Here is a 72,089-nt window from a genome sequence, read left to right as displayed (position 1 = left end):
TAATATATTCCACTTTCACACAGGCATTCAGCTTCTGCAGCCTGCATATTCTATAAATACTTCTATGGCTGCTGGTCATCAGAATTGGCCTCAATAATTCCCCCACCATCTGTTAAATCCATCCAAATGCAGCAGCCAATCAACACCTACTCACAGTTTAACTCCAAACCCACAAAAGAAATTTCTCCTCTTCATTCATCCTCTCCACTGCTGTCCTCTGGAACAGTCTGCCATCTCAAGTGTTTCCCAAGGAATACAATCCACAGCTTTTCAAGTCAAATGTTAACAAGTTCCTTATTGCCCATCCAGAGTACTAGTGCACTATAGGTTTAACAACCATTTGTGGATTGGTTCTCGATAAAAAAGATTCAATCAACAAAAAGCTTCTGTGTAATGATGGATACCTCATACACATATTTTACCTCTCAAAAAAACTGGTATTATAAGTGGCAACATCAATGGGCAGTTAAATTCACAATTCAGTACGGCACTGCAAAACAATAATTTTTTTAAATACTCTAATGTTCAACACAGATGTTAAAATGAATATTTTAAGTGTTTTCAGGATAAGTAGAGGTGATATTACTATTACTATTACTATTATTACGGGCAACTCCAGGGAGTCATTAGACTCATCGAGGGAGGCCCCAAATCATATTCATCACAACTATTTGACATTCATACAGTATCTATCATACCTCGCCTTAAACTCATTCACTGTCACAGCATCCACTACAGACTCAGGGAGCGCATTCCACTCATTCACTACTCTAAAAGTAAAGAACCCAGCTCTAACACCTTTACTAACCACACTTTTGCCCAGTTTCCATGGATGTCCCCTAGTCCTCCCACAACCAGCCCTGTTCTCAAAAATATCTTCTGAATTAATTTTATAGAAACCCTTCAGTAATTTGAATGTCTCAATCATATCTCCCCTCCTCCGCCTATCAACCAGTTTTTGCAACCCGCAAATCCTCAACCTGTTCTCATACGGTTCATTCCACAGACCTGCTATCATCTTGGTCACTCGCCTCTGGATCCTCTCCACCTCCTCCCCATCAAGAAGAAACCTAGGTGACCAAATCTGAGCACAGTAGTCTAGATGGGGTCTTACAGTTTGATTACAGATATGATTGAGACTTTTAAACTGTTGAGAGGTGGTTACAGGGTTGACACTGGGGAGTTCTTTCGCTTGGTTGAACAGTGGGAAGGAATGATGACAAGGGGCTATCCCTGGAAGTTACTAAAGGAAACTGTGAGCAAGAGGGTGAGGAGTGGTTTCATTGCATGGAGGGTGGTTGAACCGTGGAATACATTGCCTGATAGAGTGGTGAGAGCGAGAATGGTCAATGTGTTTAAGGAGTGGTATGATAAACTTTGTGTTTCCTGGAAGGGACCTCCCATGTTGAGTCTTGATAGACTTGTGTTTCCTAGGAAGGACCTCTCACGATGAGTCTTTTGACTCCTTGGAGGCCTAAATAATAATAATAACAATAATAATATAAATCAGAAATGCTCTAAAAATTAGTTCATTCAAGCAAATTTTTCATGAAAAATTTTGAACTTTTTTTGTTCTCATCATTTAATGGTTCATTAATAATAATAACTTACTTTTAACTTTCGTCTTGAATTAAACTTACGAAGCTCATCTACAGTCTCTTGAAGATGGACTTTTGGTGCATAGATTTCTTTTTCCTAGATTTAACATGAATGATATATTAATAATAAAGTCAAGTCATATATTATGTGTGATTAACAACCTACATTACTAGAATTAGTTTTGTAATAATTCCCATTCAGCATGCCAATAGCCACCACTTAATGTGACTCTTTTCTTTAATGTAGAAAGAATTTATTAATATGGACTAACTGACAGTAATAAGTAGTTAGTGTGTTAAGGATAACACTAACTACCTTAGAATAAATAAATTAAACAATATGTAATGAATATGGCAAGCAAAATGTAATGAATATTTTATGTGAGTAATAATATATATCTTGTATTTTTTTTTTTTTTACAAAAAATTATTTAAAAAAAGTCTGAATCCGGATAAAAGGCAGTTCTGTAAAGGAACAACAAAATTCCTTTGAATAAAATAAGACATATAATCAAAAACATGAGCTGCTACAAAATAAAAGCAGCAAATAAAACTGAATGGAGGCATAGAGAAATTTTCGACCAAATGTTCTAGTAAGATCAAGAGAATATATCAAAGATCTTAAGTTTCATAGACATTAAGAAGACATATGATAAGATGCCAATGAGAAAAAAAAAAAAAAACATAAACACCAATACCCACTAGAGGAAATGACACCACATAGAAATATATATATATATATATATATATATATATATATAAGGAAACTAGAGGAAATGACACCACATAGAAATATATATATATATATATATATATAAGGTCACTCAAAGAATATGCATACTTCAGATACTGATCAGTTTCTAATGTTAAAAAACAAGAATAAGCAGATATATCTCTGTTTGTGAAGAATTTACATTGGTTATTTACAACAGCTTCTTCTCAGCCTCAATAAACAATGCAGTGCATCATGCATCTGCAAAACACACAGAAACAAACTAAAAGTTACCTAATCATTATAGCTCTTGCAGTTTATTTTGTCTCACGGATTGTCGATATTTTCTACTGCATTCAGTATGTATGCCCTACCTTTTTGCTAATACCAGTACACATTTTACAATAGAATCAGTGTTGCTACTTTCGCTGAATACCAATAACATATTTTTACTAATTTTACTAGAAACTGCTACTGAATCAAACATTTCCTGGCATTCATACTTCATCTGAGCATGCAGTTAAATAAGATGTAGTTGAATGAGAAAACATTACTATGGCAATGCAGAGGAGTCCTTATATGAGGATGGAAAAACAGCTTTTTTTTAATGTTCTGCACATGAGAGTAAGTAGAAGACTTTATCCATGTTACTAAGTCCAGCACCTAAATATTAAGGTCAAAAGCTGGAATTTTGCAAATGGCTCAATGCCAGTTGCACCAATACATTTTTGATCAAGCTTAATTCATTTGCAATAGAATCAACTATTTCATCTGACCACACAAGTGAACTGGAAGGATCAAGACCACAAACAAATTTCACGTAAAGTCAGAAACAAATTCTTGATCCACCACAGAAAGAAATTTTCCACATCGTTTCCGTGTCATGCATGGCATCATATATAATGAGTTATGTCTGCTTATTTGAAAAAAGTTGTCTTACAAATGATATTATTTCAGATTCCTACAAGATAAACTGCCACTACTACTATTAGATGACATTTCTTCAGTTATATGGAATAATATCTACTTACGGAAAAATTTTTGAAAATGTACATTTCCATTTTGAAAATTTCCATTTTGAAATAATGGAAATTCTCAACATTTTTTTTCAGTACAGTGAAAATGTATGTAACATAATGTAAATGTAATGAGAAAAATAAAAAATAGTAATAAAAAATGTAATGAGGCAGCAACTTGATACCTAACTGCAGTAAGCTTAAAAAGAAGTTTACTTCAGTCAAAGTGCTGCATATTTATGGAAAAAGCTATGTTGAGAGAACAAATTCATGAGACCAGCAAAAATCTAGCAATTACCCAAAACAACATTCTTCTTCAAGTGTCATCACCTAGAAGAAGATTGGCAACCATGCCATGGAACTTTTTTCTTTCTTTTGCTGCTCTGGAACATTTATGATAATTCAAGGAAGTCCAATCCTTAATGTCTTCAAACTACATTCTCCTGGGTCTACCTCTCCCTCTTTTTCCATCCAGTTTCCCTTCTAATATTAATTTCTGAATGCCTTCTTGTCTAGTTAGATGTCCAAAATATTAAAGTTTTCATTCTTTAATTATTTCATTTTTGCTTTCTTTAAAACATCTTCATTTTCAATATTCTTCTGTTAGTCCACAAATTCAAAAGCTTCTAATTTTTTCTCTGCTTCTTTATTTTGAGTCCATGTTTCACTGTTGTAGAGAAGACTTGACCAGATATAGCATTTTATTAATATTTTTGTTGTGTCTATGTTAATGTCTCTGGAAGTTAGAATAGTTTTCATATCAATAAAGGCTTTTCTTGCTATCTGTATTCTTCTTTTTATTTCTTTAAGGTAATTTCCTCCATCTGTAAACATTTGTCCCAAATATATAAAAGACTGAACCTGTTCAATTTTCTTTTTTGTTAACAGTTATGTTTAATTTCTTATTTATTGGTTCTTTTGATATAATCATTCACTTTGTTTTCTTTAGGTTAATAATTAATCCCATGATATAGTTACAGGGACAGAATGCAAAGGGCATTGTATTTTCAGGGAGGATGGAATAAATAGGATGTGGGGGTATTGCCACCAACCTCCTGTTTACAACCAAGAAAATTAGAAGTTAAAGAGGATTTTAGGTCTGGGAGAGATGGTTCATATGGCCAATAGGGCAAAATATATTGCTGGCTATTGCTATAGACTAGGATGATCTGCAGAAAGATGCAGATACCGTGCATCAGTAGATTAGCATGACAGGCCAAGCAATTATTATGGGGACTATAGGAACACAGATTGCAAGGAGGAAAAGGAGATATGGAATATAGATGGAATTTATACAGTTGCAAAGGGATAATTACCTGACACAGTGTCATAGAGAGCGGACCAGGTGTTTTAGAGTGCTAGATCTGGTAATAGCATCAGAAGATAATGAAAGTTTATTTTTCACTTGGTTAGACTATAATAAATTTAGTTTAATCCTTTATCCAAGTGTGAGCAAACAAAGTTTGCGCCAAAAAGTATCTTCAGGACTGGGGGTAAGGTAGTACAACACCAGGCAACTCGTTGCAAAGGTGGAGCAAGTTAACATCACTCCTATCTCAGTATCTCCCATAATGCAAAACACATCTCCTTGTGGATATGTATAATGTTATGCATTAAGGGCAGGGCCACTACACAGACTAGTTTCGACCTTTATTGAAGTCTCTTCAGTGGGAGCCAGGCCCAAGTGGAGATACCAGGCAGAAGCATTAGCAAGGTCATCTCTACCTACAGGAGTTGCGAAATGGTGTGCCACCTTTTTATTACTTTCAGGCACAAACTTTGTTTGCTCACACTTGGATAAAGGATTAAACTAAATTTATTATAGCATCAGAAGATATTCATAGCCACTCTGCAGCCTTGTTCTGGGAAGTTGCTAAACATGTGGAATTTTCTGTCAAGAAATAGTTTATGATGAACTACAAAGTTGGTCACTATGACACACTTAGAAAGCCTCTTTTTGTGCAGTACCTGGCTTGAGAAGCTACAAGAAAAGAATGTCAGTAATACATGGGAATGGATCAGGGATTGTTTATGAGAAGCAGTATCAGACTGCATACCCATAGTAAGGAGGATAAAACAAGTGGGAGTTAAGTAGATGAGTAGAGATATAAGGAAGAGCTATATAAAAATATAAATAAAATAAAAAATACTGTGGAGGGAACATAAAGAAAAAAGTGATCACCATACTCATGAGCAGTACAAAGTGCAAGTGCAAGCAAGAAGGGTGACTAGCATGGATCAAAGTAAACCCAAAAGAGTTTTTCATTATGTAGCAAGTAAGAAGAAAATGACTTCTTTGATCAGTGCTGGTGGAAGGTGACAGAGGCAAAAGAAATAGTTGAGTTTGCTGAGTGATACTTTGCCAAGATTTATCATTCAAGTGGAGATTTTGCAGTTGCTGATGTGACAGAGAATATGTTAAAATTGAGGTAGATGAACAGGAGGTGCTCAGAATATTGAAAAATATCAATGTGAATACAGCAGTGGGACTGGATGGTATGTTAGTCCAAGTACTATGTGAACGTGCAAGATAATTGGCATTGACTCTGATGAAGTTGTTCAATCTAAATCTCAGCTCTAGCAAAGTTCCAAGAGTGTGGAAAGAGAATAAGATATTTCCATTAAATCAAGATGACTTCAAGACAGAAGTAGTAATTAATATAACAGGAGTGGTGGTTAAAGTATTGGAAAAGTTGTTTAAAGGTAAAACCCAGCATTTAGTGGATAGGAATATGATGCCCTATGGTGGTGTGCATGGCTTGTAAAATGTAGGTCCTGCCTTTGTAATTTACTCACATTTTAAACAGAGTGACAGCATAACAGATAAGGGAAATGATTATACCGTGATATTGCTAGACCTAGCAAAGGAATATGGTAGAATATCATGTGGAAAATTATTATAATTATAAACGCTGGAGCAAATGGGAATGGATAATGGATATGAAGCCGCTAACATGGATTTGGGGGGGGGGGGGCTGACAGAACACCAGATAGTAGTATATGGTGGAGTGGAATCTAGGAGAATGAGGGTGACTAATGCAGTATCTCAGAGTTCTGTACTGGGACCAGTACTCTTTAAGTATATCAATAATATAGGGAAAGATTTAAGGAACGGGACGAGGATATTCAGTTTGCTGATATACAAACCAGGAGAGGGCAAGAGTTGATAAAGGTGATGTAAACAGATGTAAGTGAAGGGTTATGGTCATCAATTTAACGTTGCAAAATGTGAGCCTATGCATTTCAGGATAAAAAGATTAGATAATTTGTATTACATGATGAGATTTCTCTCCTTAGGATTACTTTGACATCAAAACTCTCCTGGCATTACAATCCTTGCCTCCTAAGCATCAAAAAACCTCAGGATTCCTCTTTTGCTCAAGGCATTATTTATCTCTGAACAGCTATTAACCCTATTTCTAAAAATCACAAATTCGCCCATCCATCCATCGAGTACTGCTCACACATCTCGGGCAGTGTACCCAAGAGTTCCTTAAAAATTATCGACGCAATACAGAAGAGGGCAATCGGACTAATAAATGATTCATCTGTTACAAAACTCACTCCAACCACTCTAATACAGACATTTTGTATCTACTGCATGTATCTCTTATAAATATTTTCATGGTAAATATTCATGAGAAGTGGCATCAATAATACCCCCCCTCTCTCTCGCTCTCTCCCAAATCCATTGAAACACGTGCAATGCAGCTGCCCACCAACACCTCTTCACAGTTCAAGTCCATACTCATAGAACAAGTTTTTCTTCCTCCTTTTTCATTCCTACTGCTGCTGCTGTACTATGGAACATCCTCTGCTCCCATGTGTTTCCTGAGGAATACAATAGAGGTCTTCAAATCTAACATGAACAAGTTCCTCTTTTCCCAAAGCTCTTCCCATACATTAGTACAATGGTACTAATGTAAGCGGTACATCCAGAAAGTAAGTTCCGTTTTTAAATATTTTCACTGCAGCTCTGCGATCGCAATAGTGTGCATGCGTGCTGAGTTTGTTGATTACTTAGCAAGGCGTTGGTGCCGTTTTCAGATATTCTCGCAGTGCATACACTTATTGGTGTATGTTTATAACGTCTAAAAAAACGAATCGTCTGCCACATGTGAAATTAGGTCAGTTATCCATTTCTTGAATGCAAGGAACGTAAAAGCAGCTGAAATTCATCAGCAAATTATTGAGGTTTATGGAGAATGTGCAATGAGTGATTCAATGGTACGAAGATGGGTAAGACTTTTAAGGAGGACAGGTGTGCACAATGATGAATGGAGCAGGTGACCATCTTTAGTGACTGCCAATTGATGGTGTGTTCAGTTGAAGAGAAGATTCGACAGAATAGGGGATTCACTATGACGTCACTCGCACTGCAATTTCCAGAGGTTTCACATTAATGTCTTCATGAAATTGTGTCGGAGAAACTGAATTATTGGAAATTGTGGGCACATTGGGTGCTGAAGTTGCTTACAGAAGTTTCACGTTCATGTCTTCATGATATTATGTCGGAGAAACTGAATTATTGGAAACTGTGTGCATGCTGGATGCCGAAGTTGCTTACAGAACAACACAAAGTGAATCGGCTGGGCAGTGCGTTGACTAATAAGACCCAATGTATACAAGATTTTGAAACATTTAAGTACAGATACTAAAGAAAGGCATAAAATTAAACACTGAATTGAAATTAGAAGAATTTCTAAATTTCTTTAAAGAATTGTGGACAGATAAATATTTAAAAAAAATAACTGGCATATATTTAATGAAAATGAAATAACTAAAGAAGAATTAGAAATCAGCCTGAAAGAAACAAGAAATGGAAAATCACCAGAAGATTATTTAGGTTCAGAATTATATAAATATGCAAAAATAAGGTTCAAAGAAAGACTTATTATTCTTAAATAAAATCTATTCCCACCAAGTAACCCACCAATAGAATGGAAAAAAAGCAATAGTGATCCCTATCTTTAAAAAAGGTAGAAGAGATGACCCTGAAATTACAGAGGTGTAAGTATTCTAAATTGCTGTTACAAAATATATATAGCAGAATTTTAAATAACAAACTAATAAAATATTCTGAAAGCTTTATTTTGGAAGTACAAAATGGATTTAGAAATGGACAATCATGTATAGACCCAGCCTTTTGCTTAAAATTAATAATAGAGAAAAGAAGAGAATACAACTTGGAAACACATACGAGGTGTGGCTATTAAATAACAAGGTAAGGTGTGCTGTGAATCATGTACTCGTAGCAGTGGGATGTGCTTGGGGCGTGAATGACCTTGAAGGTTCTAGAAGCAGTTGAGATAAGCATTGTTCGCTGTCGCTCGTAGTTAGTCTGTAGGCAGTTATAAAAGAAATATGTGTGAAGTCGCTTTGCCGGAATAATGTAATGTACTGCTTGAGTTCATTACATTAATCTCACATTTGGAATTGCTAGAGAAGATCACATGTGATGAGATGTGGATTTTCCAGTATGATCCAGAAACAAAGAGACAATTGATGCACTGAAAAACTCCAATGTCACCGAGAATGAAAAAAGCAAGAATGAGTAAGTCAAAACTGAGATTACTCGTTCTCTCAGCTTGGTCAGATAGTTAACCAACATTATCAACTTGAGGTTCTGGCCAAGCTGAGAGAATGAGTGAGGAAGAAGAAACCCGATCTGTGGAAGAACAATGCTTGGATTCTCCATCAGGACAATGCTCCAGCCCACAATGCATTGTCTGTAAAGCAGTATCTGGCTGATAAGAAGATCCCAGTGTTGGACCATCCACCTTACTTGCCAGAATTAGCTCCATGCGACTTTTATCTTTTTCCAAAGTTGAAATCCACATTGAAGGGCACCCATTTTCAGTCAGTGAGTGAGGTAAAGGAGAAAACGGCAGCGCTGTTGAAGCAGATAACACCTGATGACTTGCAGCACTGCTTCCAACAATGGAAAATTCATATGCAACGATGTATAGACAGAGGAGTGGAGTAGGTTGAAGGGGATAACAATTAAGTTGTACAATTGTAATAATAAACCACATATTTACAACCAGTCTTGTTATTTAATAGCCACACCTTGTATTACATTTATTGACTTTGAAAAAGCATTCGATAAAGTTAAAAGAAGTATTTTATTTAACATATTAAAAGAAAGACAAATACCAAATAATATTCTAAAAGATATCATAAGTATACATGAAAATAATCGAATACAAATAAGATTAAATTATGAACTATCATATCTGAGAGAGATTAAACAAGGAGTCTGACAGCAATGTCCCCTTTAAGCAACTCTTTTTAATATTTATCTAAATGAAATAATAATAAATTGGAATAAAAATTTTCATCAAGGTATTAAACTTTCTCCTACTGGGAACTTAAACACTACTTTTTTGCTAATGATAAAATAACAATTATAAATTCTAAAGATAACTTACAGAAAGATATTCTAAATTTAAATGAAATAGCCAAAGGTTATGGAATGATAATATCAACAGAAAAATAAAAAACAATGGCCTTTAAAGGACAAGATCCAATAAGAACTAAAATAGTAATAGATAACAAGATTTTAGAACAGGTGAATTCATTTAACTACCTAGGAAGTATGATTACATATGAAAATGAGAAACACATAAACCTAAATATTGCAAAATATTTAAAAATAACAGGTGTAATTAACTCGATATTTAAACCTAACCTAGTTCAAAAACAAACCAGACTAAAAGTATACAATATACATTAGCCCTACCAGTCCTATTGTATGGAAGAAAAATCTGGACAATAAAACAAAAAGACAAATGAAGATTAATAACGGCAAAATATACTCTATTTGATCACAAAAGAAATGAAGAAATTATGAAAGAATTAAACCAGGAATCAGTAATAGAGAAAATTAAAAAATATAAACATAAATGGATGGAGCACACTGAAAGAATGAAAAACAGAAAGATTACCAAAACAAGCCTTAAATTACAAACCATTAGGAAAAAGAAAACCAAGATACTCTGAAAATATTTAACGATGACGTCTAAAGCCAGAACAGGCCACTCCTAGAGTGGCCAGAAATGTAGCAAAATCTTGTGGCAAAATTTCGCCACCATTTTGCCACATAGAAAAATCACAAATACAAAGATATATCTGTGTCACAATGTTTATCATCTTCATGCCAATATTTTGTGAAGTAAACATGAGCTGTTCAAGAAGAATCTTGTAATTAATATGAAATGGGTGGTTCAATAAACTTGGTTTACTGTAATACATGAATTAGATACATTTCTGGTGTTCCTACATATTAGATGATGTATGGTCATAACAGGCTAACTGAATAGTAGTATTGATTTTATCAGCATGAAGTTTAGTTTAAATGCACAGCTGAAAATTTTGATAATTCTTTAATATATTTTATTATTATTATTATTTTTTTGTTAATGATTTTACAGCTACAAATTAATGAGAACTGGGCTTTTAAAATTTTGCAATTAATATCTACATAAGAGGATCAGATGCTTAGTTTTGCAAAGAAGGATTGCAAATTGAAACCTATCTCAGGTAAACCATTAGAATATCAATCAGAACAAGGCAAAAAGTAATACACATATGCATCATCTGTTTTCCCAGATTGTTTTTTGAGATGATTCTATGACAAGTTGAAAGCAAGCATTTCAAGCATCTTATGAATGCCCCAGATATTTAAGATGAATCCCAGGTTTCTCTTGAGGAAGTCATGTAAGTGAATGATAGCAGTGGATTCCTTACTATAACACAAAAGGAAGTTGTTCTCTAGATAAGGCATGGTGGCTGAATCCCAGGAGATGCTGTGATTTGTGGTAGATGAACGAAATGAGACCAAATTTTTCTTCTCTTTTGTCTTCAGTGTCATCGAGATGTTCTTTGTTTCTTATTTTAAAACCCCTACTTTTGAGACCTACATACAGTAGGGTTTTTAAACTTTTATATATATTAAAAAAAAAATGTTTCTAATCCCTTTAAAATAATCATGTAATCAGTATAATCATGCTTGACAATGTTTTTGCAATAAACAAATATAGAATGAAATTTGGTGGCGCTAGTGTCCTTGGTAAATGTGGCGGTCGAGTTAAGCTAGTCTAGAAAACATGTTTTTAAAGTTAAATATAGTGTGGCTTTTTGTCACAAATTGTGCTAAAATTGTGCATCGGTTAGAAACAAGTGTCCTTCAGTGGTATTATTGTTTAGAACTGTGTTGTATATATTGTGTTTTCACTGCCGTTTGTTTCACTATATCAACGTGTAAAGATGGCGTCCAACAAGAAACGTACGTCAGCGGCGCGCAGGACTTCTACTATTACACGAAAGGCTGGCTCAGCGTTAGATTTTTCGCAATGGATGCGTTGCGGAAACTGCTACATGTATGCACCGAAAAATGTGAAGGATCTGTGGTCGGTCTGGCAAAATGAAAAGAAGGAAAATGACGACGTATGTGAGAAGTGTCGGGATAGGCTGGAGCGTTTAGGAATGGAAGCTGACATCGGGACCGTAGCGGAAGAACTTCGGCGGGAGTTTATGAAAATGAAAAATGACCTTCATCTTCTTCATGAGGAAGTGGAAGTGATTGGTAAGGAGATACTGGAAGTTAAAGCTGAGTTTAATGTGTTAAACAGAGAAATTAGGACTATAGAGATTACTTTAGCTGAAGTAACTAGAACAGGATTACATATGGGTGAGTCTTTGGTGAATGATTCAGTAATAAATAGTATGGGAGTGATTGGGAGTCAACATAATAAAACCACAAGTGGCCAAGAAGAAATGAGATGTAGTGAGAGTGGGGGGGTAAGTAATAGAGAGTTGAGTAATGAAGCTGGGAGAGTCATGCTGAATAGTGTAGAGAATGAGTCCATGAGTGTGAACTTGAATGAAGTTAATAGTGGTAAAATATATGGTGATTCTATGATTAAGGGTATGGAGAGTGGTATGCATGAGGAGTGCTTGGCTGATGGTACAATAGAAAGAGTGGCTTTAGCAATAAAGAGAGGGCATGAAACAGACAAGATGATAGTTATGGTGGGTACGAATGACCTGAGAGGTAGTATAAATCGGGTAGGAAAAGATTTAAGAACATTATTAGATATTGTGAAGAGGAAAAGTGTCAATGGGAGAATAGTGTGTGTGCTGCCTCGTTTTGACAATTACGAGTTAAGTAGACGAGCAATGATAATGAATGATATGATTGCAAGAATGTGCAGAAAAAGAGGTCTGGAGTTTGTTGATGTTTGGAGTGTGTTTGAAGGAAAAAGGCAGTTGTATGCTAGAGATGGACTGCATCTTAACATGGAAGGACATAAGAGATTGAAGAAGTTATTGTTTTCTGAACAGGTTGAAGTTATTGGGCAGGGAAACTAATATTGAAAAGGTTGAGTGTAAGAGAGAGAAACTTTAGCACTGATTGTGTATTTATTGATCCTTATAGGCAGAATAAATTGCAGAAGAGAGGGGGAAAAAATCGGCATAGGACTACGGTAGTTAGTGACTTATATATCAGTTCTAAAGCCGGTACAAGATCTAGAGGGAATCTGCAATTTTTGTATACCAATGCTAGAAGCATTAGAAATAAGAGAGAAGAATTTTTGGCATTAGTCAGTGAAATCTCACCAAAAGTTGTAGGCATTAGTGAAACTTGGCTGTCAGCAGAAGATGTGGTCACTGGAATTGAATGTGATGGGTACAGTATTTTCAGGGAGGATAGAGAAGATAGAACAGGAGGAGGAGTACTGTTGATGATAGCTGATGTGTTGCAGCCAAAGAAAGTAGTATATCATGATGATAGACATGTGAATGAGAGTTCATTTGAGGCAGTCTGGTGCGAAATAGTGACCAACGCAACCAAATATACAGTTGGATGCTGCTATAGGCCAGGGAGTACAGGGGGAGATATTGAATTCATGAATCAGCAACTTAGTGCAATGAGTGAAGGCTTAGTGATTATTATGGGGGATTTTAATTATGGTGATATCAATTGGAAGGAGGAAATATCACGTAGCAAAAAGGAAATGGAGTTCATACATCTGCTACGAGATAATTACTTGAAACAGCACGTAACTGAAGGGACACGTGGTGTGAGAGTGTTGGACCTGGTTATTGGTTCAGAGGTTATGTGCATAAGTAAGGTGACCTTGTTACCTCCAGTTGGTGAAAGCGATCATGTGGTATTGACTTGGAAGGTTGCAAAATCTGTGGATTTTTCTATTAAGAAGGGGTATGTACGAAACTACAGGTTAGGCAATTATAACAAGCTTCGGAGTGAGCTTGCAGCCATCCCATGGCAGAACATATTGCAAGGGAAAGATGTTAGCAGTGCTTGGGATAAAATCAGTGGGTATCTGAGGAAAGCAATATCAGATTGTGTCCCCATGGTCAGGAGGTCAAACAAGGCAGGCATTAGATGGATGAGCAGTAGTATCAAGCTTGAACTACAAAAAAAAGAAAATGTTATGGAGAATTTACAAGGAGAAGGGCGATCAGGACACCCATGAGCAGTACAAGGCTCAAGCTAGGAAGGTTACCAGCATAGTAAGAAAAGCTAAATCAGATTATGAGAAGACCTTAGCCAAAGAGATCAAGGGTAATCCCAAAGAGTTCTTCCGCTATGTGGCAAGTAAGAGGAAGAATGACTTCGGAAGGATAACCTTAGTGGGTGCTGATGGTATTGAGGTGACAAAATCAGATGTAATAGTCGAGTTACTGAGTGATCACTTCTCAAAAGTCTATCACCCAAGTGAGGATATCTCTATACCTATAGCAATACCTAATGTGAGAATTGAAGCTAAAGAATCAGAGGTATTAAATATATTGCGAAACTTAAATGCAAACACTGCGGTAGGCTTAGATGGAATATCAGCTCGGGTGTTGCGTGAATGTGCAAATGAATTGTCAACCCCTCTTACCTGGATATTTAATTTAAGTTTGAACTCTGGTATGGTCCCTAGGGAGTGGAAGTTAGGCAAAGTGGTTCCTTTGCATAAGGGTGGCTCTAAAACTGCAGTATTGAATTACAGACCAATCACCATCTCAGGAGTAGTGGTAAAAGTATTGGAAAAGTTGGTTAAAGACAAAATTCAAGAATGGGTGGATCAGGATATGATACTCTATAGAGGCCAACATGGTTTTGTTAAAGGTAGATCCTGCCTTAGCAATCTATTAACTATCCATAATAGAATAACATCAGAGTTGGACAAAGGAACTGGCTACACAGTGGTAGTTCTGGATTTTGCTAAGGCTTTTGACAGGATACCCCATAGAACACTGTTACGCAAATTGGAGCAGATGGGAATGGATATTAAATTGGTGATATGGATAGGAGAATGGCTCAGGGAGAGATACCATAAGGTGGTGTATGGAGGAGCCGAGTCCAGAATGAGGCAGGTGACCAGTGGTGTGCCTCAGGGCTCTGTGCTTGGGCCAATGTTGTTTAATTTGTATATAAATGATATAGGAAACGGCTTAAAGGGAGATATTCAGTTGTTTGCTGATGATGCAAAGTTGTGTAGTGCAATAAAAAAATCAAGCTGATGTTGAAAGTTTGCAGGAGGATTTAAATAAGCTGGTAAAATGGGCAAAAGAAAATGGATGTCAGTTCAATGTGGAAAAGTGTAAAGTCTTGCATTTTGGGATTAAAAGATTACCAGCTGTGTACTACATAGATGGAAAGGTACTCCAAGAGATTGATGAGGCTAGGGACTTAGGGGTATTGGTAGATAAGGAGATGAAGTTCAGAGGACACATTGCTAAGGTGTCCAAGATTGCACATAGGATTACTTGGTTGTTGAGGAACACACTGACATCCAGAGATAAAGAGGTTATTATTCCCCTTTATAAAGCATTGATACTTCCACATTTGGATTACTGTGCTCAGGTCTGGTCACCTGGATTCCTTGGAGATGAGGAGGCTGTGGAGAGGGTTCAGAGAAGAGTGACCAAGTTGGTGAGTGATATAAAAAATGCTCCCTACATTGATAGATTGAGAGCTTGTGGATTGCAGAGATTGGCTGATAGGCGAAGAAGAGGGGATATGATAGAAACATTCAAATTACTAAAAGGTTTTTATAGGATTGATGCAGGGGAAATGTTTCAGCTGTGTGATAGTGATGGAAGAACAAGAGGTCATCTCTGGAAATTAAAGAAGAGTGTGGTTAACAAAGGTGTCAGAACAAGGTTTTTTGCCTGGAGGGTGGTGAATGAGTGGAATTCATTGCCTGACTTTGTTGTGAGCTCTTCATCTGTAAATGAATTCAAGAAGAGATATGACAGATATTGTTTTGCTAGTTTGGGTCTCCCGCGATGAGTCTACTGACTCCATGGAGATACCCGTAATAATAATAATAATAATAATAATAATAATAATAATATATACAGATGAACCTCTGTATTCCTAGTTGCAAAAGAATGTAGTTATCAGTTTGCTTTTTTTTTTTTTTTTTAGTTATCCTGCTGATTTTTTTCTGAGCCACCATTACACCATTAGCATATAGGATTCAAATGACATTTCAAATATTTTGATTCTAATGATTTTGCTTTAATGTTTTCTTGGCTTTAACCATTACTCTGAAAGGAATTTTGACTTATTTGAACTTCTAATTGGAGATTGAAAGTTTATTTTTCACTTGGTTAGACTATAATAAATTTAGTTTAATCCTTTATCCAAGTGTGAGCAAACAAAGTTTGCACCTGAAAGTATCTTCAGGACTGGGGTAAGGTGGTCTATACCCCCAGCTTATACTACCGCAGCCTATACTACCACCTTACCCCAGTCCTGAAGATACTTTCAGGTGCAAACTTTGTTTGCTCACACTGGATAAAGGATTAAACTAAATTTATTATAGTCTAACCAAGTGAAAAATAAACTTTCAACATCTTTCTCTAAATCCAGAGTAATTTAATAAAAAGGTGGCACACCGTTTGGCAACTCCTATAGGTAGAGATGACCTTGCTAATGCTTCTGCCTGGTATCTCCACTTGAGCCTGGCTCCCACTGAAGAGACCTCAATAAAGGTTAAAACTAGTCTGGGTAGTGGCCATTCCCTTAATGCATAACATTGTACATATCTGCAAGGGGATGTGTTTTGCATTATGGGAGATACTGAAATAGGAATGATGTTAGCTTGCTCCACCTTTGCAACGAGTTGCCCGGTGTTGTACCACCTTACCCCAGTCCTGAAGATACTTTCAGGCGCAAACTTTGTTTGCTTACACTTGGATAAAGGATTAAACTAAATTTATTATTTTATTCTAATTAGAGAACTGCATCTTAGAAATAAAAGCTGCCCTGTTCTATTTGAGAATTCTGATGCTTCCTAATTTTTGGAAGAGATGATGAAAGATGGCATGAATGTAGAGCTTTTTTGTACACAGTGAAGGGTAAACAGCCTAATGGTAAGTGGGTGATGAGAGTATCTGCACATGGTCTAGTATTACTTCTTCCAAGGCAAACTGGATGTGTTATATTGAGTGTAATGGAAACCATGTAGCAAAATCACAAATACAAAGATATATCTGTGTCACACATGAGGTTTGAGAGTAGACAAGTTTACAGATTTGAATTCAAAGTTCTCCATATAAAAAATGGCAAGAAATTTCAAATTGGCCATCAGCATCAGACAAAATCAAATAACTTAGTCTATTTTAAAAAATGTCAAACTTCCAAGTAATAATGTGACCAAAAACCAATATGATATCCTCAAAAGTATGAGCTGTTGTTGACTGAAATTACAGCCAAAACCATATAATAACAATATACTGGCACTATGATGCCAGTATATTATGCATTCTGTCAACTCTGGGTGTTCTCTAGTTGATGCATCTGTTTAACAGGAGGAAAAATCTTGCCAATTCTGCATGAGAATGGCAGCTCATCTTTAGCTGAAAAACTTTTATCAAAGTTCCTCATGTCCAACAACAGGATTCAAATATTGTTAGTTGTAAAAGACTGAGGTCTGAATCCTTCTAAGAGTACAACCAAATGTATAAATGTCAAAAATTTAAGGACAAACACAAGAACAGTATTACAAAAGCAGATAGCAATGGGTGATAGACAGTAAGCTATCATCCTATGACAAAAAATGGAAGCAGTAGTTATTGACAGCCAATGCTATTTGAACACATATTATAACTCAGTTAATACAATTGTTAAAAAAGCATGTAATCTCTGATATGGTAAAGTAACTTCTTGGCTCTAAGTATTACAACAGCAATCAGGTGATTTTTACCTGAAAGGCTATTTTTAACTTCAGAAATAAGACACAATGATGGACTTTTGCACTCCCCTAGCAATTTTCATATAGGAAGTCTTTAAAATCAATTCTTAAACCCCTCCCCCCCAAAGTTTGGCACAGATTTATATGAATTTACAAGTATTTGCAAAATGTGTATACGTGTTTATAGTCATACATTTAGTTCAGATATATATATATATATATATATATATAATTCATCTAACTAATAACAGAATAATTTACCCTAAGCCATGGATGATTCAGTGCTTCCTCAACAGTAATTCTGTTAAGTGGGTCTAACAGTAGCATCTTTCTCAATAAATCTTTAGCATGTTCACTTAAATGATCCCAGTGTCTTCCATTCATCTATGAAAAAACAAGACAGTATTTTATGTAATAAAAAGTGATTAAAATAGCTACACTCAATACAGCCAACATTATTATAAATTCCACCACTATAGCAAACTAGAAAAAAAAGTCCCAACTGAAACCCAAGAGCATCAGTACTATTTTAAAAGAAATTTACTATAACAAACCTTTTTAAAGTTAACACATTCATTTAACACAATGAGAATATAATTAACAACTTTGCATGACTTTTTTTTCTTTAATCATCACACATAATTTATGTATAACATAATATTATAATATACAGGCATATTCGTCATATGATTTAGGTTACAGACCACCATCATGCAGATTTCATCATCTAGTTTTTATAAGACATATATGTGTATGCATAATTGATGTAAATAAAGCACTTTTTTTTATATGGCTCTGACTCATGAAAGATTCATTTGTAAACCTATAGTACATTTGCACCATAGGTGGACTACAATTTTTTTTTCTATTTTTAATGATTTTACATATATATATATATATATATATATATATATATAATTGTTGTGAAAAGTCAAATAACTGGAAGGAGATCTCCACGTTACCTTTCAGGAATGCAGAGATCTGACTGAGACTTCCGAACTAATGCCTAATCCTCACCTTAACGTGGTGCACCCCATTAGTAGGTTTCTACTAGATACTGAATGAACAAGGATGGGCTGGCAATTTGGACTTTATCCAACCAAACTATACTCTCTACTGGACCACAAATACATATGATGGTACAACATAAGATTTCATGCCAGCTGGGACGTCACCCAGTTAAACAAAGCCCTGCTGTTTTTGTCAGGAAACCAGGGCAAACAGTGAAAAGTCAGCTGCTGCAACAAGCTCCAACTCAACATCTAGAAGAAAAAGAATAAATCCAAAGTCAGAAGAACTGAAAATAGGAGCCATCAATAATAATAAGTATTAATGGAAAAAGGAAATCGAACTTGCAGAAGAATTGGAAATGTACCATGTGGACATAATTGGCATTAATGAGACAAAGAAGACAAAAACGAGTGAGATCTTACTAAATAATAATATAGGATGTTATATTCACGCAATAATGATCAAGGAAAGGACGGAGTAGCAATAGCATTCAACATCAAACATAAAGATAAACTTCTTGATTGGAAAGCAGTTTCAAGTAAAGTGATGTGGGCACACTTCAAAATGGGGATTTGGACAATGAAACTTATTTGAGCCCTATGGTCCCACAGAAGGTTCTTCTAAGGAAGAAGTTGAAGAATTGTTGTACATCATTAGAGCAGGTAGATGACAAATAAAATGGAAAAGGTGGTCCTTTGTTGAAGATCTGAACAGCAGAGAAGGAAATGAATCCCATCAGGTATATAGGAATGTTTTGGGAAAAGTTGAAGAGAAGGTCAAAGCTAATAATAATGGTAAGTATTTGCTGGATTTCTGCTGAGGACATAGACTAGGCATTACTAACACCATGCACCAACATAAAGATGTGCACAAGTTCATGTGGAGAGAAGATACAAGAAACGAGAAAAGTCTCATTGACAGTGTTCATAGTGATATCTTCATGCTGGTTCAAGATACAAGAGTGTACAGATGATATGAAATTGGAAGTGACCATTACTTAGCTAAGCAGGATAAAAATTGATATTACATTGAAAAGAACAGCATGTAAGAAAGTTTTTAACACGTTTGCTACCACGCTACTCAGGCATAGTTTGTTACCGTACACCAAGCAATTTCACTTCTTCAAGGTCAGTACAGGTAATCTCATTGCCGGTGGTAATCGACATATGAGTATATTAATAGTTGGCTTGTGAGGCTCATATACCATCTATGAGTATACACTTTCACTGCTAGCTCCGCATGCCAAGCATTTTCACTTCTTCAAGGTCAGTACGGGTAATCTCGTTGCTGGCAGTAAGCATCATACGAGTATAGTCGTAGTTGGCTTGTGATGCTCATATACCAACTACGAGTATACTCGTAGTTGGCAGCAAACATGTTAAAGTTGAGCAGCTTTTACAGGTAAAGTGTAGACTCGAAGAAAATTTGAAACCATTTGAAAACAAGAACCAAACCAGGGAGTCGACTGAAGAAGACACTGATTGATGCAGCTAGGGAAGTATATGGTGAAGTTGCCTGTAAGGATAGAAAAATAAGAACTCCATGATGGACATAAGAAGTTAAAGCAGTAATTCTGTAAAAGAAAGCATACCAAAAGTTCCTAGTAAATGAGTCAGGAGATGCATTAAAAGAATACAAAGAAAAATGTAAGAACACTACACTATGTAAAAGTAGCTAAACAACAATCATGGGAAGACTTTGGTAAGAACATAGAAAATAAATATCAGGAAGGTGGTAAAATAACCTGGAGGCTATTGAAAAAGCTTAGAAATGGAGGAAAAAGTACTGTAAATGGAAGTAAAGATAATAAAGGTGACATAAAAACTGAAGATAAGGATATCCTGGTTCTCTGGAGTAATTACTTTGAAAGCCTGTTAAATGAACCAAGCAGTGATAGAACCATACTAAAAAATTTTCAAGAGGAATGCAAAGAGGAGTACATATCAATACTTGGGAAAGCTGTCAAAAACTTGAAATGTGGAAAGGCAGCTGGAGTAGGTGATATTCTACCAGAAATGCTGAAGTATGGAGGTATAAAAGTTTTGCAGTGGCTACAGTGAATAATTCAGAGGACCTGGCCAGAAGATTGAATTCCAGATGAATAGAGTAGAGCTCTAATAGTTCCCGTCTATAAAAAAAAAGGAAATAAAACTCACTATGAAAATTACAGAGGAATTTTTCTACTAAGTTTTCCAGGTAAGAATTATGCAAGCATACTTGAAAAGTGGTTGAGAAAGATTGTGGAAGAACAAGCTGGATTCAGGCCAAGTAGAGGTGTCAAGATCAGACTTTTACTTTATGACAAATAGTTGAGAAATCATGGGAATATGACAAGGATCTGTACTTACGTTTTGTAGATCTGGAAAAGGTGAACAAGCTGCCCAGAGAAAAGCTTTTTGAAACACTACAATTATATGGGGTAAATGGAACATTATACAGAGCAACACATAGTAGTCTATATTTAAGTTGTATGTCAGCAGTTAAAACTGAAGATATTCAGTTTTAACTGTATTTTCTTCCTGTATTTTCTTCAGGCCTTTCCTGAAGAAAATACAGGAAAATGGGAAAGACAGGGATGCACATTACCTCCACTCACTGATCATCTATGAGGATCGCATTATGAAAGAAAGGGGCATTAGGCCTGATATTACAATTGGAGATGTCAAACTTAGATCATTGCTTAATGCAGATGATATTGTGCAAGTCTTCAGGATTCTGTAACTAAATTGAATAACAGCAGTGACAAATTTGGCATGAAACTCAGCAATAAAAAGATCAAAATTATGAAAATAGGCAAAAACATTGAACACATCAACTGCATTCTGAATAGAAAGTCTATAGAACAAGTAAAATATTTCAACTATTCAGGTATAGGTTTTAGTGAAGATGGCAAGTTAAATCTGGAAATAGATAAAAGAATAAGCAATATACAAGACAGTGTTCAAACCAGTTTTAAGTTAAGGATCTGAAAGATGGGTTAGAAATAAAACACAAGACCAGAGACCACAGATATGAGGGTTCAGAGAAATATTAGGGGAGTAAACAGATGGCATCAATGGCAGAATCATATTAAAAATGAAGATATTAAAAAAGGAACTTGACATTGTGAACATTCAAAAATGTGTCAGTGGAGTAATCTTAGGTGGTATGGCCACTTAAATAGAATGGGTGAGGAAAGGTTAGCAAAACTGGTGTTTGATACCAATGTGGCGTTATATAAATGACATAGATCATAACAAAAAATGATCATATGGTGAGGCCTTACTGCATGTGCAGAAAAAATATTAGCCACTGTACTAGTTCTCCACAACAATTATGAAGACAGTGTACCACCATTTACATCGGTTATACAAACAAAAAATCTAGAATTTTTGCAAACGAAAAATTTTCACCAACAAAAGTTAAAACACCTCTGCTTGTTCCAAATTCAGCACTATTCAGTGAGTTACCTTCCTTTGCATTCATGCTGGCAAAGAGACTGAAGGACTTATTCTGAATAATAACTTGGCATAAGAGAAAATGCAAACTAGTGTGGTCATCATTAAAAATTTTGCCACACCATTAAAACTTTTACTATTTCAGCAATAAGATTGTAATGTTTACAGATAACTAAAGTATTAACTAGTATAGCATTTTCACTTCACTAAGAACTTTATCTTTGTTTTTAACAACTGTAACAAAAGTAGTGTGAGGTAAGTTTAGCCTGCAACTTATTTCAGTGCTTAATACACAACTGTCACTAAATTTAATGACATTAATCTTAGTATCTAATGTAATAGTTTTACAAGTCTTCCTCTTTTCACTGGAAGCTACTGTACCCTTACTCTGATTATCATCTGCCATTAATATCAACAATAAAATAAAATAAAATAAAAAACAGTTATATACAATTTGTAATTAACGCAGTTAGCAATGAGGTTATAAACAAACCGAGTCCACTAAAACTGCATGTCAGTTGATTTATTGCATCATCGCTAATACTGCTGTATACAAGCAAATGTGACATCATACAAATGGCATAGATCATAAATGAAAATCACTAAGGGGGGGCCTTACTATTTGTGCAGAAAGAAATATTATCCACTGTGCTAGTTCTCCATAACAATTATGATGACAGTGTACCAGCACATAATTTTCTGTGAAAATATTAGTGGTGGTGGTGGGCAGTAGATGGCGTTAGTGTAGATGATGCAGTTGGCTGTAGTTGGTAGATTGAGTGGTGGAGATGGAGAGTTGTAGAGTAGATGCCCTCCCTCAATGAGTCTTTGGACTCCTTGGAGGTGTCACCAACAAAAGGGGTTGATCAAAATGTACTCAAGTCTGGCTACTACCCTACTAAATTACACTAACCAGTGGCATGATACAATATGTAGAGACATGCCCGTTAAAATTACTGCCTGTGGTAGTAATTTTGAGTACCATTCAAGAATTTCAAGTGCTCATGACCTTCTAAATATAAACAAACATCCAATGCAAGTGATTATTTAGGTGTTGTTGATTATTCGTATTAGTGCTTCACGGTACAAACAACACCAAGAAATGAAAAAAACAATTTATTAAACTTATTAATATTTCACTACTTTTCTACCCAGCATTATCATCAAAGCACAAATTATAACTGTGACAAGTACAATCACTACATTAAAACATTAAGAACAATTCAATTTGTAACTGATGCAAAAACTAATATCCTAACAAGGCCCTCTCTATGTACTGATTAACTGTAAAGTTAATTTTGAAAAGTCAGGCTATGTGGTCTCATAATGACTGTCTCCCAGATCTTTGGCAAAATAATGCAATCATACTTGCTGAGGTTGGAGACTGCTTCATAGCAGATGCTGATTCTAAAAATAGTTGTAAATTTTTTTTGTAAATGGTAAAGGATAATGAGCCATTAGAAAGGGGAGACAATGGTTACTTTCTTTTTCTACATTGAAGTTTGTTTTTGGAAGTGGCTGCAATATGCTAAAAATGTCTACAACGTGTCAGTGCCATTAGGGCAAATGATAAACATATCAACATAGCTGGTTTGAGTGTAGCTGTGTTCAGTGCTTGGTTTTCAAAATGTTCCATGTAGAAGTTGGCTAGCAGGGGGAAAGGGGTAGGGGAATCTGGATAGCAGTCCTATCCAGCTGTTTATGTATTTTTCCTATCCAAAAAAAAAAAAAAAGTAACCAGAATAAATCTTGAATTTGAGAGGAAATGATGTGGCTTAATAAAGTCAAGGGTCTCTGCAAAGTGAAGTAATGTCAAGGCTCACCATAATGTCAGAACCTGTCAAGATTAAATTTTTTTATTAAAGTTTTAAAGTGCAATGAATTTTGTTATAAAAGAGGGAAAGTTGCCTCTGAGGGAAGAAAGTGATTTAAGGTGAGATGGGGCTGTCTATGCTGTTAACTATTGGATGAATGAGGTTGTTAGGTTTATAAATTTTACAGACCCTAGATATCCTGGGTATGCTGTCAAAGAATTATTTTTTTTAATTGGCAATCTATAACTTTCTTAAATTCTTTAGTGCCAGCATTTTCTGTGATGGTATACAGAATTGACCACAGCTCTGGATTAAGTATTTCAGAAAGAAATTTCTTCCTGTAATGTGGTGACGACAGCAATGATTTTTGCTAGCTCAATGCAGGCGCTACCAACCGTGGTGTTGTTTATACCATGAAGCACTAATATGAAGTGCGGGTCACTGGCATTCTGGATATTAACTGCTAGAAAATAACAGCTAGTGGCTGAATGCCTATTTAGTGAAAAATAAAATGACTGTCTCCATGAATATCTGAAGACAGAGAGAGAGAAATTCTATTTCATTCAGGACACTAACCAAACAACTTGAGAATGAGGTAAGTGAAAGAAAGACTACAGACAATTACACTTCCCAATCTGTCCTGCAATTTTTTGGCAAAACATTGCATTCCCATTATTTTGCAACTTTTCTCTCATTACTTTACTTGTTTAACAGTATGTAGAAGCATACTCATCCAACATATATTTAAATTTTCATACCAGAATAATACTTTGCAATATTTTTTCCAAAGTATGATTATTCCCATTAACCAAAGGATTTAAATTATTATTAATAATAAATCTTTATTAAAACCACAATCACACTATATTCATTCTTCAAAAATATCCTAGTTCAACTTTTTTTGTATTGCAAACTCTATTCAGAAAAGGTCTCTAATTATGCCCACTTCAGGCCTCCATTAAACTGGATAGAAGTTGCATAATGAGCAAAGAAAGTCTATCACAAAGACTTTCACAAACATCCACAACACAGTGAGATTCAAACTCACAACCTATTGGTTGAAGAGTGGAGGTGCGATCTACTTGGACAACCAGACTGACAGTTGTTTCATCCTTATTTTACTTTTACTTCATCCTTATTGTACAGCTAAAGTAGCCATCTTCAACAGATCAGATAACACATATGACCAAACCTTATTATAAATATTTTCTTATCTTTTCTGTAAAACATTAAAATGTATTATACAATTCATTGTACTTAATTTAATTAAATTCAGATGACTAAGATTTGGCTGCAATTTTAGTCAAAGTAATTAACACTATGAGGCCAAAGTATTATGTTGGTTAAATGCATGTTATCCAGTTTGTTTGACTGCATGGCAGGATAATTTCTGTCACTTCCATATGAGATCCAGCTTGAATCTTCAGTTGAAAAGTATGTACAAATACTCCTTGCATTTTGGATGGGATTCAAACTAAGGTCTTTCCAACTGAAGGGTAAATACTGCAATATCCTTGCAACTGATGACTAAGAAAACACAATGCATATGCAATTCCCAATCTAGTACTCGTGAGCACGATGGTCGCCTTCAACTCTCTGATGGTAGTCTTCCACAATGCACATACACTTGCAGTCTACAGTAAACACAATTTTAAGCATTCCTAATATACTGAATTATAAAGTATCATAACATATTAATTTGTAATCAAACTCATATGATACTTAGCATAAAAGATAAGAAACTAGAATAATCTGCTGTTTATCCAATCTTAAAAACAGCAACCTTTCAATTAACTGACACTTTCACATCTGGTACAGCACCGCGTAAATATACTGTCAATTATCTGACCCTTCAATTATCAGATCAGAAACCTGCCTTCCCAATGTGGTCAGATAAACATACCTATATTACTCCTACCTACCTACTTACTTGTATATTACATACACATACACACACAAAGGAGTAATATTTAATATTAATACAACAACCATTATCAAATTCGAAGTTTTAAAATATAATCTAACTGTAGGGAAAATAAACTGTCTGCCTGATTTGTTGCATTTCCATTATTACATTAAATATGCACCTAAATAGATGTTTCCTAGTTCCGAAGCATAACATTATTATATTATCAGATAAGTTTAACAGACTTATTTAATATAACAAGTTATAAACCAGATTTATAAAGAATGTTTCCCGGCCTGGTTGGCCGAATGGTTAGCGCATCTGCTCTCCAGCTAAAAGGCTGCGAGTTCGAATCTCGCTGTGGGCATGGATGTTTGTGATTATCTGTGAAAATAGTGGTAGATGGCGCTGGTATGGATGATGAAGGTTGCGGTTAGTGAAGAGATGGAGATTTGTGGAGCAGGTACCCTCCCTCGATGAGTCTTCGGACTCATCGAGGGAGGTGTTATGTAATAATAATAATGTTTTTGAAATGAGGTTTGGTTTCAATGGCATTAACTTGCCAAAATAAATAACATACATAACAGTGTGTGTATTAATTTTGCAGGCTTAGGAGAATGTTTTGTACAAGACATAACCTCATAAAATCGGTAATGAGGAAGATGGCACACAGAGACAGCATAGTGTAATTCAAGTTCACTGTGAATCTCAAGAGAAAACAGAATGCTGAAAAGCACATAAAATAATACACATTATTCTATTCACTTATAGTACATTAGTACCAGGGGCATATATTCAGGGTGTACTAGGTGTGCACTGCACACCCATGGAATAGGTGTGCAGTGCACATCATCTATTCCATGGAAATATGCATATATATTATTTTTAATATATATGTATATTTTTTTGGGGTGCTTAAGGGTCAGAGCTGTATAACTGAGAGGAGACCTCCACATAGCCTTTAAAGGAATGCGGAGAACCGACTAGGGCTTCTGACCTAATGTCCAATCCTCACCTTCTCGTGGTGCACCCTGTTGGGTATCTACTTTGATACTGAACGAACGAGGATGGGCTGGCAATTTGGGATTTAGCCGACCAAATTGTATTCTTATTGGTTAAACCAAAATAAAAAATGATGGTACAACATGACAAAATTTCATGCTGGGGCGTCGCCCAGTTAAACAAGGCCCCCATTGTTTTCGCCAGGGAACCAGGGCGAACAGCGAAAAGTCAGCTATTGGAACAAATCTGAAAACAAACCCCAACTCAACATCACCAGAGTTAAAGATCGGTACTATCAACGTAAGAAGCCTGAATGGCAAAGAAATGGAGCTATCTGAGGAATTAGATAAGTACCAGATCGACATAATAGGGGTGACTGAAACAAAAAAGACCAAAACTGGTGAGATCTTTCTGAGCAATAAATACAAAATGTTATATTCAGGCAATGAAAATCAAGGAAAAGAAGGAGTAGCCATAGTATTCAACACAAAATACGAGGCTAATCTTCTTGAATGGCAGTCAGTCTCAAGTAGAGTAATGTGGGCAAATATGAGAATGGGGAACTGGACAATGAGACTTATTTGTGCCTATGGTCCCACAGAAGGTTCTACTAAGGTAGAAGTGGAGGAATTTTTTGAGGCTTTAGAAAAAGCAACTGACACAATGAAAAAGGAAAAGTTGGTCCTTGTTGGGGATCTAAATAGCAGAGTAGGAAATGATTGTGAGACATACAAAAATATTTTGGGAAAATTTGGAGAAAAGAGCAAAGCTAATAATAATGGCAAATATCTGTTGGATTTCTGCTCAGGACATGGACTGGTTATTACTAACACCATGTTCCAACATAAAAATGTGCACAAATTCACATGGAGAGAAGAGGCTAGGAATAAGAAAAGTCTCAATGACTATGTTATTGTTGATAGTGATATTTTCTCCCTGGTGCAGGACACCAGAGTGTACAGAGGATTTGAAATTGGAAGTGATCACTATTTAGTCTTGAGCAGGATAAAATTGAATTTCATATTGAAAAGAATATCATATAAGAAAGTTTTAAAGCGAATAAAAGTTCAGCAGCTCTCAGATGTGAACTGTAGACTAAAATACAGAAAGATTATTGAAAAGAAAATGAAAGAGTTTGAGAACAGGAATCAAACCTTGGAGATTCAGGGGCAAACTCTGAAGAAAACATTGATTGATTCTGCCAGAGAGGCATGTGGTGAGGTTGTGTGCAAGGATAAAAAAATCAGAACTCCCTGGTGAACACAGGAAGTTAAAGAGGCAGTGAAGGAAAAGAAGAAAGCATATCAAAAGTTCCTGGCAAATAAGTCAGCTTTTACTCTTACAGAATACAGAGACAAATGTAAGAAAGCTAAACAGTGTGTAAAACTAGCTAAACAAAAGTCATGGGAGGACTTTGGCAAGAATATAGAAAATAAATATCAAGAAGGTGGCAAAATATTCTGGAGGTTGTTGAAGAAGCTTAGGAATGAAGGAAAGAGTGCTGTAAAAGGAATCAGAGATGATAAAGGTGACATGAAAAAGGGAGAAAAAGATATCCTTGAAGTATGGAGTAATTACTTTGAAAAACTGCTAAATGAAACAAGCAGTGATGACATCACAGTGATAAAAAAAACACTGACCAGGCATGCAGTCAGGAATACATATCCATACTTGAAGTAGAAAAAGCCATCAAAGGCTTGAAATGTGGAAAGGCAGCAGGAGTAGATGATATTCGACCAGAATTGCTGAAGTATGGTGGTATAAGAGTCTTAAAGTGGCTGCACTGCATAGTTCAGAAAGCCTGGACAGAGGGACGAATTCCCGATGATTGGAGTAGAGCTCTCATAGTACCCATATATAAAAAGGGAAATAAAACTGAATGTGAGAATTACAGAGGTATTTCCCTACTGAGTGTTCCTGGCAAGATCTATGCAAGTATACTTGAGAAACGGTTGAGAAGAATTGTGGAAGAAAAGCTTGGTGAAGAACAAGCTGGATTCAGGCCAAATAGAGACTGTCAGGATCAGATCTTCACTTTACGACAAATAGTCGAGAAAGCATGGGAATATAAGAAAGATCTGTATTTAAGTTTTGTCAATTTGGAAAAGGCATATGACAAGGTGCCAAGAGAGAAGCTATTCAATACGCTGCAGTTATATGGTGTCAATGGGGCATTATATCAAGCAATACTTAGTCTTTATTTGATTTGTAAGTCAGCAATTAGAATTGAAGGAAGTACAGGAAGATAGTTTAATGTTAAATCTGGTGTGAGACAAGGATGTACATTATCCCCTCTGTTATTCATTATCTATATGGATCACATTATGAAGGAATGTGGTATTAAACATGATATCAAAATTGGAGGTGTTAATGTCAGCTCTTTGCTTTATGCGGATGATGTTATACTTCTAAATAAATCCACTACAAGTCTGCAAGATTCTCTGACTAAATTGAATAGCTGTTGTAATAGATATGGTATGAAGGTCAGCAATAAAAAGACAAAGGCAATGAAAATAGGCAGAATCATTGAAAATGTCAACTGTGTTGTGAATGGAGAACCTGTGGAACAAGTAAAACATTTCAACTACTTAGGCATGATTTTTACTGAAGATGGTAAATTAAATATAGAAATAGACAACAGAATCAACAAAGCCGGTATGGTGGGAAGTCAATTGAATAAATTCATATGGAATAAGAAAGAAATTAGTCGGAACACTAAATTAGCTGTATACAAGACAGTGTTCAAACCAGTTTTAACTTATGGATCTGAGAGCTGGGTCAGAAGTAAAACACTTGACCAAAGACTAGAGACCGCAGATATGAGAGTCCTGAGAAAGATTAAGGGCGTGAACAGATGGCATCAATGGCAATATCATATTAAAAATGAGGATATTAGGAAAGAACTTGACATTGTCAGCATTCAGGAATGCGTTAGCAGAGCTAATCCAGGTGGTATGGTCACTTAAATTAAATAGAATGGGAGAGGAAAGATTAGCAAAACAAGTGTTCTCTGCCAGGTTGGCAGGAAAACGATCTAGAGGAAGACCAAGATATAGGTGGATTGATATGGTACAAAGTGCCTTAGACGATAGAAATATAAGATCTGATAATGTTGGTGTCTTGACAAGTAACAGACTGATTTGGAGGAAAATTGTAGATAGGAAGTTAGTAATGATGTAATTTTTTCATGTAGTACTGTCATATCCTGTACACCCCTTGAGGGTACTTGGCAGGAATTTGATGATGATGATGTATATTTTTTAATATACATATATATAAAAAAACAATATATATGTATATATATATTATGCTTTAAAAATAATATATATATATATCATCATCATCATCATCATCAAATTCCTGCCATGTACCCTCAAGGGGTGTACAGGATATGACAGTACTACATGAAAAAATTGCATCATTACTAACTTCCTATCTACAATTTTCCTCCATATCAGTCTGTTACTTGTCAAGACTCCAACATTATCAGATCTTATATTTCTATCGTCTAAGGCACTTTGTACCGTATCAATCCACCTATATCTTGGTCTTCCTCTGGGTCTTTTTCCTGCCAACCTGGCAGAGAACACTTGTTTTGCTAATCTTTCTTCTCCCATTCTATTTAAGTGACCATACCATCTGAGATTAGCTCTGCTAACGCATTCCTGGATGCTGACAATGTCAAGTTCTTTCCTAATATCCTCATTTTTAATATGATATTGCCATTGATGCCATCTGTTCACGCCTCTAATCTTTCTCAGGACTCTCATATCTGCGGTCTCTAGTCTTTGGTCAAGTGTTTTACTTCTGACCCAGCTCTCAGATCCATAAGTTAAAATTGGTTTGAACACAGTCTTGTATACAGCTAATTTAGTGTTCCGACTAATTTCTTTCTTATTCCATATGAATTTATTCAATTGACTTCCCACGATACCAGCTTTGCTGATTCTGTTGTCTATGTCTATATTTAGTTTACCATCTTCAGTAAAAATTGTGCCTAAGTAGCTGAAATGTTTTACTTGTTCCACAGGTTCTCCATTCACAACACAGTTGACATTTTCAATGATTCTGCCTATTTTCATTGTCTTTGTCTTTTTATTGCTGACCTTCATACCATATCTATTACAACAGCTATTCAATTTAGTCAAAGAATCTTGCAGACTTGTAGCGGATTTATTTAGAAGTATAACATCATCCGCATAAAGCAAAGAGCTGACATTAACATCTCCAATTTTGATATCAGGTTTAATACCACATTCCTTCATAATGTGATCCATATAGATAATGAATAACAGAGGGGATAATGTACATCCTTGTCTCACACCAGATTTAACATTAAACCATCTTCCTGTACTTCCTGCAATTCTAACTGCTGACTCACAACTCAAATAAAGACTAAGTATTGCTTGATATAATGCCCCATTGACACCATATAACTGCAGCGTATTGAATAGCTTCTCTCTTGGCACCTTGTCATATGCCTTTTCCAAATCGACAAAACTTAAATACAGATCTTTGTTATATTCCCATGCTTTCTCGACTATTTGTCGTAAAGTGAAGATCTGATCCTGACAGCCTCTATTTGGCCTGAATCCAGCTTGTTCTTCACCAAGCTTTTCTTCCACAATTCTTCTCAACCGTTTCTCAAGTATACTTGCATAGATCTTGCCAGGAACACTCAGTAGGGAAATACCTCTGTAATTCTCACATTCAGTTTTATTTCCCTTTTTATATATGGGTACTATGAGAGCTCTACTCCAATCATCGGGAATTCGTCCCTCTGTCCAGGCTTTCTGAACCATGCAGTGCAGCCACTGTAAGACTCTTATACCACCATACTTCAGCATTTCTGGTCGAATATCATCTACTCCTGCTGCCTTTCCACATTTCAAGCCTTTGATGGCTTTTTCTACTTCAAGTATGGATATGTATTCCTGACTGCATGCCTGGTCAGTGTTTTTTATCACTGTGCTGTCATCACTGCTTGTTTCATTTAGCAGTTTTTCAAAGTAATTACTCCATACTTCAAGGATATCTTTTTCTCCTGTTTTCATTTCACCTTTATCATCTCTAATTCCTTTTACAGCACTCTTTCCTCCATTCCTAAGCTTCTTCAACAACCTCCAGAATATTTTGCCACCTTCTTGATATTTATTTTCTATATTCTTGTCAAAGTCCTCCCATGACTTTTGTTTAGCTAGTTTTACACACTCTTTAGCTTTCTTACATTTGTCTCTGTATTCTGTAAGAGTAAAAGCTGACTTATTTGCCAGGAACTTTTGATATGCTTTCTTCTTTTCCTTCACTGCCTCTTTAACTTCCTGTGTCCACCAGGGAGTTCTGATTTTTTTTATCTTTGCACACAACCTCACCACATGCCTCTCTGGCAGAATCAATCAATGTTTCCTTCAGAGTTTGCCACTGAATCTCCAAGGTTTGATTCCTGTTCTCAAACTCTTTCATTTTCTTTTCAATAATATTTCTGTATTTTAGTCTACAGTTTACATCTGAGAGCTGCTCAACTTTTATTCGCTTTAAAACTTTCTTACATTGGGGGGGGGGGGGGGTGGGGGGGGGGGGGGGTGGGGGGGGGGGGGGGTGGGGGGGGGGGGGGGTGGGGGGGGGGGGGGGTGGGGGGGGGGGGGGGTGGGGGGGGGGGGGGGTGGGGGGGGGGGGGGGTGGGGGGGGGGGGGGGTGGGGGGGGGGGGGGGTGGGGGGGGGGGGGGGTGGGGGGGGGGGGGGGTGGGGGGGGGGGGGGGTGGGGGGGGGGGGGGGTGGGGGGGGGGGGGGGTGGGGGGGGGGGGGGGTGGGGGGGGGGGGGGGTGGGGGGGGGGGGGGGTGGGGGGGGGGGGGGGTGGGGGGGGGGGGGGGTGGGGGGGGGGGGGGGTGGGGGGGGGGGGGGGTGGGGGGGGGGGGGGGTGGGGGGGGGGGGGGGTGGGGGGGGGGGGGGGTGGGGGGGGGGGGGGGTGGGGGGGGGGGGGGGTGGGGGGGGGGGGGGGTGGGGGGGGGGGGGGGTGGGGGGGGGGGGGGGTGGGGGGGGGGGGGGGTGGGCTTATCAAGTTGCTCCTTAGCCCAACTGGAAGAAGATTGGGACATTGCTCCCTTCGATAGAAAAGATGAGAGATCGCTTCTCTTCATTACAAGAGGAATCTTTGTAAGTTTATTTTTTTCTTTCCTCAATGTGAAGGTGAGTAGACCGATTTCATACGAGGTAGAAAGGGTTTTTTTCACCAGAAACGGAGTTTTTCAATACATACATACAGGCATATTGGCCAATATAACACGCATTTTACTGGTAAAATGTGCTATTGAAGTGATGGCACACGGTGGTAGATGGTATTGTGTGTTCACGGTAGTCTGTATAGTGGGAGTATTAAGTAAGAGAGAGAAAGAGAGATGTGTGGTGAAGTAAAGTACCCTAACACGATGCGATCTTGGACTCTGGAGGTGTCACGTAAAAATAGTAATAGATTATTTTCCTTTCTTGCAGAAATCTTTGGAAAATGGATTCATTTGAAGAAATTTTGATCTGAATCTATTTGGACTTCCGTTCTTATTTTAATGATACCACACTCTTCATACAAGATTCAGAAAAAGCATTATAAAACTTAAACTCTAAAAATATTCGGAAGAACTGTTAAATACTGACAAACTTAAAAGTAAACATATAAATGGATTTTTTTAATAAAGTAATAAATTTATCTATTTTTTATTATTATTATTATTATTATTATTATTCCTGATACCTCCAAGGAGTCCGAAGACTCATCGCGGGAGGACATCTTCAACTGTCTCTACACCTTACCTCTACTACGAATCAACGCCATCTACCGCCCACCTCCAACACCACCACAACTAGTAATTTTTGTCTGTAAATTGCGTGTGTTCTGAAGGGCCTATTCGTATGTATGCGGGATGAAAAACCCGAGTTTCCGGGAGAAAACACCCTGCTACCTCCGTATGAGATCGGCTAACTCACCATCGATTGAAATCGACCAGATAAAGATTCCTCCCGTCGCGACGAGAATCGAACTTAGGCCTATTCCAATCGAAGGGCGCAATGTACCGTCGTTCTTCCAATTGCGCTACGGAGGAAAAACACTCCGCCTCTGGGTGGGCTCGAACCACCAACCTTGCGGTTAACAGCCGAACGCGCTAGCCGATTGCGCCACGGAGGCTGCGTTTAAATGATGATTTGTCTATAAATACTTGACAAGAGACATTTAAAGAGTGCCAGTAAATAGGAACATACCACCGCATAATTTTAATCCACAGTATCTGGACAGAACCCTCTCCTTTAATAGATATCTCTCCAATATTGCTGCCAAACTCAGGACTAGAAATAACATACTGCATAAACATGCCAGAACAACCAGGGGGGCTTGTGCTCCCATATTAAGGATATCTGCTTTGTGCCTCGTCTACTCAACAGCTGAATACTGCTCAGCTGTCTAGCTGAACAGTGCACACGATAAATTAATTGATAACGTCTTGAATCAGACAATGCGTATCATTTCTGAAACAATAAAGACAACTCCATCATATTGGCTACGAGTTCTAAGTCACATACAACCGCCACAAGTACGACGCCAAGACAACCTGATCAGCGAATATAACAAAATTTGCCGGAACCCACTTCTTCCTATACACTCTGATATTGACAGCTTTACATCACAGAGGCATAAGTCAAGACACCCGCTTATTATAACTGCACAACAATTTGTCACTGAGGGCTTTGATGCAACACTAGCATGGCAGATGGGATGGACTGCCAAAGCCCTGGAAATCTGGCACACTGTCTTTAACTCAAACAGTCCTCCATCAAGGCTCGACCTACCTCGAAATATTTGGATTTCCCTAAATCGGGTTCATACCAACCATAGTAGGTGCGGAGCTTTCTTATTTACATGAAGAATGAGACAAAATTCATCTTATGACTGTGGTGAGGATAACCAAACTATACAACATATCACATTCGACTGTCCTCAGAGAGCCTTCATGAGAAGAGTAAGTGACTTTATAACAGTTTCTACTGATGCTGTTGACTGGTTGTCGAACTTAGACATTCATTTTTAATTTTATGCTTATTTGTATATTTTTATATGTATATATGACTACAGTGTCACTTCACAACTATTGTATACTTTTATGCATTTTGTTGTCTTGTACGTGGTTTTTTTTTGTGTGTGTGGCTACCACATATGCATTTATTCTTCTTAGACAAACGCTGAATAATAAATAGTACTCTTCTTTAGCTTTTATCTGGTTACGACACACTGTAGATTACTTCAAAGTTTGTTATTGTTGCCTCCGAATATTAAAAAATTGCTTCTTCACCAAAATACGAGTTCATTATATCAAGGGAAAAAAGAAAACTAAACAAAATCTAGACTATCAATATATATAAAGTACATATTCATGAGTATATGAATGAATAATAATTTTAAACAAAAAAGCTGTGTTTCGTCTTCCTTCCAAATGATTTCTTCAGGTGTAGAAAAGAAAACTAAGGGGAAAAGGAACAGTAAGGGATGAATTAGCTGACAATCATTATAGAAATATGCAGGATTCCTTTCGTTTTAATTATGTTACGCATGAACTGCATTGATGAGTACACTAAGCGCCTTCAGCTTACGTGTTTGCTAACTATGGGAGGAATATATCTTGACAAGATAATATTAGTATTCATATTTATGAGCCTGTGTAGCTCAGTGGATGTGGCGTTTGCATACCACAGCGCTTGACCGCACGAAGGAAGATTTAGTTTCGAGTCTAGTCGGCGACTAGATTTTTCTAAGCCTTTTTTCGACCGGTTCCCGAGTTAGCCGATCTCTGGCACGGGCAAGCGGGTTTTTCCTCCCGGAAACTCCGGTTTTTCTTCCTGTAAACTCAAGAAAATCGACCGTAGAACCCACATTATTTTTTCAGCCATTAAATATATTGTGTTAGGGTTAGCGACCACGAGATGGCGGTACCTGTAGAGCCGTCTCTCCTCACTGTGTACCGCTTAATTAGTGATAGCCTTGGGCCATCTATCTCTGATTGGTACCAGTGGAGATTGAACTGCCCAGTCAGTCTCCAAAAGTTAGATAGGGCTAAATGGCCTCGCCTACTCCCTCCATACGGGAATAAAGAGGCGTTAGCTGATTTTTTTTTATATATTTACGAGCTCAGGGTAAAATAGCTTTCAGGGGAGAATTCTGGTATTGAAATTCACGCTACCTCTTGTTATCATTCAGGGAGTGAGAGGTGTGATTGAAGTCTGATTAGCGGAATAATGAATTACTGACCAATTAAAACTATATATTTAAATTTATGTACATTTAATCATGCAAATACAACATTTATTTTACAAATGATGTTCTATCTTTTCAATTTAGCTACTTGAATACAAATTCTTCCCTACGGTTATTCTTTATGAACTGGTCAATAACATCATCATAAAAAGTTGGTTGTAACTTCATTTTCCCAAGCAACACACACACTTGTAAAGGCTGGCTGAAGCTCACTGACTAGAGCTACTTTGACTGCGGATGGCCTGTGTTTAAGACGACGTGAAGAGAGGGAAATGGCTATGCGCGCGCATGAAATCACAGTGCTGCAGCAAGGACCTGAAAGCTCCCAAAACCAAGCAAGCCAAGGTAGCTTTGACTAGACGAGCAAGTATCGGCCTTCACAAAGCGCAAAGCTCAATTATTGTCACGCAAGCTTAAGACATCTTCTGTCTACAAAAATAAAAGCCTAAATATAATGCTTATAAATGCATGCATTTATTAAGAAATAAATATTACTTCTTTCTCAAGTAGTGAGCTTGCGCAGCAAGCAGAGAATTCGCTCCTGATGGCTTTTCTAGAGATATCCAAATTCTTTTCTCAGTTATGTTCTAACAACGCTACAACACGTTTATTTAACATTCTCATTCCATATGATCTGAAGGCTTATGGAATGTCTATCGACTTCGGTGGTTCTCGGGCGTCATGAACGCTGGTGGAGGGGTCGGTAGGCGTTATAATACTACTAATATAATAAAAGTAAAAAAAAATATGTATTTAATCTAGCATCCCTATTTATATTGTATGTCTTGCAACAATGTTCAAATTTATTCGCTACTTATTTCAGGCAATATCAGAGTGTGTTCCAAGGGTCAAGAGGGTAAACAGAGTGGGTATAAAATGGATGAATCATGAGATAAGGTATGCAATATGGAAGAAGGTATTATGGAAGAAACACAAAATGAGTATATATAACAACCAGTTGCATGAGAAGTACAAAGAACAGACGAGGAAAGTGACTAGCTTGATAAGGGTGGCAAAAATGCAGTATGAGCAGCAGTTAGCTAAAGCGGCCAAAAAGAAAAAAAAAATCCTAAGGAGTTTTTTCGATATGTCGCCAGTAGAAGAAAGAATGATTATGGTAGAATGGGATTGATTGTGAAAACGGAGGAATGATAACCACTGCGGAGGAATATAGTTGAGATATTTAGTGAGCAATTTCTAAAGGTATTTCATTCTTTGTGAATGTGACATCATGCAGAACTTGAAAGCAGTGGGAGAGGAGGAGGATGAACTGTTAGTAAGTGAACAGGAGGTATATGAGGAATTGAATAGACTTGATGTAAATAAGGCTGTGGGACTTGATGCTATTTCACTATGTGTCTTGAGGGAATGTGCCAGAGAGTTAACAACAGTTTTTGTATATCTTTTCAACATGGGTCTCTCACTGGGTCAAGTTCCAAAAGAGTGGAAAGAGGGTAAAATTGTTCCAGTTCATAAGGGAGGTGATAAGAGTAAGGCTTTTAATTATAGCCAGTCTGTGTGTCTGGAGTTGTGGTCAAGGTATTAGAGAAGTTAGTTAGGAATAAAGTTCAGAATTGGGTTGACAACAGAAAAATACTCTTTGGTGGCCAGCATGGATTTACTAAAGGAAAATCGTGCTTTAGCAACCTGCTTACTTTTTATAATAAAGTGACAAATGCGTTGGATAAGGGTATTGCATATACAGTGGTATATTTAGATTTTGCAAAGGCGTTTGATAAATTGCCACATGACAAACTGGTAATTAAATTGGAACGGATGGGGCTGAACAGTAGATTGCTTCACTGGATTGGAGATTGGTTGTCTGATAGGTATCAGCGAGTTGTCTATGGAGGAGCGATATCGCAGAAGAGGAAAGTTACTAGTGGTGTACCTCAAGGGTCTGTTTTGGGTCCATTGCTGTTTAATTTGTATGTAAATGATATCTGGAGAGGTCTGAATGGTGATGTGCAGTTGTTTGCAGATGATGCAAAGTTTGGCAGAGCTATCAGGAGTAGTGTGGATGCTGTAGCTTTGCAAGAGGACTTGAATACACTGTCTGTATGGGTAAATAAGTGGGGATGTCAATTCAATGTCTCAAAGTGTAAGGTTTTGAAATTTGGGAAGCAGAGATGGGATGTAAAGTACACAATCGGTGCGAATATCTTGGAAGAGGTAGAGGAAATGAGAGATCTGGGAGTGATTGTAGACAAGGACCTAAAATTTCGGGGACATGTTGCTAAAATAGTGAAGACAACACAGCGGATAATGGGAATGATGCGGAGGACATTGACTTGTAGAAGTAAGGATGTTATGGTTCCTTTGTATAAGGCTTTGATCAGGTCACATATGGATTACTGTGCACAGATCTGATCACCTGGTTTTCAAAAAGATGAAATTGCGTTGGAAAAAGTTCAGAAGCGATTGACTAAGGTGGTTTCCGGTCTGTGGAATGTAGAGTATGAAGACAGATTGACAAAATGCAATTTGCAGAAATTGGTGGATAGAAGGAGGAGTGGGGGATATGATTGAGACATATAAGCTGTTAAGTGGTTATTACCAGATTAACGTCGGGGAGGTTTTGCACAGAATGGGTGAGGATAGCAGGAGAACAAGAGGTCATTCCTGGAAGCTGTATAAGGAAGGTGTGAGCAAGGGAGTGAGGAGCAGGTTTTTTGCATGGAGAGTGGTGAGTGATTGGAATGCTTTGCCCGAATGTGTGGTGTGTGCAGAGACAGTGAATATATTTAAGGCACAGTATGATAAACTGTGTGTATAACAGTGGACCTCCCACGATGAGTATTTGACTCTATGGAGGTTTTTATAATAATAATAATAATAATAATAACATTTTTTAGAATTTTTACATTTGAAGTTAAGTAAGTGGGTTACTTATTGGTCTTTATTTTCTACATTGAAAATAATTAATTTGGGCTATTTTTAGCAGAATCCACTACTTTTGTAAGTTTTATCTCCTACTTTTCCTAACGCCTATCTCACATCCCTAGTTTGCAGATTAAATCTAGTCGGTGGTATAGTGTGGCGCATTTCTTTGATATTGTATAGCACTGTAGCCCATTGAAATGAGTGAAAAAAGAAAATGTCGTCATTATTAAAGTGAATATTTAAAATACGGAGTTATTCCGTGCATATATAATGAGCATTTCCCATTGTGCTTAATATGTGAAAAAAGTAAGCACAAACGAAGTTTCAAAATTCTTAAACGAAGTTATGAAGCCTTTAAGAACGATTCAGCATTTAAGAAGAAAGCATCCAAATAAAGCAAAAAAGGAGGTGGAGTACTTTCGCGAATTAAAGACTAATGTAATAAAAATAACTAACACTGGGTTTATTGGTCGTGAAGATTTGATACTACTAGTTTCGGCACGTCAACTGCGTTTGGATGAACATACAAACATAAATAAACAACAAGCTTTGATTATGAATCAATTCATTACTAAAAAAGTACCGAATGCGTAGGAACCGTTACACAAGTACAATAGAAACACGGGAAGCTTAGATGCTGGCTTATGGTCAGTCAGTGTTCAGTGGGGCGAATGCTGGTCTTGAAGGCTGCTCTTGTTATCATTCAGGGAGTGAGAGGTGTGACTGAAATCTGATTTGCGGAATAATAAATTACTGATCATTTAAAACTATATATTTAGAAATTTATGTACATTTAAAAATACAAATACAACATTTATTTTACAAATGATATTCTATCGTTTTTAATTCAGATACTTGAATACGAATTCTACCCTACAGTTCTTCTTTATGAACTGATCAATAACATCATCATAAAAAGTTGGTTGTAACTTAATTTTCCTAAGCAACACACACACACTTGTAAAGGCTGGCCGAAGCTCACTGGCTAGAGCTACGTTGACTGCTTTTAGCAACAGAGTTAGGCGACGTGAAATGACTATGCGCACGCATGAAATCACGGTACTGCTGCGATGACCTGGAAGCTCCTACTACCGAGCAAGCCAAGGTACCTTGGACTAGTCGAGCAAGCATCGACCTTCGATAAACAAGGCAAAGCTCAATTATTGCCGAGCAAGCTTAAGATATCTTCCGTCTACAAAAATAAAAGCCTAAATGGAATGGTTATAAATGCATGCATTTATTAACAGATAATTATTACTTCTTTCTCAGTTAATGAGCTTGTGCAGCAACCACAGCAATCATGGAGAATTCACCCCTGCTGTTCAGCAGATGCATCAGATAATTAGCAGAGAAATTAAACTCTGATGTGTTCAGAGATCTGCTGATTAACTTCCAAATGTGACACAGAATCATCCCTTGGTTTCTGTTTAGAGTACCTTGGGTGGATTACCACTATAACCTCTTTTATGTTGCAGGAGCTGTAAGCTTCTTTGTATGGCATGGAGCACTTATCCCATTCAGTTTTGTGGTGAGTGATGGAGAAATGGAATGCCAACCCTGAACTGTCCTCTCTGTTGTTGTTGACGTCTTCAATATGTTCCTTTTGTCTTATTTCTAAACTTCTCGAAGTTTGTCCTATATAATTCAGGTAAGAAGCACATGGCACGTTGTAAATTCCAGGATGTTTGTTGAAAAGGATGCGGTCCTTGGGTGAGCTTAAGAGATTTTGTGTTGTCATAATTGGTTTGAAGGCTACTCTAATGTCATGAGATTTCAGGAGATTAGCAATTTTTTGCGAAAGGTCGCTAACAAAAGGAATGGAAATTGAAGTTCTGTAATGAATGTCATGGAATCTGTCAACGTTCCATCATCCGTTATAATAGTTAGCGTCCTCTTTTTCAGCGTATGTACAGTGCCCAGATTTTGTGGAATATGTTGTAACGAGGAGAAATGTACATAGTGACCTGTGTGGGTCGGCTTCGGGTACACACTAAGAGAAATGCCTTCATCTACTTCGTATTTAAAATGTCTAGAAAAGATAATTGTCCTTCATTCTCAAGTTCTAAGGTGAATTTAATTTTACAGTGGAAGGAATTAATAGATGCAAGAAAATCATACATCTCAGCTTTACTGTGTTTCCACATTATAAATATGTGGCCTACATATCTCCACCAAATTGGCGGATGAGAATTTATAGATAACTAGATATCATTTTCGAACTTTTCCATGAATAGGTCTGCACATGTAGAAGATAGAGGACTTCCCATTGTAAGGCTCTAAAGTTGATTCTAGATTTTTTTATTCCATGGGAATAAATTTGAGTAGAGACAGTGCTTACAGAGTTGAGAGATGTCTTGAGGGAGCAGATTAACTATAAGTACCATAACTTCGTTAAGAGGAACATTTATAAATAACAATACAACATCCGGACTAGCTACAATGTCTGTTCTTGAGATAGAAATTTCTCCTAGTTTTTCTACAACATATTGCTTATTTTTGATATAGGCGTCCGTGTGTCTAATGTGCTCCTTTAGATGATGAGCAAGTTGTTTTGGTAACAAATAAGTTGACGAGTTAATACCATCTATGATCGATCGAATAGGGATATTGGTCCTGTGTTCATATAAACGTGGAGTTAACGAATGCATGGATTTCAATTATTTCTTAAGATTCGTAGTCATGTTGTGTAAAAGGTTGTTGGTTTCTACATGATTCGTCTAAGTAGGTTCAGAATCTATTTGACAGTAAGTAGAGGTATCAGAGAGTAAAATTGAAATTTTGGTCATATAATTCGTCATATTCAAATACATTAAACACATCAGAGTTTAATTTTGCTAAATATTGGACGCACCTACTGAATAATGACTTACCCTGTGCCAGCATCCACGCTCCATGTGTTTCTATTGTACTTGTGTAACGGTTCCTACTCGTTTTTTTTTTTTTTTTCTGGTAATGTATTCATTCATATTCAAAGCTTGTTGTCTATTTATATTTGTATGTTCATTCAAATAGAGAGGAAGCCACTAGTTTACGTGGAAACTAGTAGTATCAAATCTTTACGACCAATGAACGCAGCGTTAGTTATTTTTATTACATGAATTTTGTGGTCGATAATAACGTACTTATCAATTAAAGACTAAATTTTAAAATCGTCCTGGACTTAAAGGGTTGGTTTCAAAACAAAATAACCAACAAGAGAAGGGACTTGTTATGTCTTACAAACTTTCAAAATTAATTGCCAAATGTGGAAAGCCACATACAATTGGCGAAGTTCTCATCATACTATAAATTAAGTTTTGGATACGATGATTGTCCCGGGTTAAAGTAATATGATATCAATTCCTTTCAGCAATAGTTCGGCATCAACAAGAATTGACGAAATGGTAAAGGACGTTGAAAAAACTTTAAAAATCATACAATTTTCTCTGCAACTTGATAAGAAAACTTTACATGACAACAAAACTTTGTTTCTGGCCTACATGCGTTTTATAAATACTAATGTAGAAATTATTGAAGTGTTTATATTTTCTGAATAACTGAAAATTGACATGAAAGGTTCTACAATTTTTAAGGTTGTTAAAGACTTTATTAATTCTAAACACATTCCTCTCACAAATATTACTGCATGTGCAACTGATGGAGTACCAACTATGATTGGTCGTCACCGCGGATTTATAGTACATTTATAAGAAGCAGTTTCAAATATCTCCAAAATTCACTGCATTCTTCACAAACAGCACTTAGTTGCAAAACATCTTAGTGACAAACTACATAAGACTTAGGATGATGTTATTAAAGCAGTGAATGAAATAAAAGCCCAGTCGTACCCAGTGAATACCGATATTTTTCGAGAATTTTGCCATGAAAATGAAGACGAATTTGACGAATTTCACACTGAAGTTAAATGGCTCTCAAATGGATCATAAACCTATTTTATTCTTATACCACTTTTCTGCATTGAAATTTGTGGAAAGAATTTATAAAAGTAAGAAATGATTTTGAAGCTCAAGTACAATTTGAACAGCATGGATATGAAACATTCTGTCCAAACGCGCAATGTAAGTATCATCAGCTTTGGCAAGAAATAACATTATTACTCATTACTGTTCCTTCTTCGTAGAGCGTCGTGCTGCAATTGTTAACTAAGAAGCGAAATAGATTGCAAATAAGTGAAAGAGGAGTCGTAAGACTTCGTTTGTCGAACATTGAACCTGATATGGAAAAATTAGCAGGACCTTATCAGGCTCGGGGTAGCCATTAATGATTAACTTATTAAATACAGCAAGTTTACATCTTTTTTGAGTAAAAAGCAACCACGCTACCGGCCAGGTATATATATATATATATGCCCAAGTTACCATGGATGCGAAGTGAAAAATTGTAATACCATTGATATTACATTGAAATGTATGATGGATACGAAGCGTATGGGAATGCGTATTTGATCCATAATGGCCGGTAAGGTTTTGCATCAAAGTTATTAATTTTTATTTAACTGTCAGTTCAAATATGTTGATGGTAATTTAGGTTTGCTTAATAATATATTATAATTATCTTCTTGAGTCACTAACCAGTGTAATATTGACCACTGGCCTTCAGCTGACCACCTAGACCAGTAGTCTAGTTTGTTAGCTGAAGAGAGTACATATCATGATAGTGCTGAGTCCTCACCCCTTGGGTATTCGACATCTGTGATATAGCCTTCAATGCGTTGCTCAAGAAATTTTTCTGATTGTCCATTGTCTGGTGTCATTCATGCACATTAGACTCGATTATATAATTAGATATTTCAGGGTGACCTCTCGCAGTTTTTCGGATCATGTAGTAATCTCATCCTGATAAGAAAAGTGGTTCGATTTTAGAATATGTCATAGAAGAGAAATTTATTTATTCGTATGAACTTCCCCCCCTCCCTCCCCCCATCCCCATTGAGGCGAGTTGAGCCCCCTCATGGGGGTTAAGAATTTATAGTTGTAGAGCCGCGTGTTCATGGGGCCGGTTTGCCTGCTTGCGGGATGAAAAACCCCAGATAAACTGGGGGGGGGGGACTCTGCTGTCCACTCCCAAGACCGGCTAACTTGGCTATGGCCGAGGAAGATCCTTACGCTCCTCACGTCGGCGACGGGAATCGAACCTAGGACACTCCTTCCACAGGCATATGGTTGTGAAGCACAAAGCCACTAGGATAACCATGCCGACTAGAAGAGAAATAAAGTCGTTTATTTCTTTATCGTTGGGAAATCTTGGTTAAGAAATCTTGAATCGATGCGTTCGTTGATTTAACTTGTAATTAAATTTTATGATAGGATGTTGGTAATTGAAATATTCAAAGAAATTCAAAAATGAAGGTTATCAGTGATTCCAGATTAAAATATCATCGACACACTTTTTTTTTGCATAAATTTGGCTTGCGAGGACGTTCATCTAGAACATTTTAGTTTTCCATTTTTTGCACATAAATATTTGCCGAAAATGTGAAAAAGAAGATTGCCCATGGCTAAACTCAGTTTTGTTTGTATATCTAATCAATGAACTTGAAGTATCCATGTGCGATATGTGGTTTAAGGAGTCCCATGATTTCGATGAGTCTTTGGACTCCCTGGAGGTGTCATTTAATAATAGTAATAATAACTTGTCTTGTATTAATACAGAGGATTTTTCTGTTGGAACGTTACATTGAAGTTATATCGAAGTGTGCTGAAATATCCCGTTCATCAAATAAGGATGTTGCTGGTGGTTCTGTATAAGTTACACCTAATTAGATTTGAAAATTATTTGATTCCGATAGATTAATTACAGATTATCAATTCTTGTATCGCGGATCATTAGCATTTTAATAGAGTTCATAAGTAAAAAAAATAAACAACAGTATTTGGAGAATACTGTTGGTTATGGAGAATGGAATATGGAGAATGGAACCTTTTCGTATTTGAACTCGCCAGATAAGTAGAAAAAATCCGGTAGTGCTATTAGCTTCAAATGAAGTGTACGTGCGATTTAAAATATGAATTGTGTTTGTATCTGCATGCAATAAAAACTTATATGATTAAACCGTATATATTCTTAACAATAATTTCAGAAATTTGGGCATGGAGAATACGCCATTAAGGTTGAGATTTGGGCAATCACAAGTACTTCGATTATCGCCATAAGTATGATCTATTTGAAGAGATCATATTTATGGAAAGACATTGTGACTAGTGTTAGTAATCTCATTTTTTGCTACTCGATTTGTTCCATTTCTTGTAGGAAATGTTAAACTGATATTCAAAAAGGTACAGAAACATATGATTGTTTACCAAACTGAGAATAGCTTGCAGTTGCATGGGATTGAACAGACTCCAGGTAGTAGGAGAAATGGAATTTTATTTTTGGGAGATGGTATCATAGAGATCATTGAATATATAGGATTGAAAGTTGGGAAATATAAAACTTCTTTATGGTACGAGAAATTCACTCTAAATGCTTTTTGTACGAAATATCGATTCTCTGCGTTTTCTCTTCTAATAGAAGTTAGAAAAAAAACGGCTAATAAACGTTTGTATTGTTTTGGTGTTGCAACCATTGATAATTTCCTTTCCTTTAATTGTAGAATTTGCTTTTTGAAGTAGAGCTTACGAAGAACAAACAATATGAGTTCTTGAAAAATGACATTTAATACTGACATATTTCTGTGAAGGATGGTGAGCCAATGTGTGACGTATATACCAATCCGATGGTGATCCAATTCTCTTTTTAGAAGGATATCAAGAAAAGTATATTTCCATTTGATTCAAGTTCTTAGTGAATTGGTTCTGTGATGACGATTACTGATTTTTTGTAAAAAGACGTCTAGTTCTTAAAGTGAATTATTTCTATCAGCAATGTTATCATCCACACATCCAGCCTATATTGAAGTTTTAGCTTTAATCGTAAACGATTTTTTCGTCTAGTTGTTCTAAATGGAAGTTATCAAGGATGGGAGATATTGAAGAGCCCATCGCAATACCTTCAATTGGTGCATAAAGATTTTCATTGCAGCTAAAATATCCAGAATTCATGAAGAGCTTGAAGAAGTCTAGAATGTCCCATGGAAAATAAATTATTTCAAATATAAGAATAATAATCAGCGCTCTACACTAGAAAAGGGGAAAGCAAAACCTTTTATAAAGACTTTCATAGTTTAACAGATAAAACAAATAAAACAGACATAATACTAGCAGCGGATTTAAATGCCCGAATAGGAAACTGAAAATTCAAAATTGGCTGAGATACTAAGATACATGTCCAATATGAACACAAACTTGGAGACTTTATCATTTATAATAAATAATATATAACATGACAATAAGTGTAGCTCAGTGGAAGTGACGGTTGCATCTGCTGTGCTAGGCCTCCTGAAGATAGACTTCAGTTCAAGTCTAGTCGCCGACTGGAGGAACTTTTTGTAAGCCTATCTTCGACCGGTTCCCGAGTTTGTCGGTCTCTGGCCCATTCCAGAGATCGACAAACTCGGGAAACGGGAACTCTGAAAGAAGTGGTTTAGTTCCTCTAGGTCACTAGTTATTATGTGCTCTATAGTACACAATTTTGGTGCTGGGAGGTGATGCATAGATCATCATCATCACCAGTATATGCGAATATTCTAGATGTTTTCTTTGAAAGGTCAGAAATCTACGAATTGAATAGAAGAGGTGCCAGAACTGACCCTGTTGGAAGTTCATTGTTAAGTGTTCTCTTGCTCATATCATCATCTATAACTACCTGTATTCATCTATTAGACAAAATAGCGTTGATCAGATGGGTATTTTTTTTTACTTTTCAGTATTTTAAGGAACTTGTAGATCATGTCGTTCCTCCATACAGTCATATGCGACTCTGAAGCATATAAAGGCAGCACACCAGTTTTGAGGCATTTTTTGAAACCACATACTATCTGAGTCGTTAGGATGGCTATTATCTTCGCTTTTTAAAATTCTGCTGGTAATCTGCCACTCGGTAGAATATTACAGAAGAATTTTGTCAGCCATACCATTGTATTTGGTCTAGTTTTTTAAAAATTCAGGTTGAATATCATCAAATCCAGGCGCTTTACCAGTTTTCACTCCCTGGAGTGCAGCAAGAAATTCTTCAGTGAATGGATTCGGTAGATCAATCGCTTCAGAAAAGACTTCTTTCAGTCTGTTCAATTCCTTCCTAATTATTTCAGTGTGGTTTTTTTTCTGATTTAGCTCAGAACAGATTCACTATCCGATTGGCAATACAGTTGACCCTAACAGCAGCTTTTGATTGGGAACAATTGGAATTACCACCCAACTTTTTAAGGAGGCTCCATGCTTTCCTGCTTGAATGTCTAAAGTTCAGCCTTTCGATGACGTCAATCCATTTGTTCTTTTTAGCTTCATTTAAGCTGTCAATAAGATCATCTGTGGCATCTACAAATCTGCTATTCAGAAACTCGTTATAAAGTGCTTCGCTGGTTTCGCTCCTGGAGGTATGTATTATTTTCTAGCACATCTAGGGATGAGTTTTTGGGATGTAGAAATTACTATTTTCACAAATCTTCGGTAGTTATAAGGTTGTGGAGGACTCAAGCACACACTTTTATCTAGATCTGATGAGAAGCTGTTCTAGTTTTCCTTGGCAAAACTCCAACGTGGCAATGGTGTAGTTTCAGTAATACCTCAATAAAGACAGGGCAGTGTTGACTGTTTGGGAACCTCCCTATAACACGAAGGCTGATAGGTACTACTGGGTGGCCCTTTGATTGGGTGTAACAAAACATAAGTTCGAATCGGTGCAACTGTACAATCTAGCTAAAAGTGCAAATTATCCTTGGGATCGAAAATAATCTGTATGTCGTTTTTTTCTGCTCACTCGGCTAGCTTGGCACCATTTGATTCAGTTTCTTTATAACTCCATTGGGTGTGATGACTGTTAAAGTCTCCGATATAAACAGTAGGGTGCATTAAGGCTGGCAAAATTTCATCAGGCCAGCTTGTAGATGATGGTTTGTAGACTAATTATTTTTAGGTCGTTAACTTCTGTAATAACGATAGATATGTTTAAAACATCGCTAGCAGAAATCAAACGGCAGAAATTCAGGCATATTTGTTTAATCCTTGTATCTGATGGCATGTTGCTCCTATAAGATTGAAACCTGGAATAGAACCACTTTATCGTAATTGCAACTCAATGCTTGCATAGGTTTCTAGTATGATGACAATGTCAATTCTGTTGTCATTAAGGAATCTAGTAAGGCATTCACTCTTAGCCCTGCTGATGCTTTCTATATTCTGCATGGCCAAGTCGTTCTAACTCTTTTTCCAGGATGCACCACGTGGAAGCAAGCTAAAGTTCACATAATGACTTTACATTATGGGATGCCTTAGCATTCCATAATGTGAAGAGTGCACCCCTTTCAGGCGTGTATATTGGGATACTAAGATAATTGATGGGACGCCACTATATACAAGTAGCCAAGTGTTAAGATCAGTGGCGGATTACCCATTAAGGCAACGAGGCATCTGCCTAGGGGCCTCAAGCTTTGGGTGCCCCAAGAAAAGACATTTTCCTATAGTGTTTTAAAATAGATTAATGTTTTCAGTGAACCTCATAAAAATCTTGATTATTTTAAGCGAAAATTTTTTCAAAACAATTATTACGTTTATTAGAGCCTGTGTAGCTCAGTGGATGTGGCGTTTGCCAACCACGGCGCTTGGCCGCACGAAGGAAGACTTGGTTTCGAGTCTAGTCGGCGACTAGAGGAAATTTTTCTAAGCCTTTTTTGGACCGGTTCCCGAGTTAGTCGATCTCTGGCACGGGCAAGCAGGTTTTTCCTCCCGGAAACTCGGATTTTTCGTCCTGTAAACTCAAGAAAATCGACCGTAGAACCCACATTATTTCAGACATTAAATATATTGTGTTAGGGTTAGGGACCAGGAAATGGCGGCACATTTGAGCCGTCTCTCTTCACTGAGTACCGCTTAATTAGTGATAGCCTTGGGCCATCTATCTCTGATTGGTACCAGTGGAGATTGAACTGCCCACTCAGTCTCCAAAAAGTTAGATAGGGCTAAATGGCCTCGCCTACTCCCCGTATACGGGAATAAAAAGGCGTTAGCTGATTTTTTTTTTTTTTAATACGTATTTTGAACAGCGCGCACTATCTACGCTTTAAATAATGCCACAATACCAATTTGGCTAGTTGACAAGCTTCGTATTTTGTATTTTGAACAGCGCGCGCTATCTATGCTTTAAATGAAACCGCATTACCAATGTCGGCGCACGCGCTGTTGACAGCTTCGAGGTCACGAAAACTTTGCATTGCCGAGATAGGAAGTTTTGCCTGGTTGCTCCTTAACTTCATTTGTTATTGAATCGTGTAAGAGTGAGGTGTTTGTTTTAAAAATAACTTTTTAGTGTGACTTTTCGTGTTTTCATTATTTGAGTGTAGTGCGAGTAAAAAAAAATTGTAAAATTTAAAAAAAAACTCATAAACAATCAGGTTAAAGATTTTTTTGGGGGGGGCCCAAATATAATTTGCCTAGGGCCCCCAACTATCCTTATTCTGCCACTCGTTAAGATACTTCACAGGCAAACTTTGTTTGCTAAATTTGCGATAATATAGTCAACCATATATATTTATGTATTTCTTTATGTTTAAATACTGCTATTAATTATTAATATAATAATAATAATAAGCTAACGCCTTTTTATTTCGTTATAGGGTGTAGGCGAGGCCTTTTTGAAGTTATCTAGCGTTTGGAGACTGGGTGGACAGTTCTCTCTCTCCACTGGTAGCCAATCAGAGAAAGCTGGCCAGTGATCATCACTAATGATAATCGACTTTGAGAAGTGGCGTCTTTTTCCAAGCACTACAAGACTGAAACATGTTGTTTCCATTTGAACAATAGCACAGCAAGCGTGATTTTAAGATTACCAATGAATGGGAATATTCTACCGCACAACTTTAATCCAAAATATCTGGGCATAACCCTAGACAGAACCCTCTCCTTTAATAAACATCTCTCCAATATTGCTGCTAAACTCAGAACTAGAAATAACATACTGCATCAACTTGCTGGAACAACCTGGGGGGGGGGGGGCTTGTGCTCCCAAATTAAGGACATCTGTTCTGGGCCTCGTTTATTCAACTGCTGAATACCGTCCAGAATCAGACAATGCATATCATGTCTAGAACAACGAAGACTACTCCATCATATTGGCTATCAGTTCTGAGACACATACAATCGCCACAGTTACGACGCCTAGATAACCTGATTCGCGAATATAAAAAAATTTGCTGGAATTCACTCTGATATTGACAGATTTACATCATAAAGACTTAATTCAAGACACCCTCCTATTATAATGGCACAACCACTTATCACTGAGGGCTATGATGCAACAACAGCATGGCACCCGGAATGAACTGCCCAATCCCCAGAAATCTGGTAGACTGTCTTTAACCCAAACAGCCCTCCATCAGAGTTCGACCTACCTAGAAAATTATGTGCCTTTCTAAATAGAGTTTGCACCCACCGTGGTAGGTTGGAGCTTCCTCGTTTTCTTGAGGAATAAGCTCAAACTCATCTTGTCACGGTGGTGAGGATTACCATATTAATATTAATAATAATAATAATATTATTATTATTACTATTATTACGGGAAACTCCGGGGAGTCATTAGACTCATCGAGGGAGGCCCCAAATCATATTCATCACAACTATTCGACATTCATTCAGTATCTATACCTCGCGTTACACTCATTCACTGTCACAGCATCCACCACAGACTCTGACAGCCCATTCCACTCATTCACCACTCTAAAAGTAAAGAACCCAGCTCTAACACCTTTACTAACCACACTTTTGCCCAGTTTCAATGGATGTCCCCTAGTCCTCCCACAACCAGCCCTGTTCTCAAAAATATCTTCTGAATTAATTTTATAGAAACCTTCAGTAATTTAAATGTCTCAATCATATCTCCCCTCCTCCGCCTATCAACCAATTTTTGCAACCCACAAATCCTCAACCTGTTCTCATAAGGTTCATTCCACAGACCTGCTATCATCTTGGTCACTCGCCTCTGGATCCTCTCCACCTCCTCCCCATCAAGAAGAAACCTAGGTGACCAAATCTGGGCACAGTAGTCGAGATGGGGTCTTATCAAGGCTCGATACAGAGGAACTATAACCTGCTTGTCTCTGCTTGTCAACGTATTCTTCAGCAACCAAGTGATTTGATGAGCTGATTTGGCCACTTTTGCAATGTGCCCCCTAAACTTCAACTCCTTATTTACCAACACTCCTAAATCTCGTGCCTCATCAATTTCCTAGAGTACAGTTCCACCAATGTGGTAATCTGCTGCTAATCTTTTGACCCCAAAATGTATAACCTTACATTTTGCCACATTAAATTGACATCCATTCTCCTTAGCCCAGACCTTTAATCTATCCAAATCTTCTTGCAAAATTTTGACATCATCTGCATTCACTATTGCCCTACCCAGCTTTGCATCATCCGCAAACAAATGAACTGTTCCTCTCAGATCCTTTCCTGTATCATTAATGAACAAATTAAACAGCAGTGGTCCAAGAACAGATCCTTGTGGCACACCACTAGTCACAGGCCGTCTTGTGGACTCTACTCCTGAATAAACCACTCTCTGATATCTCTCCGTCAACCACCCTCCTATCCATCTTACCAACCCTATATCCATCCCCACATGCTGCAATTTACTGATTAGGATTCCATGTGGTATCCTGTCAAGGCCTTAGCAAGGTCCAGTAGAATCATTGTAAACCCATTACGCTTATCCAGTTCAGCCGTCACTGTGTTATAAAACGTGAGCAAGTTACTGAGGCATGACCTACCTTTCACAAAACCATGCTGTCCCCGATACAGTATCCCATTTTCTTCTATCCATTCTTGTATTTTCCTCTTGACTATTTTCTCCAAAACCTTGATAATGATTCTGTTATGTTGATTGGCCGGTAATTTTCAACAGCAGCCTTGGAACCACCTTTATGCAGCGGAACTATTTTCCCCTCTTTCCACCCCCTTGGGACTGACCCATACCCAAGGCAAATATATCACGTCTGACTCTCCTTACAGAGCCTATACGGGACCTGTAACTGACTTTATAACAGTTTCTACAGATGCTGTTGATTGGCTGTCAAAGACATTCAATTTTAATTTTATGCTTATTTGTATATTTTAATATGTATATATGACTGTAGTGTCACTTCACACTATTATATTCTTTTATATATCTTTGATACATTTTATTGTTTTGTATGTCCTTATTTTGTTTGTGTGTGGTGAAAATCAATGTGAAGTCATTAGCCGCTACATACAAATAGCCCAGTTGTGAAGATACTTCATGCGCAAAGTTTGTTTGCTCATACTTGGATAAAGGATTAAATCAAGAATATAATTTCCTGGCATCTTCAATTAATTTGTATTAGTTATTAGCATCGGTCTGCATTGTTGAACTTTACCATTTACAGCCACTCATAGGCAATAATTTTTCCTAATTTTATTTTAATTTGCAGGTATTGCCACCTACAGGAAGTTAATAGAATTGTTTGTTATTAGAATAATATTTGATGTGATGAAATTGCCGTTTGTCGGGGCATCTTTTTCTACTACGTGTGGCGTGCATATTATGGATTTACTAAGTATTTATTTGTACGTATTGTGTTTTTATTGCTTTTCGTTGTTACGAAATGCGTTATTAATACCTTCTGTGAAGAAATGATAGGTCATGTAACATTTCGAAGTGGAGAAGGAATTTATCATATAAAATGCATATTTTAGTGTGAAGTTTTTTTTTTTTTTTGGTTTTGTACCATATATGTATATATTTTGTGTTTAAATCTAAATTTTCATAGAACTATGTCTTTGTTAGACAATGACAGAGGACGAAGAAGAAAAAAGAGAATTAATGGACCTATTAAACCACGAGAAAGGAGTAGCGAAATTGATACCGGACCGTCTGGTAAAACATTAGTTATATTATCCAAACCGCAGCCAGAAAAGCCACCTCCTCAGGAAGAAAACGTTACCCACAGTCCAACAAGGCAAAACGAGTTAAAACCACCAACTGTTCTTCTTAAAGCTCGAGAAGGAGATCGCGATGGCAGCAGAGCTGCATCACCAGCAGGTGCATCATCTCCCGCCACAAATCAAAGCTCATCCTCAATGCCAAACAGAGATACAGATGTTTTTGCTGATCTAGTTAAAGCAGTAGCTCAACGAGTATACCACATTCAACAGAAACCTTCAACTTCCACCCAGAGTACAGTTGAGAATGAACAAAAGTTGGCACCCGCACAAGAAATGACTTGTCCTGTAAAGCTTGTGAGTGATTCTTTACAGTGGTGTGATAGTGCAATGGAATATTTGCAAGACCAAACGGATTTTTATGTTGTTGGAGTTGTTGGTTTACAAGGAGCAGGAAAGTCAACTGTTTTGTCCATTATAGGAGGAGAATATAATAAAGAAGGTGGGTGGCAGCTATTTAAACCTCAAACAAGGGAAATGAAAGAACATGGTGAACATTGTACATCTGGAATCGATATATTTGTAACCAATGAAAGAGTAATTCTACTTGATACACAAGCTGTGCTTAGTGCTTCTGTAATGGATCATATGATTCAGTATGAAAAGAAATCATTAGTTGGACCTGAATATCATTCTACAGAAAATGCTTTGCAGATGCAATCATTACAGTTGGCAGCATTTTTGATGGCAGTGTGCCATACAATAATTATAGTTCAGGATTGGTTTACTGATATTAATCTTCTCAGGTTTATCCAATCAGCAGAAATGCTGAAGCCTACAACACCAACTAATCCTCATGAACTTGGTCCTACACCAGAAGATACAACAGAGTATTATCCACATATTGTATTTATGCAAAACAAATGTTGTAAAGCTGATTTTGCACCCCATGCAGTTTATGATATGAAGAAAACTCTTGCAACATTGCTGCAGAAATCAAAATTAAAGTTCACTGATTCTGTTAGCGTAAATTATATCTCCCAAGAAGTATCTCTGTACAGTAATGTCAACTTGTTTCTCCTTCCAGAAAATACTCATTCAGATCAAGACATTTATACATCAGATTTTCTTGAATATCAGTGTCATCCTGAATTCACACAGTTGACCAAATCCTTAGTGTACCAGATATTATCCATGCCACGTAGTTTATTAACTCATACTGCTCTTTCTGAGAAAAACTGGTTCCATTATGCTGCCCGAATCTGGGAAACAGTTAAAAAATCATCACTATTTTTAGAATATAATAGGTTGCTTCCATAATATATTTTAGATCTGGCTGAAATTTCTAAATCCATTATAATAATATATTCCTGTTATGCAGAAAATTTCATATATCTGAAAGATAAATAAATTTTGATCTAGTGACACAACCATGATTAGCATCTTTTCTGTATGGTATACTATACGTCTTGCACATGCTTAAGACCAAGTTTTCTTGAATCTGGAGATTTTATACATTTTGGGTACTTATTTATGCAGAAGTACAATACACAAACACAAAGAATAAAAATAATGTGTATGTTAAAGCATGCTTTCATAGCACCTCTATAGCACAATTGAATGAACAATGTGCCTTTTGATTGGAAAAGACCTTGATTCAGTTCTCATTGTGACAATAGTCTTTATATAGGCATTTTTCAACTGAAGGTGAGTTAGCTCTTCATACAGAGGTAGGATTTTTTCCTCATGGAAACTTTTTTTTATCCTACATCCAGGCAAATCAGCCAGCATGCACACAATGTACAGACAAAAAAAATATTATTATTGGGCAGTAGGCAGTATTGTAAATGATGGATAGTAGCATGGGTAGATAGTGACACAGTTATATAGACGATGGGTTGTATTTGCGAGTGTCTTCCAGTGATGAGTTCTTGGAAGCATGTTTGTAATAATAATAATAATGCTTTATTTATCAGATACGTTATTTATTATTTTATAGAAACACCTCCTAGAGCGAAGATATGTAGATTAAAAAGCATTGTATTCAGGCCCTCATCAGCATAATTCATACAACAATACTTGCATGGAGCTGTGAGATTTATTTCCTCATGAAAGAACTCTGCATGCATCATGATAATCATTGAAAGGAAAATTCACACTTTGCTGTCTAACCTACTTTAATATTGTGTAAGTAATCAGTCTCTGACTGATTCACTGTTTTTCCCTTTAAGCCATTAGATTGGTTGACTTTTATAGAGGTGGAATGGTTCAGGTATAGTTGCAGTTCCTGATTGGTACCTAGGTACTCTGACTTCCTCAGGCTTCTGTTCTCCCTTTCTTTCTCTCAGATCACATTTGTGATATATACTAACATGTAATTTAGGTCTTTTCAGAGCAACCTTGTGCATATTTGATTATCATACTGACTACCAGCAATAATTGGCATTTGAGTATAATAGCTGTACAAAAACATTGAGACATGTTGTCAGCCTGTGCCATTGATCTTGAGAAACATATGCAAATTTTAAGTATGACCAAGTGTTGTTTGGATTTTAAGATCGTCATCAGCCATTTTTTGTCTGCTGCTGGATGAAGGTTTTCCTGAAGTCCTTCATTCTGTCCAATCTTGAGCTTTTCTACTATCAATGTGGCATAGAAAAGCTCAAACTTTAATCTCATCCTCCCATTGTCTCTTTGGTCTTCCTATAGCTCTCTTTCGATCTCTGGGATACCATTCAGATATCTTTGCCCATTTTTGAGTGTTGCAGTATGACCTGCTCATTGCCATTTGGATCTTTTAATGGCTGTTAGTGTCTCTCAGTTTCTCAGCTCTAACATGCATGCACAGCTCTTTCTGTCTTGAATGTTTATACCAAGTAGTGATGTTTCCATTTTCTTCTGGGTAGTCCTTAATTTGTACGTCGTTTTTTTCAGTCCATGTTTCACTTTTATGTCATGATTGGAATTAGCTATCGGATATTTTTCTCCTAATGCAGATTGGTATGTCTCCTTTGGGTGCTTCAAGATGTGTTCCAAACGCTACCAACCAAGTTGAATTCTGTGTAATTTCTTCCTATTCCTGGTGTTCCATATGTACTGGTTTTGGTTGTGTATTTATTATACATTTTTTTTTTTTTTGTTTATATTTAATCTTTTTTTTTTTACTTTCTGCATTCAATTCAGTGATCATTCGCTGTTCTTCTGCAGAGAAGAACAACGAATAAATCATCAGTTTTCAATTCCAGATTTTTAAAAATTTCTTCTGGGGTTGTTATAAATATGTTAGGTGAAATGGCATCTAAATAACTCCTTTTTTGTAGGAAATATTCATAATTTTTGCTGATTTTATAGATGCAATTGAATTTTATATATGTTAAAGATACCAAGTAATTTTATAACCTTGGTTTTAATCCTTTTTCCCAAGTAAGCAAATAGACAGGTAAGTCAAGTTTGCACTTGAACGTGGTTCAAAAGTAGATTTTTGTTTTCGTATTGGTTTAAGTTTTGGGATTCATCATATATATATATATATATATATATATATATATGACTAAGTATATGTGTGTGTTTATTTTAATTTCTTGATTTTAACAGCTTTTAAATAGCTAACATTGAGATTGAATGAAATGTCTTTACAAAACCAATAAAGGTCAGACTTAAGGGTTTTTGGTATTAATATGCCTTGCATGCACACACACACATATATATGATCAAGGTGTACAAAAACATTGAGACATGTTGTTGGCCTGTGTCATTGATCTTGAGAAACATATGCAAATTTTAAGTATGACCAAGTGTTGTTTGGATTTTAAGATCATCATCAGCCATTTTTTGTCTGCTGCTGGATGAAAGTTTACCTGAAGTCTTTCATTCTGTAAATTTTTGTATTCACAAACATTTACAAATATATAAAGTGTTGTATTTGCAGTGGTGAATATTCATTTTGTATTCATTCATGGTGAAATAATACTAGATCTACTATCCACTTGATTTTTATAAGTAAATTTTTGTTTTCATATTGGTTTAAGTTTTGGGATTCATCATATAATTTGGCATAGAAAGAATCAATTCTTTAATCAGTACTCCATTTTCATCTTTAAGGGCTATTAAAGATTTTGCAATGCCAGACAGTATCTGTCACTGTATATACATATTTTTAAGAAATTATTGTTATTATTATCCCATAACACATTCAAGGACTCATTGCAGGAGGGCACTCCACTCTACTGCGCTACATTCAGCCCACCAGTTCAATTAATACTTAATTCTCCAAATTCACACAACGCCACTACTTCTACCACCCACTAACACCAGTATTTTTTTGTCTGTAAATTGCATGTGTTCTCATGGCCAATTTGCTTATATGCAGGATGAAAAAACCCAAGTTTCTGGGAGAAAAATAAATCCTGCTACCGCTGCATGAGATCGGCTAACTTGCCTTTAATTGAAAAAGTCCATATAAATATTCCTCTCGTTATGATGAGAATCAAACTCGGGTCTTTTCCATTTGAAGGGTGCAATATTCTGCTGTTCTTCCAATTGCACTACGGAGGCACTTAATCTAATGTAATCCAAAATTTATAAATGGAACTGTTGGAATGTCTGTTTCTGAAATCATTCATTTTACTAGAATTCTTTCTGTTGAACTGACCCTATTCAAAACTATTTCATACATATTTTTTTTAACATTGCTGAAAAACAAAACTCATGATACCATTTTTCTGAATTATTGTTGTAAAATAAGATGAAACAAAACGTTATTTGATGGCTTTTTTATAGCTTCTCAGTTGCTCATAAGAATAAATTGAAGAAACCATGAAATGCCTATCTGAATAAGGAGTTCTGGTATGCTGATCACCTGACTGTTGTAGAATTCTCAGATTCTCCATCTGAATTAAATTATCCGTTGATACATATTTCTAGTCCGTTAAATGAAATGTTGGTAATTTCCTATTGATTGGTGGTAGATGATTTCCAGTTCCTGGTGTAACCACCTTCTCATTAGAACAAAGTAGAAAAGATTTGTTTTGATAAGGTGAAAACCATGCTGTGGATTATCAGCCCCTTTTTATAGATGGGATGCCTGCAACTTAAATTTAAATTAATTCTAAATCATATGGATAAGTTACTTTATTTTAAAAAAAGGGTAAAAAAAATAGTTATCTCTTTGGTATTTTTACTAATGCTCACTAGCTCTTTGAAGTTTTTTGCATTCTTGATAACTACTAGGTAGTGGATAGGGGAAATTTGAGGATATTATTTGGCTTGGGAGGGGGGAAGAATATTCAAAACACAAAGTTTCATTTCCCATAGGAAAAGTATTATGGATAACCGCAGAAAAGAAGCCAAAAAATAAACACACATGAATGCTGTGCCATAAACTATGTTTCAGCAGTATACTTTCAGATTAATAAATATTTTATCAATATGTCTTGTACAATGTGTAAAATTTCATCACTTTTCTTGACTTATATTCTCAGAATGTATAGGATACTGTTATTGTACTAGTTAAGATTTGCCTTACCAGTTTCCTGTCTGTTTTCTCTGTCTTGTTTACATTATGATCAGATCTACTTGTAATCTGAGATGCTAATTGCATTATTTCATCTAACTTTCATAGTCTTCCTCTGGGTCATTCTTTTTGCTACTGTTTTTGCCTCAGCATTTATTATTATTATTATTATGTGACACCTCCAGGGAGTCCAAAGACTCATCTAGGGAGGGCACCTTCTCTACAACTCTTACTCCACCAGCTACAACCACAGATAAGTTCTGCTTACATTCTTATATATATTGATCATTTTCTTGATCAGTCAAGCTCCATTTTTGATATCTTCATTTTTAATATAGTTCTGCTATTGCAGCTGTCTGTTCATTATGCTAATTTTTTAAGAACTTTCATAACCTGGTATTTATTATTCAGTACTTTTATTTCTACTTCCATTCTCAGATCCGATGCCAAAATTAGTTTGAATTCTGTTTTTTATGCTATAAACTTCATGCTTTGCCTGATTTTCATATAAATTTATTGGATTGACACTTGCCATATCAATCCCTTATTATCGTATAATTAATTGCTTTCTTCATTAAAACGTGTGCCTTAATTAGTGTTTTGTAGGCCTGTTTTCCTGCTTATTTTAATTTAATATATATGTTTATACTCAGTTTGTTATAACTTATTTAATTTGGTTGAACTTTTGAAGACTTAATACTTTAATAGTACTTTACAAGAATAGCATCATTTGCATAAAGAAAGAGATGAATTTTAATATCATTGTCTTTAATTACAAATAATACTGAGTGCTAAAGAATAGTTAACAAATACCAAAAAAAAAAAAAAAAAAAAAAAAGCCTCTGTTTTGCCTTTTGATGTACTAGTAACTTCAGAGATGAAGTTAAGAATGATATGGCTGTATTCAATTTTTGATTATCTATTATTTATAACATAGCTCTGTCACTCTTGCATGTATAAGAATAATTTAGACTTTAAACAATGTGTGTGTGTACACACAGTCTTCATATGTAAGAAAAAAATATCGACTGTACAAGGCAGTGATTTTCAGAACTTAGAAAAAATTCCATGAAGAAATCAAATTTATCAGTGAAATATGCAAGGGAGATCAGTGTTTAAGACATTGATTATGGAAGGTCTTGTAGCTTGGGATATATATGTTTTTGTTCTTGTATAATGACACCTGTGGAATATCCATAACTATAGAATCACACGTGTACCTCAATAAAAATTAATTTTTTATACAGATATTTCAGATACTGATATTTGCCATATCAGTCCCTTATTATTTGCATGATTAATTGTTTTCTTCATTAAAAATTGTGCCTAAATTAGTGCTTAGTGTTGTACAGGTTTGTTTTCTTGCTCATTTTAATTTTATATATGTTTATACTGAATTTGTTATAACAGTTATTTAATTTGGTTATACAAAAAAAAAAAAAAAAAAATCAGCCTGTTACTGTATAGGGAATAGGTGAGGCCGTTTAGCCCTAATTAACTTTTGGAGACTGAGTGGGCAGTTCAATCTCCACTGGCAGCCAATCAGAGATAGCTGGCCCAAGTCTATCACTAATTAAACGGCACACAGTGAAGAGGCGGCTTAACAAGTACCGTCATCTCGTGGTCCCTAACACAATATTTTTTTTTTTTAATGTCTGAAAATAGTGTGGGTTCTACGGTCGATTTTCTTGAGTTTACGGGATGAAAAACCCACTTGTCCGTGCCAGAGATCGACTAATTCAGGAACCCAGTCGAAGAAAGCTTAGAAAAATTTCCTCTAGTCGCCGACTAGACTCGAAACCAAGTCATCCTTCATGCGATCAAGCACCGTGGAGTGCAAACGCCACATCCACTGAGCTACACAGGCTCTTTTTTTGGTTATACAAGAAAGTTATTCTTTCATGGGGAGTCTACAGCACTTTACTACAATACTAGGAAAGCTACAATTTAAACAGGGTAAGCTACATTCTAGAATCTCATTTTTAAAGAAGTGCAGACGCACTAAACTGACAATGACTTGTTAAGATAAAAGAAGTCATTAAATCACCAAGAACTCACAAAGTATCTCCAAAAATGCAGGCACTAAAGCCTTTGAAATAAAAGTATCGCAAATCTCAAGAAATTCAATCTTATTGGAACAATCGCGGAAAATTACAACCAAATTACTCATGGACAAATGGATGTCAGTTAACTTATCAGGCCATCCCTAACAGAAGAAAAACAATGTACTAGTACATGGACACAAGTTTGCGATTTCACCCAAATGAATTCCCTATTTAGATTTCATGCGCGATGTTAAAAAGAATGTCAGTCATCTCTTTAGTGATGAATCTAACACTATTTTGAAGTAGCCAAAGTGATCTAGGAGGTACAACCATCGAAACTAAATATTTTGCCACCAGAAATAAAACCCCTGAAATCCTTAAAGCCTAATAACATAGTTATCACTAAAGCTGACAAAGAAAACCCTGCTTAGTCTTAGATCCCAAATATTATAGTTGGAAAATGAAATTACTTTTTCATGATCAGAGTACAAACTTCCAGCTTAATAGAGATCCTTCCTAAAGTCAATAAAATCAAGTTATTGGATAAAATGACATATATAGATCAAGAATCCATCAAAAGACTCGGAACATACCATACAAACCTCTTACAATATACACTTAATGGACAAAGCATTTGAGATACCCATCTAATAACGTGTTGGTCCTCCTTTAGCATGAATAACAGCCTGTACTCTCCAAGGCACTGACTCTACCAGAGGTGATTCCAGTCTTGCCTTAAACGCTGATCGGGTTTAAATACATAGACCTTGGTGGCCACTGGATGGTTCCAAACTCAGATGAGTGTTCCTTGAGCCATGCCTGGGTGGCTGTGGCCTAGTCGGGCAGCACAGTGTCCTGCTGAAACAGACCATTGGCTGCAGGATGCACAAAGGCCATGAAAGTATGTGATCAGCCAGCACATTCTAGTAGCTCAGCATTTAAGGATCTCTCCAGACAGTAAGGGATCTAATGGGTCACATGAGAAGGCTCCCCAAATCATCAGAGCCACCATCTCCTTGAATAGAGCCAACCTGGCATGACAGGGCCATGGCCTCATGCTGTCGACGCCACATCCTCCCATCAGCTCAATATAGCTGATGGGATTCGTCAGGACACAACTCTGGTCCACTCTGCAGAGGTTCAGTTTTGATAGCCCTGGCACACCAGATGAGGTACATTGCCTGATGACGTGCTGTCAACCGTGGTAAATGATTAGGACGGCCTTCATAGCCCAGGGTATGCCATACTGTTTGCTCGCTAATGCTACTTAGACCTTTGACGTTATGTGCTACTGTTCCCTGTGGTTGGTCCGTATGAGCCTAGACAGTACGTCGACCCAGTCATCAATGGCATGTGTTAAGTCACTACTTGCTCGCTATGTAGTGGTACATCTGTTGATAATCTTTAAAGGTACCTGTGGCATGATTATAAATAATAAATTACACGATAACCACAGTAATTAACCTTAATGAAATGAAAGTATAGATATTTTGTACCGAAAATAACAGTACATCAGTGTGTAGAAACAAGCAACTTAAAGGAACCCAATTACAAAGTACATACAGCAGTTGGTGCTTTACCAATTAAAAACTTGCTGCATGCTAGAAATTAGTATTAATAAATATTATTAAAAATATTATTGAACAACTATATTTGATGGTTACATAAGATAAGAATCTCCCAAACTTTTGGGGGAGAGAGAACCGTTTTACATCGGCCAAATCTGATTCAGATTTGGCCGATGTAAAAGGGATTAACAGCTTTCTTTGAAAAGGTGTTCATATTTAAACCTGCATCTATGGAACATACGAGCTTTATCCCACTGGATATTGTGTTTAGTGTCAATACTATGTTGTTATGACAGAGGTGCCTGTTTGTCTTTTGTAGATGGCAACAGATGAGAAATTTTGTTGATCGGAAAATATGTGGGATTGAGATGATACTTCAAATTTCTACCAATCGGTTCTGAGATGCCAGAAATATAAGGGATTGGAACCCTGCAGTCTGTTGAAGAATCCTGAGGTGTTGGAACATAGGAGTCCATTATCTACTGGATTTGATTAGGATTGTAGCCATTAAATTCCATTAACTTTTTCATAGCGAGAAGTTCTTGTAAGCTTGAGGGAGAGGAGCACACCTTATGCTCTGTTAATGAAGGACTTGATAACACCAATTTTTTGAGATGTGTGATGAGCTGACTTTTGATGGATGTATCTGCCAGTGAAGGTATGTTTTCGATAAACACTGGTTGATAAATTACCGGAGGCTATGTGTGTTAAGCAGATGTCCAAGAATGGTAAACTACCAGCCTTTTCTTTTTCCATGGTGAACAATGTGTGGGTGAAGGCTATTGATCTGTTGTAGGGAAGTGGTAAGTTCATTTTTTTTTTCTTCAGAATGAGGCCAAATAGCAAAGGCATCATCAACATAATGAAACCAATGAGAGGGTTGGGGATGAATGGATGAGAACAAGGTGTCTTCTAGATGGTTCAAAAATTACTTTGCCAAAGGTATAGCCCTCTGTCTCCATGGCAGTACCTTCAAATTGTCTATAGATCTTGTTTTTCCAGCTGAAATATCCTGATTGTATAACAAATTCAAAAATCTTTCCAATATCAGGAGGGTAATAATCATATAGTAAATTATCTGTACTTTCATTTAATTAAAGTTAATTACTGTGGTTATCGTGTAATTTATTATTTATCGTCTGTTGATAGATACTCGCAGTAGACCCTTGATATGGTTACCTTCGAGAATCCTAGGGATTCTTACCACTTGGGCGATAGAATGATCCATCTGTCTTGCGCTGATATGTCCACAATGAAAGTCACTAAGTTTGCTACATTTACTCATATTTGTCGATTGCGACACACTGTTGGGAAACCCTGATGTCTGCCTATTTACCGTCTACATTCAGTTTTGGTGCATTTCACTCTGCATGGGGGAAGCCAGTGTCAACCTTCCATCACCTCTATCTCTAATGTTATTTCAATTGAGTGTATACTGCTCACCAAAATTACATAAAATTAACTGTCCATTTAGACCTATTGTGGATTCTATAGTCAGCTCCACATAAAATCTCAAGATTTGTCTAACCTTTTCTGCTTTCTCATTGGCTACTCCATGTCTTCAATATGAAAAATTCCACTGAATTTCTTGCAGGAATAAAAAAAAGACATAAGACTGGCATCTACAGACATGATGGTGATCTTTGATATTATCTCATTCTCTCTTCACGAATATCCCTGATAAAGAGACCAGAATTTCTAGCCCAAAAATTTCCATCTGCCATACTGGACATATTCAAATTTGCAATCGCATCTTGTTACTTCCCATGGAAAGATAAAATATACGAACACGCAGAAGGAACTGCAATGGGCTCACCATTATCACCAAAACTAGCCAACTTTTATCTTGAACGCTTGGAAGAAAGAATCTTCTCTCTCAACCCAAAATCAGCAATTTGCTGCTGTACATAGATGATCTCTTTGTAATTTGAATCACACAGAATCAGAACTCCATTCATTCTTCAAAAAATCAACACTGGCTCTGTATCCTTGTATTAAGTTCATGCCAGAAAAAGAATCATCAAAAGGAATTTCCTTTCTAGGGGTATACATCCAACGGAAACAAGGATCCATTTCCACTTCTGGCTACCAAAAAACTTAGTAGATCCCTGTATCCACAATACATCAGCTCACCATCCATCTTAAATAATATGATCATAAAATCCCTAGTGCCTAGAGCACACAAGATTTGTTCTTCTTCCAAAAAATCTCTTAAACAAGAACTGGAAACTATCAAACAGCCCTACTAAAGGGATACAAACCAGAATAACTCAGAAAATAATTAACAATTCTCCTATATAGCAACCCAGATAAGAAGTCCACAACTCCTGTATCATGTATCAGTGACGCGCTCAGGATTTAACCTTAGGGGGTCGGGGCCGAGTTGAGTAGACGATTTGCGAATACACACTACGCATCGCATACGATCTATGACAGCATCTGCAGTGATCGCTAATTCATAAGTAGTATAGAAATAGAAGACACGACACAACATAAATAAAAAAATGAATTTTAATTAGGAAAAGGTTTTTGAAAATTTTTCTAGTGTTTTTTCCTTTTCTTTGGGAGTGCCTGGGCCCCTCGGACCCCCCCCCCCCTCTGGGTGCGCCACTGTCGTGTATTAAGTTAAGTCATCTCTGAATGGGCAGCAAAAATTATGAAAAAATATAAAACGGAAGATCTGTTAATAAATGTACCTCTGAATATCAGGGCTGCATCCAGCTCATCAAACCTCACAAATCTTACCTAGCACAACAGAGGATTGAAAACATTAGCCACAGGATTCAATGGAAAAATAAGCTGTTACATAGATCCATGTGAAAACATTAATGCTTTTAAAAAGAAAGTGTGGATGCTCTGCTTCAGTGACCTATCCTAAGTCATATTTCATCTTAACATAGGTGAGAGGAAATATCTGTATAATAAATTAATTTTCACTGTGGTACACGTGATTCTATAGTTCGGGTTATATAAGTATTACATTATCTGTTAAATGAAAAGAGGAATGAAGAGTACTCTCAATGGCAAACCTTTGGATGGGATTGGAAGTTAGTGAATAGGTCATTTATGATTAATAGAATATCTGCAAAAGCACAGATCCATGAGGTACTGTAGTATTGGTGAGGAAATCTGAATAAAGAAAGCCATCTGCCATGATAATGTAGTGAGCAACCAGGAAGGAAATTGATATTCCTGTTGCAATGGAATGTCCAAGTAGACTGTAATTTGGTAAGCAAGTCTTTTGTCAGACCTTAGAAATGTCTAGAGCAACTACTATTTCAGCAAACCTTTCCATGAATGGGTATGATAATGGAAAGGAGATCTGCTGTGTAGATGGGGTCACTGATTAAATAGTGAGCTTCCAAGTGAATAAGTCCTTCATCAATAATGAACTCCTTAACCAGGTGGTTAAGGAGTTCGTTATTGATGACTTTCTCCATTATTTTCCACAGAAATAAAGTGAGTGCAATGGGATAATATTTTGATGGCTGGTTTTTATCTTTCTTTGGATGATTGATTTTGGGCTTGCTTCCATACCATAGGGAACATGCCAGATGAGTGAGGAATTGTAAAGATATAGGATAGTCATTAGTTCTGGATCATAAGTTTTAAGTACAGCTGGAAGAGTATGCCATCAGAACCAGAAGACTTAGCTTTTAATTTTTCAGGAAATGACAATGTATACTAGAATATTAATTAAAAAACTCTAATCAGTACCCTCCTATGTTTTGGAAATGTTACATTGCCATCATCAGGGATCACAAAAAAATATGTGCAAGCAAGCACTAACACTGAGCAAATGAGGCTGAATAAAGGCAACAGAAGTCGGGCCTAGAGTCCTAAACAGTGTCCCCTAGTAGGCTGAATTGGATTGTCTTGGCTGTTAGGCTGACGATCTTAAAATGTATGCTTCCCAAATCTGGGCAGTTTCATGCAGCCAAATTTGGGTGCATGAAACTACCCCAAATGACAAAACCTAAGCCTAGTTTACTCTTTGTCAGGGTTATTCTTCAGTTTTTTTTTTTAGTTTCTGGAGTCTGCTGGACACAGTAGGGAAATTCTTTAATCTTACATTGAGTTTTCTTTCCGATTTTATGAATACACGATGGGAGGGGGATGATATCTGAGATTCAACGTACTAATTTTTCCGAGTTGTATAGTGAAAGCCACCACCTTTAGAAAACTTTAATTGATACCACCGATTTAATAATGGAGCTTGAATTTTTGAAGGTAGACAGATCACTTCCTTTTTCTTATTATTATTAACATCTCACCTCCATGTAGTCACACTCATCATGGGAGGTACACACAATCCAACTGTTCCTTAAACTGATCACCACTCTCCATGAAAAGAACCTGCTCACACCCTCCATATACAGTTTCCGGCAATGGCCTCTTGTTCTATCCCCTCTCCTATTCTATGAAAATCTTCCATATCAACCTGATAAACCCTGGACTAGCTTAGGTCTCAGTCACATTCCCCCTTTCTCCTATTCACGAGGCATTGCAATTTACATTCTCTCAATCTGTCCTCATACTCCACATTCCAAAGACCGCTGACAGCCTTTGCGAATCTTCTCTGGATCCGTTTCAACATATCCTCATCACCATGAAAACCTGGCAACCAGATCTGTTCACAATAATCCATATTGTGATGCCATTGTATAAGGCATCATAACAGAGGTTATGATGCCTTATACAATGGCATCATAACCTCTTTATTTCTGTAATGTGATCCTTTGCATCATTACCATTATCCGATGTAATGTCTTCACAATTTGTGCAATGTGGGCCCCTGAATTTCAGGTCCATGTCCTCCACTACCAAATCTCTTATTTCTTCTATCTCCTTTAAAGTTTCCCTACCAAGTGTATTCTTTGCATCCCATCGTTGCTTCCCAAATTTCAAAACCTTACACCTTGCAAACATTGAATTGACAGTTCCACTTACCTGCCCATTCGTGCAATCTATTCAAGTCCTCCAGCAAGACCATAACATCTGATTGCCTTTGAACTGCTCCCCCCAATTTTGCATCGTCTACAAACAGCTGCATACCACTAGTTAAAGCCTTCGCAATATCATTAATATACAAATTGAACAACAATGGTCCCAAAACTGACCCCTGCAGCACACTACTAGTGACTTTCCCTTTCTGGACACTGCACACCCCCTCCCCCCATATACAACTTTCTGATGCTTCTGACAGTGAGTCATTGATCCAATTCAGAAGTCTGTTATCCAATCCTATCCATTTCAATTTATTTAACAACTTGTCATGTGGCAGTCTAATCAAAAGCTTTTGCAAAATTTAAGTATACTGTAAAATCTCGATGTAGCCTAAAAATATCAAAGCATTTTACATCGATTTTTTACAGAGGTCAAGTTCCATGAGAATGTTGTAAAAATAACTTGTCTCTCTGTATATTTTGTACTAGATATTTTTGTAAATAACCCTTTGGAAGTTAACTGTATATACTCTTTAATAAGAATATTTTGGAGTGTTAAAAACAAAAGTAATGTTTCGCTGCCGGAGCTGTGTGTAATAGATCTACATGGCATCATAAGAAAGGTTGTTTATGAAATTTTGTGTGTATGTGAAAGGCTTACAAACTCTGCAGGTAAACACCTCCGAAGTCAGCCAGAAAGGTTCAAACAACTTTCCGATGGCCGACAACTTACAATCAAAAGAAAACGGCCGAACTTGAAAGAAAATGAGTCATACCGAGTTCTTTGGGGATAAAAACTTTGTGCGAGGTCTTTGTGCTGTGTGTAATAGATCTACATGGCAGCATAAGAAAGGTTGTTTATGAAATTTTGTGTGTATGTGAAAGGCTTACAAACTCTGCAGGTAAACACCTCCGAAGTCAGCCAGAAAGGTTCAAACAACTTTCCGATGGCCGACAACTTACAATCAAAAGAAAACGGGCCGAACTTGAAAGAAAATGAGTCATACCGAGTTCTTTGTGGATAAAAACTTTGTGCGAGGTCTCAGAGAAGGCATAATAAAAAGGGACAAAGCCAAGCATAGGGAGCTTTCCGGTTCGAGACGTCGCTAGATAGAGGATTTCCAGAGGCTGCAGACGGAGCCCTGCGCTTCCAGTCGTCCAAGCATTTCGGCAATCCCAAGCCAGAGGAAGAAAGCCGATGTAAATTCCCGAAACAGAGAGTTGGCGGCAGTTTCAGTTATTGGAAGAGCTTCCAGTCGCCGAGAAGAGAGAGGAATCCCATTCGAGAGTCAAAAGACAGTTGGCGGCAATTACCGTTTCTTAGAGGCGTTAGTTCAAGCTACTTGAGACGGCAGTCGTTCAGGCATTTTCGGCGAGCCCAAGCAGAGGAGAAAAGGCGAGGCAAATTACCCGAAGCACCTTTGCTCGGAAATTTTATTCTTTTCGCCGTGGGAGAATAACCATTACCGGAACTGTACGAGTCCACAGCTCGCTATGTTCCCGATGAGGTAATTCTGAAGCTAGAGTTCCTGAAGGAAGCTCAAGATTTGAAATGAGAGAATTGCCTTAGAACGTTTTCTACAAGACCTTTGAGTGAATGTGCGATACAGAGCTTTTGTAAATTATATGCCTTTGTACAATTCCTCTTATAATGTGTTTTAGTTGGACAATTAAGATTTAGATTAACAGTAACAAGAAGTGTCATTAAGAGAATCTATAGGCATATTGTAAGTTGATATAAAGTTTGTAAAAGTAACTTAACATAGAAGAAGCAAACCTCTTTTCAAGTAAACTAGGAGTTTAATAAGTGAAAATTGTAAGTAGAGAGTAAATAGGTTTTTGAGTTAAAAATGTTGAAGTAAAAAGGTTCTAATTTTTGCTAAAGATTTTATAGATGGATAGCGAAAGCATTCTCCGTATTGTTTAATTCATGTATATTTCATAGTAATGTAAATAAAATGTGTTCTGATTTTTTTGTTAAAGGAGTGCTGCCTGATTGTTTATTTTCACAACTGCACTGTTCCTAAATAATATGGACTTCTGAGCGAGAAACTAAGTGAGATAGCCGATGCGTAAAGTTAAGTAAAAGAATAGACCACGCCCACAAAACTTTACACTGTTTGTGTCAAGTTTTATTGAAGGAATTTGTGTTAGAGAGAGAGATATCTGCCGGCCGTATTATTGAATTTTATGCTAATTAATTGATACTAGTGGTACAGTCTAAATTAAAGAAATTTTCTAGTATCTTAGGCATAAAAGAATAATGTAAGGCATAAGTACAATAATGGTTTATAAGGAATAGAGAAAAAATTAAGACACTTAAAGAGATATTTCATATATAGGCAGACAAAGGCAAATATTACAATACCACTATATGCAGCATCTCTTTTCTCCAAGACATTTGTCATCTTCTTATAGTACATAAGTTAGTAAAAATGATCTACCTTTAACAAACTCATGATAATAACCACAGGGAATATTGCTGTAATCAACTTATTTTTGTATCCTACTTCCCACCAATCTCTCTCTCTCTCTAGTACCTCCACCACGACTCCAGATATGCAGATTGGCTATAATTTATAGCCACAGCCTCCTTTATGCCGTGGAACAATTTTACCTTCTTTCCACTTCCTTGGAACCTATGTTGTTGTAAGACATATTAGCAGGCATGCTACCAATTCCCTGGAACATTCTCTTTAGACGCTTGGTGATATGTTATCAATTTCTGTCACCTTATTAACATCAAGGTTATTTATTTCCTCAAATACCTCCTGCTCACTCACAATTAAGCCACCCTTTCCTGTCCTCTGCACTCCAATACCTCATGATTCCACCCTGATGAGAATGAAACACCCTTATAAACTGATCACTGAAGACAATACCTCAGCATTGTCTTCTGCATCAGTTACCATTCTACCATTTTCATCCATTAACATTATCTTATCATAATAATTCTTCCTTCTACTTGCCATATATCTAAAAAACTAGAAACTCAAGAAAATCGACCGTAGTACCCACATTATCAGACAGTAACATATCTTGTTAGGGTTAGGTACCAAGAAATGGCAGCACTTGTTTGCCAGCCTCTTCATCGGTGGCTGCTATAATTAGTGATAGACATGGGCCAGCTATCTCTGATTGGCTACCGGTGGAGATTGAACTGCCCACTCAGTCTCCAAAAGCTAGATAGGGTTAAAAAAAGGCCTCGCCTACTCCCTATAAGGGAATAAAAAGCGTTAGCTGATTTATTTTTATTTATTTTAACTAGGGATTTTTCTTTTCCCGATTTGCCACTTTTTGCTCATACTGCACTTTTGTTGTCCTTACTGACCTCTCCTGGCTTGTTCTTTATACTCTTGATGTAACTGATTATTGCCATTATTTTTCTTGTACTACCTCCAAAGTGCCTTCTTCCAGATTTCCTGTTTCAGCCCCTCATTCATCCTTTTTACACTTACCTTATTCAGCCTTTTGACCTTCGGAATGCATTCACACATTGATGCTATTATGTATTTCTGTCAGTTCCCAAGCTGCATTTATTTCCTTACCACTCAACTTCTCATTGCATGCCATAGCTCCAAGCTGTCTCCTAAGCTTGTTATAATCACCAGCCTTGTACTTCCACATATATCCTTTCAGCACAGAAGTGCACATATGGTAGCCACAACCCAGGTGATCGCTTCATGATGACTCTTGCCAACTGGAGGAAAGTGCAAAACCCCACTTACAATTACATCTTCTGATGAAATGATAACATCTATCTAAAATTCTTGATCCATGTATGCCCTCCTTTACATGCTGCCTGAAATAGTTATTTCTCAATAACTCGAGAAGTTCATTTTCTTTATTCCCAAATGCTATCTCTTCATTCAAATCTCTACCGCCATAATTAAAATTGCCTATAATAATTGCCTTTGTTTACTAATCCAAGTTGTTTATACATATCGTCATCACGACCCTCCACATTCCCTGGCCGATAGCAGCATCCAACTAAATATGTCTTCCTCCTTGTAGATAAGCTGATACGTTGGTAACACATGACTATTAAATTATGTCAGGAATTACAACATATATTAAATATTAATTAAAAGAAAACTTTAATCAATACTTCCTATATTTCGGCAATGTTACATTGCCATCTTCGTGGAAACATAAAACTATGATACGTGCCCGCAGGCACTAAAACAAGCAAATGAGGCCGAAGAGAGTAACGAACGTTGTTCCTAGAGTCTTAAAGGTGTCCCCTAGCGGGCTAAACTGGATTGTCTTGGCTGTTGGGCTGATATTCTCATGTACCCAAATTTGTTGAAGTTTGGGAAGTTTTTTTAGAGGTGAGGCTGATTCCATGAACAATCTTTCGTATTTATATAGCAAAGTGACCTTCCATCGTATTCTGTGGCCTCATTTGCTCATTGTTAGTGCCTGCTTGCCCCTATCACAGTTTTATGTTCCCATGAAGATGGCAATGTAACATTGCCATAATATACAGGAAGTATATGTTGTAATTTCCTGAAATAATTTAATAATCATGTCTTCCTGTCAACCTCCACTTCACACCACACAGCCTCATAACCATTGCCACTATTTCCCTTTTTCATGTCTACATCATGTGGACATAATTCCCCTGCTATCATCAGCAGCACTCCCCATCCCTTCTTGTTCTTTCTATCCTCGCAAAAAATACTATCCTTCAATTTCTCTTCCCATTAGGACATCATCTTCATTCAACCATGTTTCATTTATTCCAATGATTTTTATGGCGAATAAACTCAATCAGTGAAATTTCATCTCCCATATTTCTGATACTTCCAGCATTTGTAAAGAAACATAACTTCATTTTTGTCTATAACCAGTTCTACCCAAGCCACTTGTTGATTGCGATTTTCCCATCACCCCATGCCCAATCACCTTCATCATTACTTACCACATATATCCACTCAGTTACAGCTTCCCTATCCACATTGCAATATATAATCATGTCTTCCTGGGGGGACAACATGGTTTTGTGAAGGGTAGATTATGCCTCAGTAACTTGCTCACGTTTTATAACACAGTGACGGCTGAACTGGATAGGGGTAATGGGTTTACAGTGATACTACTGGACCTAGCCAAGGCCTTTGACAGGATACCACATGG

General features: G+C 36.8%; 1 protein-coding gene across 1 annotated transcript; it reads left to right on the top strand.

The window, feature by feature from the left end:
• The first annotated feature begins 52,507 nt into the window (after positions 1 to 52,507).
• Positions 52,508 to 59,644, top strand: LOC150095069 (nonsense-mediated mRNA decay factor SMG9-like). The gene has a single exon (XM_090411351.1). It carries the CDS (start codon positions 52,775 to 52,777, stop codon positions 54,200 to 54,202), a length of 1,428 nt encoding a protein of 475 aa, XP_090267477.1. The 5' UTR covers positions 52,508 to 52,774; the 3' UTR covers positions 54,203 to 59,644.
• Positions 59,645 to 72,089: the final 12,445 nt, after the last annotated feature.

Source organism: Typopeltis vanoorti, chromosome 21 (genome assembly GCF_054136105.1).
Source record: "Typopeltis vanoorti isolate ZY-2024b chromosome 21, IOZ_Tvanoo_1.0, whole genome shotgun sequence".
NCBI classification, from domain to species: Eukaryota; Metazoa; Arthropoda; class Arachnida; order Uropygi; family Thelyphonidae; genus Typopeltis; species Typopeltis vanoorti.
This window is presented reverse-complemented; position numbering and strand designations above follow the sequence as displayed.

What these genes read in the sequence shown, in the direction of transcription:
- LOC150095069 (XM_090411351.1), top strand. Translation starts at nt 52,775, where the DNA reads ATGTCTTTGTTAGACAATGACAGAGGACGAAGAAGAAAAAAGAGAATT.